Below are 72,089 nucleotides of genomic sequence, written 5' to 3'. Positions count from 1 at the left end.
CTATTTTGATGATATGATATGAGATGATTTGATGCGAAGATAGAAGTGTTAAGTTGTTGAAGGCATTGCAGAATATGTTGGTGATGTAGTTTTGAGTGTGTAGAAGAGGATCTATTCAAGCAAGTTGTGCTACTTCTAGATACACCACCTGTTGTTTTCTAATCACTACAACAGTCAAATCCCCTAATCGCGTAAGCTCTAACAAGCTTCATTGTACAAATCCTTTAACAAGTTGATCCATTGGTTTGGATACATAAATCCTCTATTGAGGTTACTCCTAACAGGGTACTACCTTTAACAGGGTATATCTCCTAACAAAGCTTTGGGATCTTTAACAGGATTCGCTCCTAGCATAGCACTTTTGTAGACCTTAACTGGTCAGTTACCTATTACTGTAGATAGTTAACTTGTGAGTCCCATCTCACCGTGGTTTTTCCTATTTGGGTTTTCCACATATAAACACTTGTGTTTTGGTGGATGTTTTACTTATTGTGGATGCTTTAATATAATTTTGGATTACATGCATAGTGTTTAGTAAACTCATTAAGTATATCTATCGGTCAGTGTTTAAAGTAGTATTGTTTTTGGTGTCACTAATTCACCCCCCTCTCAGTGCTTTATAAGCCTATCAATCCCATCTCATTTTCATCTCAAGCATTGTTATTATAGGCAAATAACTTCTTTCATATCATATAAGAATTGTTATTATAGGCAATTGCATCTTAGATCTAGCTTAATTTGATCATCTTCTAGCTTAATTACATCATCATTTAGCATAATCATGCATATCATTAGCATAATTAGCTTCTTGGTTCAATCTAGCATAATCATACATTCATATAGCTTGCATATCATATCATTTTAAATCCTCCATTTTGGTGTAGTCAAGTCACTAGGATTGCTCATCTAAATCTAAGAGCAAATCCACCCTCGCATCTTTTAGGAGGTGATAGGTCGCTTTGTCATGGTTTATCTTTTATTTGATTTTGATTTGCTAACCATGCTTGTAATGATCTATTAAATGTTTGTGTTGCAGTTGCAGGTATCCTACTACGCACACACAATATTTTGGCACCCACCATGGGGCCTAAAATATCATTTTTGGCCTCTCTCATCATCAAATCTTCCATCTCACAGGTTTTTGGCCGTGCCTGTCTCAAAAACTCGTACAAGTACCTTTACAGTATCGTACGCGTTTCTTTGTGAACTCGTACAGGTATGTGGTAATACTCGTCCTATCAAGTGAAGATACTCGTATGAATTTTTGCTTATGGTTTTCAAAATAGACTACATTTTAGGGTTTTTTATGCTTAAATTTGGATATCACTAATGCTAACCCTTGTCTATTTGTGAGTTTTCTAGCAAGCTAATTGGTTTTTGTAGGACAATTGTCAAAGATTACGCTTGCCAAAGAATCAATTCATCAAAACAACATGATTACTAATGTATTTGTTTTTTAGGTTGCCTAAAGGGAACTCAACCAGACTTTGTGTCTTCTTAAATTTTTCTAGGCACACTTAATTTGCTATTGGTTAATGATCATCTTGTTTTCTATGCTTGAGAGTTTGTCTAAAAGGTAGAAGAGTATGTTCTTGTCCATTTGGACAATCAAAAATCCTGACCCTTGAAGTGCTTCTATGTTTGAGATTTGAATACCTTTAGTGGGCTTGTGATAGTGGGAAAAAGTAATCACCTTGTGAGAATGACCCAAGTGAGTATAGCTAGACCTAAGCTTTTTGACTCACTCTAAAAAATAGGCCTCTCAAGATTAAAGTCTCAGAGGATGGGATTATTTGAGTTTTCTCTTTTGAGATCTTTCATATCAAACATTTAGTAGGGCCTCATGGTCTTAATCATGCTTGCATAACTACTTCTTGTTTTGATACTTTGTTGGGCTATAGGCCTCAATTGTGCTTGTGCGACTGCAAGGGGTAATTCCAAACGGAAATCCTTACTACGAACCCTAAGATAGAAGCTACTTGATTCACCTCTAAAAGGGGGAAAATCTTTGTGTAAGAGAGATAGTAACTCTCCCAAGACACTTTCCATATCATGCCCCCATTAGTGTTTGGAGTCAAATAATACAGCATTGAGAATCCATTGCATGAGACTCAGTGGTCATATTCTAATTAGCTATTGGGTGTGAACCTAAGTTTGCAAGCAAAGTTTTTCTCTCTTAGTCAACTTCCTTAGGATTTAGCATGCTATGCCTAAGGTCACTTATCATATCACGTGTTTGTTGTGTTTTCATCCCTGAAATAGAAATTTAGACATCTAAAACTGGAAAACATAATCAAAACATCAAAGTTTTTGTCTTTGCTCTTTCTTCAGTCATACGAGTTTTCTGGTTTGTCATACAAGAAAGCTAGTTTATCGTCCTGCTCAATGTTAATTGTTGTATGAATCAGATTAGCAAAAGATTTTGTGTTATCAGTTGTCATCTGGTTCTTTGGAAATTGTTGTACAGGATTCCTAGTTTATCATATGGGTCTATATGAATTGTCTTCTAGGACTGTGTAAACTATCGTATGAATTTATGTCTCTGTCAATCCAGAGTTGTCTTATTACTTGTATTTTTTAGATCTATCATGTTTGCTTGGTCAATTTACTGTGAGCATAAACCCTAGATATCTGTCATTTTGTGCTTAGGTTGTCTTCTTGGTTTTCTTAGTTAAGTAATCTTCTGTCAAATCGGATTATAGAACTAGACACCCCAAGATTTTCAAGTATTCATCTTCAACAAGTTCAAGATCTAACATCTCAAAGTGCATCATCACTTTTTTTGATAAACTAATCACTCAAAACATAGTATATCATCAGGATCTACAATCCTCTATCACAAAACTACAATGTTTGGTAAGGATAACCTTGTCCCACATCGTAGGATATATCATTCCTACTAGACTTGGTCTTATCAAAATCATTATCATTGCACTCCAACCGAAGATCAAAAAACTTACAAACTTACAAATACTTGAATTATCTTTTCATTTCATATCACTCTATCATATCTACGTTGGCAGTTGGTCACTTATTGAAACACATCTTAGACAATCGAATACTTGCACAATATTCAACACACGTGTATGCTCGTTTTAACTAGATCATAGAGATGAAAGATCGCAAAAATGGAAATCGAAATATTTCAAATAACTGAAGATTATAGGAACATGGAACATGAAAATGAAATACAAGAAGAATAGGTAACAAATCAACATATCAAAGAAATCAAATAAGATCCTAAATTCGATAAATTTATGGAGAAAATATTGGAGGGAGAAAAAGAAAAATATTTCCTAATGTTACCAAAATCTGGTGCTACACTCCCCCAAGATTTTGATGTGACAAATTTAGGAAAAAAGAGAAGTGACCCTTTCCATGATAACGAATGACATGAGGGGATTTCCAGTCACAAAACGGATGATGCATCAATTCCTGATAACACAAGAACTAATGAGGAAACTTCCATTCCCAAAAGGGATGATGTAGAAATTCTCAACAAAGCTAAATCTAATGAGGACACACGAAAGATTCAAGATGATATAAGAAGAGATCAAGATCATACTAGAATGCAAAATCATGGTTATAAAAGAATAAACCATGTTGATAATCCTATCATGTCTCTTAAACAACAAATACAAACACTACAAACACATATTCAAGATATGCAGAGAGGAACTATTAGAAGATACTTGCTTCAAGAAATTTGATCTTACCCATTTGACATAAATCTAAACATGATACCATTTCCTACATGTTGTGAAACTCATAGATACAATAAATATAATGGAACCATTGATCCCTAGGATCATATACGAGAATTATGTACAATGACTATGGAGTTTGCACATGAGGATACATACCTGATGAGATTATTTCCAAAGAGCTTAAGTGGACTATCTATGGAATGGTTCTCCAAACTTCCACCTGGAATTAGATCATTCGCAGAGTTGGTGGATAAATTTGTTTCACAATTCTCTTACAACATACAACATGAGGTCACAATGCTAGACCTATGTAATACTAAACAAAAGAGTGGAGAACTTTACATGACGTTTCTACAGAGATGGAGATGGTTAGCTTCATGATATCCTCGTATGGTATGGTGCCAGAATATGAGAAAATTGACATATTCATCAATAATATAAACGGACAAATGAGCTATCATCTAAAAATGCAATGCCATCAAAATTTTGAAAAGATTATTGATAATGGAATCAGAATGGAGGAAGTCATGGTAAAGAAGGGTGAGTTGAAGCTATACAAAGGAGGAGTTAATCCTCCTAACAACAATGTTACCAACAACAATGATAAGCCCAATTTTTGAAATAGAAATTGAAATGTTGTTAATGATGGGATAGTGGATAACAATAATGTAAAGCCAAAGCAACCAGTTTTCAATTTATCCAGTCACTCAGCACCGGCTCAACAAAACAACAATCACCAAAAATCAACTTTCAACAATTTCTTTTGAAGGAAATTTACAAACATTGGTGAACCACTTCAGTTAGCATTAAAGAGGCTTCTCACAAACAAACTGATTACTTTGATTGAAGGAAGAAACTTCGAACCTCAAGTGAAACCCTTGGTGGAATGACAACTATTATTGTGATTTTCATTGAAACAAGTGACACCACATGAATAATTGTTAGTGGTTAAAACATGTCATCCCAGATTTGATTGACAATGGAGTAATAACTGTCGATGTAATTACGACAAATCAATATCATACAACTTTCAAAACTCTACTTCCAAACTATGAGAAGGGTGAATCATTAGTAGCACATAATGGTAAGGGGAAAGAAAAGGTGAACTATGCTCATGCATATGATAATGTGGTAAATGTGATTGTAGTTAAAGAAAAACAACATCAAGAACCTACTCATGCTATCACAAGAAGCAAAGCCAATTTTGTTTTGTTGGGTCCTACAACTAACACGTCATCCACTATAAAACAATATAGTCTAGTGGATCAACTACAGAAAACTCCCGCACAAATATCCATCTTAGAAATTTTAAATATTTCACCTGCACACAAATAAATTTTAGAAAGAGCATTAGTAGATACAACAGTGTCCAAAGATCTTGATATAGATAAATCCCAAACCATGGTGGGATACCTCACAACCCCTCACTGCTTATCATTCACCGAAGAAGATGGCATGTCCTTGAAACATCCCCATAATGCCCCCTTGCATATTGAAGTCCTCATTCATAAGATGCGCATTAAACATGTCTTAATAGATGGAGGAGTTGGCTTAAACATTTGCTCATTAAGTCTTCTTTGTGCTCTAGGTTATTCTGAAGATGCAGTTGATCCCCGAAAAAATATCACAATCAAAGCATATGATGAAGAAGAGTGTTCCTCGAAAGGAATTGTGATATTACCAATCAGAGTGGGACCTTTAGAGAAAGACACAGCATGCCAAGTTCTAGACTTGGATTTATCATACAACATACTCTTGGGAAGACCCTGGATACATGTCATACAAGTTGTTCCATCAACATATCATCAGTGCCTGAAATTCCCCTACAATGGGCAGGAAATCATGATCTCAGCAAATTCAAATCAATTTCAGTACTGTAGTAATCTAAAACCATCTCAAGAGGTCATTTCTCCTCATAATAGGGAGGCATCATCTTCAAACATGCAATCCAAAGAAAAATCATTTGCCTCAATTTTGTCAAGTATGGAAAAACAAATGCAGCTAAGAGATCGAGGGAACAAAGATTATTCACTATCACAATTACCACTTTCTCCTAAATCCTATGTAAAACTATCAACTTCTAAACAACAACCAATTGTGAAACATCTTCCAATATTTTATGGAGAATTTGTTAGTGTTGGGACCTTATCAGAGGAAATAGAAGAGAAACATTTTCTACAGTGGCTATACAAGGATGAAGAAGTCCAACAAAAGATCAACAATGTCAAAATACCTACAGAAAATATGGAGAACGATTTAACATCCTTCAAAAAATGGGATACACTAGAACAAGTCTTGTAGGAAAATGAAAAGAAGGTATGTCAGAACCTACCCAACCTCATACTCAAGAGGTTACAGACAAATCAGGCTTAGGGTATGGACAAGTTACTCTACCAGAGGACACATCTTCTAGCCAACAACAAGATGAATATGAAAACAGACAAGAACAACTTGCAATTGAAATGGAAGAAACATTTGCCAAACAACAAGAAAAAACAAACATGAAATAGAAAAAGAAGCAAGCTTCTAATCAACAGGAAAAACAAACTAAAGGCACCTCCCAAATAGTGTTTACTCCTAATCAAATAAACAAGAAGATGGTACAAATCAAGGAGAGTTGATAGCAAGGTTGACAGAACTCAATATCAGCCCAAAGGAAGCTAAATATGAGAGAAGAAAAGATATAACAAGAAAAATAGAAGAAACAAATCAAACGCTATATGAATAAATTAGCAGATTGCAAGATGCAAGTGACACAGATTCTAATGAATGGGAATGGGATTCCTATCATTCTAAACAATCGGCTGAAGACACTTGCTTTGAAGAATTTGTAGTTGTTGATGTAGTTCATGCGTATGCAAGAAAAATGTTAGGAACTAACCCACTTGAATTAGAATCACATTCGTTTGACTTAGACTTAATCAAGGACAATCAGGAACTACTTGCGAGAGGTCATTATAATGAGAGTATCATTCTAGACATTGAACTGTATATCAAAAACTTTGACTTGTCTATCATGACCCTAAATACCCTCGAAGAATCTCACTAAGGACCCCTTACCTCTAATTCATCCTAAACTTATTGATTGGGGAAATGAAAGACATAGTGCCATTGATACCTTTCCTAATGACCATTCCATATCCTTATATCTTAATGCAATCAAACCGGCAACAACTTTCACTAGGAATTTCAGCAACGCATCTTTTATTCAAGTGGGTGCCAAATCTCTCAATCGCAAAAGTGAAAATAAAGAAAACACTATCAGGTCTAATGTTGAAAACCATTTATTGGCAACATTAGACTGAGAAAAAGTAAAAAGCAAGGATGCATCTAATGGTGAAAACCTCCTCGAGGTGTTGGAAGATGAGAGATTTGACACTTTACCTGAGTGCTATCAAGAAAGCTCATCAATTTTGATTGAACCAACAGAGGTAGATAACATTGGCACAACAAAGCAACCAAAGTTTCTACATCTAGCAACTTCTCTATCAGAGCCAGAAATGAATAAATATATGGACTTCTTCAAATGATAGCTATAGATAGGAATCTGGAAATCATCAAAGCAATATAAACATTAGCCTAGCTCAATCACGAAAACTCAATTGCAGTGATAACAATCCTAAGAACATTCAATGAAAACATGAAAACAAGACATTCAAAATGAAATCTAAGAAAACCAAATGCAGATGTCTCCTTCATGTGGCTCCATTGTCCTTCTTTCTCCTTCATATAGCTTTTGTTTTGTGGATCTCACCTTCAAGTGCATGAGTATAATGTGAAAGCAAGATTGACAAGACGAGACGACAGCATAAGGGTACTAGAAGCATGATTGATTCGACCAGGGACCATGATTGAAGAAATTCATCCAATTTATAGACAAATTGGAGAAAAGACAAGATTAGCATGAATGTGATTTGAATGGAAATTCAAATCAAGAATGACAATTATGACAAATTATGACAAATTTGCACTTTCTATGCAAGATTGATTGATTGATAATTTTGACAAAATTATGACAAATTTCTATGTCAAAATTGATTGATTGTCAATTATGACAAATTATGACAAATTTGCTATGTCATTCCCATGAAATTAGGAGAAAAATAGGAGAGAATTGAGAATTAGATGAATTAGAAATTAAGAAATTAGAAAATTGAAATTGATGAAAATTAGGAAATTAGGAATTAGGAGAAATTAGTAAATTAGGTGAAATTAAGTGAATTAATTAACAATTTTTCATTTATTAATTAATTCACAAAGAGGGAGGAATTAGTTAGCCAATTAAATAAACATTTAATTGTGACAATAAGACTTAGGATAAATCAACTATTTAACCTAGAGGGAGAAATGACAAACAAGGTTAAATGATTAAATCATGAAACCCTAGAAGATGAATTAGCAATGCAACGATGACAATTAGGTCTTGATGAAGGATCGATTTGATCATGATTCTAACTTGATAAAAGACCAATGCTGACAAACAATTTGATTGAAAAATGCGCCAATTGATGAGGAACAATGACAAATTGATCCAAATTGACATGATTGAGAAGACGACAACGATCAATGACAAATCAATCGCAAAATGACAAAGTTGACAAGAGGACAAGGATCGATGACAAAATAGATTGCAAAATGACAAGATTGAAAATGACCACGATCGATGACAAATCGATCGCAAGATGACAATTTTGAAAAGGACAACGATTGATGACAAATCGATCGCAAGATGATAAGATTGATAAGAGGACAAAACCCTAATTAGGATTGACGATGTCCAAAACGATGACAAATGAATGCGCACATTGATGCGACAGGATAAGATCGACCAAAATCATGACTAAAGATTGTTATCGACAAGACCAAATTGGAAAGTGAGACAAATGAAGAATGCAGAAGAAGGACTCGATGCTCGTAAATGATAAAGACCAAGTACGAATCATAGGAGAAATGTTAATGCGATGCAAAAACCCTAAAATAAGGCAATGCGCAAATGTTAAAGTATGACTCCGCAAGCATTGACCATTTTTAGACGTCTACATTTTGCCCCTCTTTGAGACAATGCGATTTTAAGCATTGTTTCAAAGAACAATACTGAAAATGCCCCAGACAATGATAATAAAATATGCATGCCCCCTCAAAGAATTAGTCGGAAACATCCAGAAAAGAGGCCAATTGATCGATAAGAATGATAGAAAATGATAGGAGCAAACAAACTGACAATCGAGGATTGGATACACAAAGGACAAGCAATTGAACATGCAAAAGACCGCGACCAACATAAGATGGAGAGGGTGCACGTCCATCTATGCATTGACAAAGATCTATAAATGAGACAAGGAGAAGGAAAATTGCTCATTTGCACTAGCCAAAGAGGAGAATTTGTTGCTCTAGAAAAGGACACTTGCAGAGAGATGGCAAACATTCCAATGGCAGATCACCTCGGAGAACATGTACGCACCTACAGACGACCGGACGATGCGGGAGCAGCGGTATGCATCTCAAAAACCCATATTGTCAATTTTATGAATTTGACTTGCTTGCGAGACATTGTGGGGCCCACAGAGAATGCACAAAGTGACTTATGCGCCTGTGTGAGCGCATCTTGTGCTTGTGTAGGGTACACAGGTGCAAGTTGTTGCTACACAGGTGCAGTTGTTCACTGGGAACTCAATTTTGGTCAAAAATAGCATGTGAATGATCCGAAAAGGGGGATAAGGGTAGGATAGGTCAAAATAGATTAGAAACACCCTGATTTAGACATGAAACAAGGAAATGCAGCCCATAGGAGCAAACCCTAAAACTGACAAAATGTGCCCCAATTGTGATGCAGAGCCAACAGTATCCATTGATCACGCGGGAGAACCGACCAGACTGCTTCATGTTACGACATAGACTTAGGAGCATAGACAGAGATACATTAGCAAGACTTGGAATATACTATATCACTTTCATGCCCGAGATTAGGGCAAACATAGGACTGCTTACCACATTGGTAGAGCGATGGCATTCGGAGACCTCCTCATTCCATCTGGCGACTGGAGAGGTGACGGTGACACTAGAGGATGTATGGAGTATCCTCCGCATTCTGATTCATGGGGAGATGATAGAGTATGACCCGGTGATAGGGAGAGATGCTTTGTGCAGATTATTTGAGTGCGATGCAGATGATTTGGACATTGTAGAGAGGGAGATCAGCTGGGAGACCATGGCATCAGAGTATGATCGGTGATATGTGGTGATAGCAGTGGTTATAGCATGCCTACTAGTAGGAGATAGACGAGGACATGGATTCCCTATTGGATGGGGAAGAGTGCTAAAGCAGATGGCGATAGAGGGTACGGTGTACGCATGGGGACCATGTGTGCTTGCTATGCTATATTTTCAACTGCATCAGATAGCATATCAGGGAGTGCAGACTTTGAGCTGTGGAGTCACATTGTTACAGGTATGGGCATTTGAGCACATAGCCATATGTCAACCAATTGCAGAGAGATAGGTATTACCACATCAACCATATGTGTATTGCTATGGAGGAGCACTGAGATAGGGTCCTTTTCGATACATATTGTATTGGCGATATGAGCTAGACAGATTGAGAGAATTCATATGGAGGCCATATCTTGATTTCCCTGGATGGTCAGATGATAGTGATGAGCTACCGTATTGCAGACAGGAGAGATACCCTGATTGGGTGAGCAGTGAATCACTAGAGAGTGATTGAGATGTACTTGCCCAAGAGAGTCAGACGACAGTTTGGAGAGAGGCAGGATGTACCTAGAGGGACTACACAATATGCCCGATCTCACAGAGAGACGAGTCAATGGGGGAGGATGATTCAGCCACACATAGCATATGCAGACTTCACACAGCTACAGTAGAGATAGTGGGATTGGAGATCAGATGTGGTGGACGTCGGGATGATAGACGAGTATGAGCGATGGTTTGCACAATGATGGCCAATGCCATTGACAGATCCTAAGATTCCAGTACCTAGGAGACAAGAGGACTTCCCACTCATTGGAGAGGAGGGAGATGAGGATGAGGAGGATGAGGATGGTGATGAGGATGAGGGAGATGACAATTATGAGCCAGACTCAGCCGATCAGGAGTCATTGCAGGATATACCCATAGAGCTGGAGACAGCTAGGATAGAGGAGATGGAGATGTGCAGGGCTACCATAGTGAGTCAGCATGATCACATTGTGACATTAGAGAGACAGAATGCCATTTTGAGGATAGAGCATGATCAATTTAGAGTGGAGATAGCCAGACTTACAGTGGCTTGAGATACAGCAATAGCCCAGGCACATCGAGAAGAATAGAGAGTCACTGAGTATATTGGGTCGATTAGGGATGCCAGTGCACGTGAGATGGCACAGATGTTGGTAGAGATAGGAGAGGAGATACGCCATTGGAGGACACTATATGAGAGTGCAGCTCCACTAGAGTAGAGAGTTGCATCATATCGGGCATGATCAAGGACAGAGAGCAGGGCACGCTCTCGGAGGTCAGTGAGTAGCATGGGGGTGAGTGGACCTAGGAGACCACCACAGCCAGGACCAGGGGCAGAAGGGACATCATCCTTGAGACATGGTAGGGATGAGGAGGGCAGAGGGAGCACCTAGTGATAGAGGCACGTGCTCCTTACGACAGAGACAGATGAAGTTTGACATTATGTATTCAACCTGCGGGCCATACCTAGGACAAACACTCCAATTTTGTACTCCGATATTATTTTGATATATGATATAATATGCATCGATATGATGGGATGCAATGTGTTATGACTTATGTTATTTTCCATGTATGGATGGTGTATGCACTGCTTATTGTGGAACATGTATGGATACATTTTGATGTGTTTTTGATGCATTTATAATATGAAATGGATAAAACGCTTGATGTGATGCTTGATGTAATGCAAATGTACTAACCAAATGGATGCAGGATGCAGCATATGTGTTTTTGTGTGGAGATCGGAGAACTAGACTGAACTGACTGCCCAAACTGATGGAAGAAATGTTAGTAAGAAGAAATGAGACAGAGGACTATTAGAGGCGAAGAAAAACTTGCTTTCACTAATGCACTTTGTAGGTGAAAACCTTTATTTAATGTAGCAAAATAGATGCGTAGCATCATGGCATTGAAGGCCAGATCTAAAATGCAACCCCTTTTTGCAAAAGACAGACACATCGCACACAAGGAATGAGTGAAGAATTCTAGGGTGCATACATCAAGGTTTGAGGTATGTGCGGCGTTCACAAAGCAAATATACTTATCACAGACACCCAATGATATAGTTGCCCCAGTTTGTGACAAACATTACACAAACAACAATCACAACAAAAAAGAAAGGGACCATGAACCATCTCGGTCACTCTAAATCACTCAGTGACATCATCGAGCAACATAGGAACATGATCGAAGATAAATCAATAAATGATAAGACTCGCTAATTTCAACAAGTCAAACAAACATCTTGATCTTCATTGTCAAAAGTTGAAAGTGTTGATAGGACGATCATGCTGTCTGATTTCAGGGAATATGGTACCCCGTCTAAGATAGGACACAGTCTAGTTTTGAATATACCACACCCTATATAAGACTCATGATAATGTGCCAAGGATGAATAATATTGATGCTGACGTTCGATTGATATGACAATTGTGATCAGTTTGAATGTCTGGTTTGATTGAAAAAGTTTATCTATTAATGCATGATTTGCAGTAAAGCGTAGTGTGTGATTGCGTGTCGTTGGAGGAATGCTCAGCGATCTGTCTATGCACAAAGGGGATATTTTTTTTGTTTTTTTTTGCTTTTCGAGTTTTTACAATTATTTTGTGTTCATTTTTTCAAGACTTTATTTGACTTTTTAGGGAGTTTTTTCAGGACATTTTTCAACTTTTATGATTTGTTCAGGACATTTTTTATTTTTTTTGGATTTTTTTCAGGATGTTTTTCAATTTTTATGGATTATTTCAGGACATTTTTCAATTTTTTTGATTATTTCAGGACATTTTTCAATTTTTTTTTATTATTTCAAGACATTTTTCAATTTTTTTGGATTATTTCAGGACATTTTTCAATTTTTTTGGATTATTTCAAGACAATTTAAATTCAAAAGTTCCAGTGATTGATCATGACAAGGGGAATGCACCCAATGCACATCTGAAAGACGTATATAGAGGCTAGGACCGAAACATATGCACAAGAAATGGAGCATGCAAGACAATGATGTTGACCAATTACAGGACTGAAACATAACATTGGGTCAAGACAAAGATGGACACGATAAATCTTTAGAGAGAAAGCATATCTAGAGGTCATGATAGATGACAGAGCAATGATCGTTCTTACACATGGCACCTATTTGCCAGGTTTTCACCATGGTACTTACCCAAAGCGCCTGTTTGCCAGGTTTTCACTAGAGGGCAAATCATTTTTCTTCACTTTTTTTTTTTGTTCTTTTCCTTTGTTTTTCACTTTTTTTTTGTATTTTTTTGATCTTTTAAATTTTTTGTATTTTTTGCTTTTTTGATTTTTTTTGTATTTTTTCAGGATCATACTTGAAGAAGTGTTGATAGAAAATAATTCCCAGTACTTGTGAAGGTGCATGTTGTTTACAGGATCGGACAAAGGTTCACCTTCTGGGGTGGCAACCTGATATGCCCCCGAGCCATAGGTTGCAATAACTATGAAAGGCCCAACCCAATTAGATTCAAACTTGCCTTTGATGATGTCAGTAGATTGTACATTCTTGGGGTTTGCCTTTAAAACCAGATCTCCCACTTCGAAGTGTCGCCCTTTGACCTTCTTATTATAAGAGCGACGGAGATAGTTTTGATATGCTTGCAAATGTGTCAGGGTTGTCTGACGTTTCTCATCTAACATCTCAAGCTGATGCAACCAAGAGACTTAGTGCATCTCATCATCAATTAGATGTTGCAAGGAAACATGCAAAGAAGGAATCTCCACTTCCAAGGGTAAAATGGCTTCTGCACCATACACCAAGGAATAAGGTGTTGCGCCAGTAGGTGTGCGGATAGAAGTGCGATAAGCCCATAGTGCTGGATTCAATTGTACATGCCAATCTCGACCAGTGTCATTGACAACCATTTTCAGGATCTTGATAATGGTTTTATTTGATGCTTTGGCTTGACCATTACCCTATGGATAGTATGGACTAGAGAAACGGTGTTGGATACAAAACTTTTCACAGAGTTCCTTGACATCTTTATTCTTGAAGGGATGACCATTATCTGTGACTATGGCAAGGGGAACCCCATATCTGCATATGATATAATTCAATAGGAATTTTGAAATTTGCACACCAGTGATATAGGTCATGGGGATAGCCTCGATCCATTTTGTAAAATACTCTGTGGCTGTAATGATAAACTTGTGTCCATTTGCAGATGTCAAGTGAATCTTGCCAATAAGATCCAATCCCCATTGAGAAAAGGGCCATGGAGATATGACAGAATGAAGCTCTTGGGCTGGTGCATGAATGTAATTTCCATGGATCTAGCATTTGTAGCACTTCTTAACAAAATTGCGAACATCTCTTTCCAGAGTGGGCCAATAATACCTAACACGAATCAACTTTTTGGCTAAGCTCGGACCATTGAAATGGCCCCCACATATACCATCGTGAACCTCGTGTAAAGCCGTTTGTGCTTCGTCAGAATCCAAACACCTGAGGAGGGTATGGTCAAAGGAACGACGATAAAGGGTGTTAGCAATGATGACATATTTGGCCATCTGTCGGATGAAGGCTCAGCATTGGTTAGCAGAAAGGTTAGGTGGTAAGGTTTGGGATTTCAAATATTGATATACATCATTGTACCACGGGGAGTTAGGACCAACAAGAATGCACATCACATCTGCTGTTGGAATGTCAAAAGAAGGGACAAGCAACTATTTGACCAAAAATTCACATTTGTCCATATTGTGGGGCATATTTAACATGGAAGCAATCATAGCCATCGCATCTACTGACTTGTTTTGCATTCTTGGCACTTGACTGAAATGGACAGCCATGAATTTTGTCTTGAAGAAATCTACCATATGCTTGTAGGGAATAAGCTTTTCATCTTTTGTTTCATAGTCATCATTCACTTGTCGGATGACTAATTGAGAATCTCCATAGACTTGTAAATGTGTGATGTTCTAGTGGACCGCTACTCAGAGTCCTGTGACCAGTGCTTCATACTTTGCAATGTTATTGGTACAATGAAAAGTTATCCTGTAGGACTTGGGAATAGCATCACCTTGAGGGGTGAAAAACAATATGCCTACTCCAGATCTAAACTTGGTATGGGACCCATCAAAGTATAACTTCCATTCGTTAGAAGATGTAAGAGCAAAGACTGATTCATCAAGAAAATCTATCAACATGGGATGATCATCATAAATAGGAGCCTCTGCAAGTTGATCCGCTATGACTTGTCCTTTTATTGCCTTTTGCTCCATGTACTCAATATCAAATTCACTGAGGATCATAACCCACTTTGCTAGGTGACCCGTCAAAGCTACTCTGCTAAGCAAGTATTTCAAGGGATCAATTTTTGCAACCAACAATGTTAGGTGATTTAACATATAGTGTCAGAGTTTCTGTGTTGCAAAGACCACTGCTAAGCATGCCCATTCAATAGTTGAATAATTCAGCTCATAGCCTACTAGTGTCCGACTGATATAATAAATAGCTCACTCTTTGCCATTCTCATCCTGTTGGGCCAAGAGAACTCCTAGTGTTGTTTCAGTTGCAGAAATATACAATATAAATGGCTTTTCCTTCTATAGGAGGCATTAGAATAGGTGGCGACAACAAATAGTCCTTGAGAGCTTGAAATGTTGATTGACATTGCTCTGTCCATTTAAAAGTGACTCCTTTATGCAATAGATGCTGGAATGGATGACATTTGTCTGCCAATTGAGCTATGAAGCGGTGGATTGACTGTAACTTTCCTTGTAGACTTCTTAGTTCACGGAGATTAGAAGGAGGAGGCATATCCATTATTGCTTTAACCTTGGCAAGGTCGACTTCAATGCCTCGGTGAGAAACAATGTACCCTAGTAATTTGCCGGCTGTGACACCAAAGACACACTTCTTTGGATTGAGTCTAAGCTTGTAAGTTTCCATTCGGTCAAAGATTGGGCCCAGGATGGCTAGATGACTATCTCTTGTGACAGATTTGCATAATAAGTCATCAACATAGTCCTCCATCAAAGTATGCATGAAATCATGGAAAATTGTCGTCATCTCTCTTTGATATGTTGCGCCTGCATTTTTAAGACCAAAGGGCATCACATTCCAACAGTAAGTACCCCAAGCAAATGTGAATGTAGTCTTATGTTGATCTTCAGGAGCAATGCGAATTTGGTTATAGCCGAAGAAACCATCCATCAATGACAGCATCTCATATCCAGCAGTCATGTCAACTATGATGTCTATATTTGGTAGTGGAAAGTCATCTTTAGGGCATGATTTATTGAGATCCTAAAATCTATACAGATTCTGATGCCCCCAGTTACTTTGCTAACTAGTACCAAATTTGAAATCTAGTCTGCATAATCAATGGCTCCGATAAAGCCCACATCTAGTAATTTTTTTAGTTCTACCTTGACTAAGAGAGCCACCTGGGGATGCATCTTTCTAAGTTTAGGTTTGACAGGCTTGGCATCTGCTTTTCATGGCAAGTGATGAAGGACTAATTCTAGATTAAGGCTAGGCATATCTGCATAGGACCATGCAAAGCTGATCTTCGTCTCAAGAAAGAAATTGAAAAAATCTATCTTTTCCTGTTTTGATAGAGACGCGGCAAAATGAATGACCTTAGGGTTGTCAGGTGTACCCAAATTTATCTCTTCGGTCATTTCCACAAGCAATGTTGATTTATCATGACTTGATAGGGGTATGTCCACTCTTCCACCTTTGGGCGCCTCAGAGAGGTTTTCACCCGCAGGTACATCTTTTATTTTTACTTTTTCATGATCAGAGAGTGCCTTATTGTTTTCACTCAAAGACCTATTCTTTTGATTTTTTACTTTTTCTTTTCTTTTTTTATTTTGATGACTGGAAGATGGAGTTAACTCCCCAAAATATGCTGTGGAATCCAAATTAATAGCAAATCCTACCTTATGATCACCTTGTGGTATGTCTTCCCGTAGTCCAAGGAATTCTGCAATTACTTCATCATTTTGAAAACAATCCAATGTGAGTGGTTCTTGTTGGTCATGTTGGATAAGTTGGGGATAGATGAGGGGCATGTCATCATCAGTTTTAAGGAGAGAGAGGATTGAGATGGTAAAGATGTAAACATCTGTGGTATCACTGTCTAATTTGCTCGTATCTGATTCGAAGCTTGGGTCCGAGAATGACTCTATCCAAGCATTAGGACATGTTTTAGGAGGGGGAGTTATTTCATGTTTGTCTTCCATAGGCAAATCATCAGGGTCAAGGAAAACATTGTCAAGGGCATAGGAGCTAGAAGAAAAAGAACTCCACTCCCATTCATTAGAATCAGTTTCGGGTCAGGTATCCTCAGGTGTTATTTCATCATCAAAGTCATGCACTTTTCCACATGTGGTCACTTTGGTAGATGAGGATCCAATTCGCAATGGTACAAAACCTAACCCTAAAGTTGGAGGTCACATCTTGGGTATAACAGGTTCTAGCCTTCCATTCTTATCTGGGCCTAAGCCACTGCAACCATCATATCCTTTCTTCTATAGCATAGTAAATCCTTTGTCGTATCGTTCCACTGGCAATCTGACAGGTGGGGTCTCAGTTGGATCCTTATAAAGCCAATCTATGACATCATCATCTAAAGTTTCTTTGTCAAGTTCACCCCATCTTGTAAATGTAGTGGGAGGCTGATATTGAATAACTACCTTAGGTTCCTTTTGCAACAAATGTGGTTTGCCATACAATTCTGGAGATATTGGTAAATTCCTGATGAGGAATGTTTGATCCATTGAATATTCTCCGCATCCTTGGTCCTGTATCTTCAATTTTCCTTTGACAGCATCTAACAATTCATTAGGATCCACATAACTATGTGAGTGGGCCTCTATTGACTGGGACTTGCTGCTGAGGGGAATCCTTTAGAGTAGCACAAAATTGAAATGGATTAGGATCTCCTGGAATTGTTATCTCAGTTCCATTGTAAGGATATTTTAAACATTGATGATAGGTGGATGGAACTGCTTTCATTGCGTGGATCCATGGACGGCCAAGAATCATATTGTAAGGGAGATCGAGGTCTAAGACCTGCAAGAAAGTGTTTTCTATCACTGGACTGACTCTGATAGGTAATGTAATTATCCCTTTAGATGGGTGCTCAGCACCATCATATGCTTTGATTGTTATTCTTCTGGAAGCATCAATGTCATTTTCTGTATAACCAAGGCCAATGACCACTCTCAAGGTACAAATATTAAGACCCGCTCCGCCATCTATCAAGACTTGTCGGATATTGCAATTATGGACAAAGGCTTCAAGATGTAAAGGATCATTATGAGGGAGCTTATCAGGTGAGATATCTATAGCTAGGAAATCAGAAATCATCAAAGCAAGTAATATTAATAATAGCTCAATCACAAAAGCAGATTGCAATGATCAATCCTAACACACTCAATAAAGACATGAAAATGAAACATTCAAAACTAAAGACTATGCAAACCAAATGTAGATCTAAATGCTTCCTTCATGCGGCTCCATTGTCCTTCTTTCTTCTCCAAATATACTTTGTTTCTGGATCTCACCTTCAAGTGCACACACATGAGATGAAAGCAAGTAGAGAAGATATTGGTGCAAGAGTACTCGAAGTGTGATTGATTTGACAAAGTGATTAGAAATTCGATAATCTAATTATTAGCTTAGGACTGAAGAAATTCATCCAATTTATAGATAAATTGGAGAAAGGACAAGATTAGCATAAAATTGATTTCAAAATGGGAAAATTGAGTGGAAAGAAGAAGGTTATGACACCTTCTATGTCATGAATTATGACATATTGCCAATGCAAAGGTTAGAAGACTAGAAGCTTATGACATCTTGCTATGTCAAAAGTATGACGCATGAGAAATTCATGCTTCCACCGAAGCACAAAAATAGGGAGAACTAGAGAGAAATTAATTAGGTGGAAATTAAATTTGACAAATTAGAAAATAGGTGGAAATTAGGAATTAGGAAATTTAGAAAATTAGGAAATTAGAAAATTAGAAATGAAGAAATTAAGAATTTAGGAAATTAGAAAATGAGGAAATTAATTTCTCATTTATTAATAATTCACAAAGAGGGAATTTTAGGAAATTAGGTAAATTAATTAATAATTTGTCATTTATTAATTAATTCACAAAAAGAGGAATAATTAGTTAACCAATTAAATTAAACATTTAATTGTGATGTGAAGACCTAAGATAAATAAATAAATTATTTAACCTAGAGGAAGAAAATGGAGAGAAAATGACAAACAAGGTTAAATGAATAAATCATAAAACCCTAGAAGATAAATTAGAAATGCAAGAACGACAATTAGGTCTTGATGTAAGATTGACTTGATGTCGATTCGATCATGATTTTGAATTGATAAATGATCAATGTGATAAACAATTTTGATTGATAAATGCACCAATTTACGAGGAATAATGACAAATTGATCCAAATTAACACGATTGAGAAGGACGACGACCGATGACAAATCGATTGCAAAATGACAAGATTGAAAATGATAGTGATCGATGACAAATCGATCGCAAAACGACAAGATTGACAAGAGGACAAAACCCTAATTAGGATTGATGATGTCCAAAATGATGACAAATTAGCACGCACATTGATGCGACAGGATAAGATTGACCAAAATCATGACTGAAGATTGTTGTCGACAAGACCAAATTCGAAAGCGAGATAAATGAAGAAATGCAGAAGAAAGACTCAATGCTCGCAAATGATAAAGACCAAGTGCATGACATAGGAGAAAATGTTAATGCAATGCAAAAACCTAAAATAAGGCAATGCGCAAATGTTAAAGTACGATTCCGCAAGCGTTGACCTTTTTAAGGTGTCTACATTTTGCCCCTCTTTGAGACAATGCAATTCTAAGCGTTGTTTCAAAGAACAATAATGAAAATGCCCTAGATACTGACAATGACATATGCATGCCCCCTCGAGGAATTGGCTGGAAACATGCAGAAAAGAGGCCAATTGATCGATGAAAATGATAGAAAATGATAGGAGCAAACAGACTGACAATCGGAGACCGAATGCACAAAGGACAAGCAATCAAAGACACAAAAGACCACGACCAACATAAGATGGAGAGGGTGCACGTCCATCTATGCACTAACAAAGATCTATAAATGGGGAAAAGAGAATGAAATTTGCTCATTTGCACTAGCCCAAGAAGAGGATTTGTTGCTCTAGAAAAGGACACTTGCAGAGAGATGGCAAACATTCCAAGGGCAGATCACCTTGGAGAACGTGTACGCACATTCAGACGATCGGATGACGTGGGCGCAGTGGTATGTATCTCAAAAACCCATGTTTTCAATTTTATGAATTTGACTTGCTTGCAGGACATTGCGAGGCCCACAGGGGATGCAGAAAGGGACTCCTGCGCTTGTGTAGGGATACACAGGTGCAGGTTATGATACATAGGCATAGGATGCAGAACACAGGCGCAGAAGTGTATTGGCAACCCTAATTTTGGTCAAAATAGCATGCAAATGATCTGAAAAGGGGGGATAAGGGTAGGATAGGTCAGAATAGCTTTAAAACACCCTGATTTATGGATGAAAATGAGGAAATGCAACCCATAGGAGCAAACCCTAAAACTGACAAAATATGCCCCAATTGTGATGCAGAGTCGACAATATCCATTGATCACACGGGAGAACCGACCTCACTGCTTCATGCTACGACATAGACTCAGGAGCATGGACAGAGATACATTAGCAGGACTGGGGATATACTATGTCACATTCATGCTCGAGGCAAACATAAGACTGCTTACCACATTGGCAGAGCGATGGCATTCAGAGACATCCTCATTCCATTTGGTGATTGGAGAGGCGACTGTGACTCTAGAGGATGTATGGCATATCCTCTGCATTCTGATTCATGGAGAGATGGTAGAGTATGACCCAGTGACAGGGAGAGACACGTTGTGTAGATTATTTGAGTGCGACGCAGATGATCTAGATATCATGGAGAGGGAGATTGGCTGGGAGACTATGGCATCAGAGTATGATCGACGATATGTGGTGATAGCAGTGGTGATAGCATGCCTACTAGCAGGAGACAGACGAGGACATGGATTCCCTATTGGATGGGGAAGAGTGCTAGAGTGGATGGTGACAGAGGGGATGGTGTATGCATGGGGACCATGTGTACTGGCTATGCTGTATTTTCAGTTGCATCAGGTAGCATATTAGAGAGTGCAGACTTTGAGCTGTGGAGTCACATTAATACAGGTATGGGCATTTGAGCACATAGCCATATGTCGACCGATTATAGAGAGACAGGTAGTACCACATCGACCATATGTGTACTGCTATGGGCGAGCACTGAGACAGGGTCCTTTTGGATACATATTGTACTGGCGACATGAGCTAGACAGATTGAGAGAGTTCACATGGAGGCCATATCGTGATTGCCCGGGATGGTTAGATGACAGTGAGGAGCTACCATATTGTAGACAAGAGAGGTACCTAATTGGGTGACTAGTGAATTGCCAGAGAGTGATTGAGTTGTACCTGCCAGAGAGAGTCAGACGACAGTTTGGAGAGAGGTAGGATGTACCTAGGAGGACTGCACACTTTGCCCGATCTCATAGAGAGACGAGTCAGTGGGGGAGTATGATTCAGCCACACATAGCATATGCTGACTTCTCACACCTATAGTAGAAACAGTGGGATTGGAGATCAGATGTAGTGGACGTCAGGACGACAAAGGAGTATGAGAGATGGTTTGCACGATGGCAGCCAGTGCCATTGATAGATCCGGATATTCCAGTACCGAGGCGACAGGAGGACTTCCCACTCACAAGAGAGGAGGAGGGAGATGATGAGGATGAGGACGATGAGGGCGGGGATGAGGATGATGGGGAGGATGAGGACAGAGATGAGGATGATGGGGATGATGAGGATGGAGATGAGGATGAGCCAGATTCAGGCGAGCAAGGCGCAGTGCAGGATATACCCATAGAGCTGGAGACAGCTAGGATAGAGGAGATGGAGATGTGCAGGGCTACCATAGTGAGTCAGCATGATCATATTGCGACATTAGAGAGAGAGCATGAGTAGTTCAGAGCGGAGATAGCTAGACTCACAGCAGCTCGAGATACAGCGATAGCTCAGGCACAACGAGAAGAACAGAGAGTCACTGAGTATATTGGGTCGATTCGGGATGCCAATGCACGGGAGATGGCACAGATGCTGGTAGAGACTGAAGAGGAGATACGCCATTGGAGGACACTATATGAGAGTGTAGTTCCACCAAAGTAGAGAGTAGCTTCATATCGGGCACGATCGAGGACAGAGAGCAGGGCACGCTCTCAGAGGTCATTGAGCAGCATGGGGGTGAGTGGACCTATCAGACCACCACAGCCAGGACCAAGAGGGACATCATCCGTGAGACATGGCAAGGATAAGGAGGACAGAGGGAGCACCCAGTGACAGAGGCACATGCTCCTTATGACAGACAGTGGACATTATGTAGTTTGACATTTTGTAGTCAGCCCGCGGGCCATACTTAGGACAGACAGTCCCATTTTGTACTCCGATATTATGATGATATATGATATGATATGCATCGATATAATGGGATGCAATGTGTTATGACCGATGTTATTTTCTATGTATGGATGACTTATGCACTATTTGTGTACCATTGTGGAACATGTATGGATGTATTTTTTATGTGTTTTTGATGCATTGATAATATGAAATGGATAAAATGTTGGATGTGATGCTTGATATAATGCAAATGTACTAACCAAATGGATGCAGGATGCAGCATATGTTTTTAGAGATCGGAGCACTAGACCGAACTGACTATCCAAACTGACAGAAGAAATATTAGTAAGAAGAAAAATGAGACGGAGGACAATTAGAGACAAAAAACTTGCTTTCAGTAATGCACTTTGTAGGTGAGAACCTTTATTTTAATGTAGCAAAATGGATGCGTAGCATCATGGCATGGAAGGCGAGAGCTGAAATGCAACCCTTTTTGCAAAAGACAGACACATCACAGACAAACAACAATCACAACAAAAAAGAAAAGTACCATGAACCATCCCAGTCACTCTAAATCACTCAGTGACATCATCGAGCAACATAGGAACATGACCAAAACCAAAGATAAATCAATAAAAAGATAAGATGCACAAATTCCAATAAGTCAAACAAACATCCTGATCTTCATTGTCAAAAGTTGAAAATGTTGATAGGATGATCATGCTATCTGATTTCAGGGAATGCGGTACCCCATCTAAGATAGGACACAGTCTGGTTTCGAGTATACCACACCCTGTATAGGACCCATGATAGTGTGCCAAGGATGAATGATAGTGTTGATGCTGATGTTTGATTGATAAGATAATTTTGATCAGTTTGAATGTCTGGTTTGATGGAAAAAGTTCATCTGTTTAAGCATGATTTCATTTAAAGCACAGTGTTTGATTGCATGTCATTGGATGTATGCTCAATGATCTGTCGATGCACAAAGGGGATTTTTTTTTGTTTTGCTTTTTGAGTTTTTACAATTTTTTTGTGTTCATTTTTTCAGGACTTTATATGATTTTTTTTTTTTTAGGGATTTTTTCAGGACAGTATTTGATTTTTTTGGATTATTTCAGGACATTTTTCAATTTTTATGATTTTTTTTTAAGGACATTTTTCAATTTTTTTTGGATTATTTCAAGACATTTTTCAATTTTTTTGGATTATTTCAGGACATTTTTCAATTTAGAAGCTCCAGTGATTGATCATGACGAAGGGAGCGTACCCAATGCACATCGAAAAGACATATATAGAAGCCCGGACTGGAATGTATGCACAAGAAATAGAGTATGCAAGACAATGATGTTGACCAATCACAGGCCTAGAACAGAACAATGAGTCAAGACAAAGATAGGCATGATAAACCGACCGAGAGAAAGCATAATTTAGAGGTCATGACAGATGACGGAGCAATGATCTTGATTTACACATGGTGCCTGTTTGCCAGGTTTTCACCATGGTGCTTGCCCAAAGCGCCTGTTTGCCAGGTTTTCACTAGAGGGCAAATCATTCTTCTTTACTCTTTTGCTCTTTTGTCACTTTTTTCGTATTTTTTTTTCTTTTTTTGTATTTCTTCAGGATCATACTGGAAGAAGTGCTGATAGAAAATTATGCCCAGTACTTGCGAAGGTGCATGTTGTTTATAGGATCAGACAAAGGTTCACCTTCTTGAGTGGCAAGCTGATATGCCCTCGAGCCATAGGCTGCAGTCACTATGAAAGGCCCAGCCCAATTACGTTCAAACTTACCTTTGATGATGTCAGTAGACTATGCATTCTTAGGGTTTGCCTTTAAAACTAGATCTCCCACTTCGACGTGTCACCCTTTGACCTTCTTATTGTAAGAGCGACGGAGACGGTTTTGATATGCTTGCAAATGTGTCAGGGCTGTTTGACATTTCTCATCTAACATCTCAAGCTGATGCAACTGAGAGAATCTGTGCATCTCATCATCAATCACATGTTGCAGGGAAACACGCAAGGAAGGAATCTCCACTTCCAAGGGTAAAATGGCTTCCGCACCATACACCTAGGAATAAGGTGTTGCACCAGTAGGTGTGCGGATAGAAGTGCAATAGGCCCATAGTACTAGATTCAACTCTACATGCCAATCTCGACCAGCGTCATTGACAACCTTCTTCAGGATCTTGATAATGGTTTTATTTGATGCTTTGGCTTGACCATTCCCCTGTGGATAGTATGGACTGGAGAAATACTGTTGGATATGAAACTTTTCACAGAGTTCCTTGACATCTTTATTCTTGAAGGGATGACCATTATCTGTGACTATGGCAAGAGGAACCCCATACCGGCATATGATATAATTCAGCAAGAATTTTGAAATTTGGACACCAGTGATATAAGTCATGGGGATAGCCTCGATCCATTTTGTAAAATACTCTGTGGCTGTAATGATAAACTTGTGTCCATTTGCAGATGTCGGGTGAATCTTGCCAATAAGATCCAATCCCCATTGAGAAAAGGGCCACGGAGATATGACAGAATGAAGCTCTTGGGCTAGTGCATGAACGTAATTTCCATGGATCTGGCACTTGTAGCACTTCTTAACAAAATCATGAACATCTTTTTCTAGAGTGGGCCAATAATACCCAACATGAATCAACTTTTTGGCTAAGCTTAGACCATTGAAATGGCCCCCACATATACCATCGTGAACCTCGTGTAAAGCCATTTGTGCTTCGTTAGAATCCAAACACCTGAGGAGGGTATGGTCAAAAGAATGATGATAAAGGGTGTCGGAAATGATGACATATTTGGCTGTCTATCGGATGAAGGCTCGGCATTGGTTAGCGGAAAGGTTAGGTGGTAAGGTTTGGGATTTCAAATATTGATATACATCATTGTACCATGGGGAGTTGGGACCAACAAGAATGCACATCACATCTACTGTCAGAATGTCAAAAGAAGGAACCAGCAATTGTTCGACTAAAAATTCACATTTGTCCATATTGTTTGGCATATTTAACATGGAGGCGATCATAGCCATCGCATCTGCCGACTTGTTTTGCATTCTTGGAACTTGACTGAAATGAATAGCCGTGAATTTTGTCTTGAAGAAATCTACCATATGCTTATAGGGAATAAGCTTTTCATCTTTTGTTTCATAGTCATCATTCACTTGTCAGATGACTAATTGAGAATCTCCATAGACTTGCAAATGTGTGATATGCCAGTGAACCACTACTCGGAGTCCTGTGACCAATGCTTCATACTCTGCAATGTTATTGGTACAATGAAAAGTTATCCTGTAGGACTTGGGAATAGCATCACCTTGAGGGGTGACAAACAAGATGCTTGCTCCGGACCCGAACTTGGTATGGGATCCATCAAAGTATAACTTCCATTCACTAGAGGATGTGAGAGCAAAGACTGATTCATCTGGAAAATTGGTCAACATGGGATGATCATCATAAATAGGAGCTTTTGCAAGTTGATTTGCAATTACTTGTCCTTTTATCGCCTTTCGATCCATATACTCAATATCAAATTCACTGAGGATCATAACCCACTTTGCTACGCGACCTGTCAAAGCTGCTCTGCTAAGCAAGTATTTTAGGGGATCAATTTTTGCAACCAGCAATGTTTGGTGATTTACCATATAATGTCAGCGCTTCTATGTTGCAAATACCACTGCTAAGCATGCCCTTTCAATAGTTGAATAATTTAGCTCATAACCTAACAGTGTCCGACTGATATAGTAAGTAGCTCGCTCTTTGCCGTTCTCATCCTGTTGGGCCAAGAGAACTCCTAGTGCCATTTTAGTTGAAGAAATATACGATATAAAAGGCTTCCCTTCTATAGGAGGCATTAGAATAGGCAGCGACAGTAAATAGTCTTTGAGAGCTTGAAAGGCTGATTGACATTGCTCAGTCCATTTAAAAGTGACACCTTTATGCAATAGATGCTGGAATGGATGACATTTGTCGGCCAACTGAGCTATGAAGCGGCGGATTGACTGGAGCTTTCCTTGCAGACTACGTAATTGATGGAGATTAGAAGGAGGAGGCATATCCATTATTGCTTTAACCTTGGCAGGGTCGACCTCAATGCCTCTGTGAGAAACAATGTACCCTAGTAATTTGCCAGCTGTGACACCAAAGACACACTTCTTTGGATTGATTCTGAGCTTGTAGGTCTCCATTCGGTCAAAGATTGGGCCTAGGATGGCTAAATGACTAGCTCTTGTGACAGATTTGCATAACAAGTCATCAACATAGTCCTCCATCAAATTATGCATGAAATCATGAAAAATTGTCGTCATTGCTCTTTGATATGTTGCACCTGCATTTTTAAGACCAACGGGCATCACATGTAAATGTAGTCTTATGTTGATCTTCAGGAGCAATGCGAATTTGGTTATAGCCGGAGAAACCATCCATCAATGAGAGCATCTCATATCCAGCAGTCATGTCCACTATGATGTCAATATTTGGCAATGGAAAATCATCTTTAAGGCATGCTTTATTAAGATCCCTAAAATCTGTACAGATTCTGATGCCCCCAGTCACTTTGCTAACTGGTACCAAATTTGAAATCCAGTCTGCATAATCAATGGGTCTGATAAAGCCCACATCCAGTAGTTTCTTCAGTTCGACTTTGACCAAAAGAGCCACCTGGGGATGCATCTTTCTAAGTTTCTATTTGATAGGCTTGGTATCTGCTTTTAATGGCAAATGATGAAGGACTAATTCTGGATCAAGGCCAAGCGTATCTGCATAGGACCATGCAAAGTTGATCTTCTTCTCAAGAAAGAAATTGACAAAATCTATCTTTTCTTGTTGTGATAAAGAAGCAGCAAAATGAATGACCTTAGGGTTGTCAGGTGTACCCAAATTGATTTCTTCGGTCATTTCCACAAGTAATGTTGATTTATCCTGACTTGATAGGGGTATTTCCACTCTTCCACCTTTGGGCGCCTCAAAGAGGTTTTCACCCGCAGGTACGTCTTTTATTTTTACTTTTGTATGATCAAAGAGTGCCTTACGGTTTTCACTCAAAGATCTATTCTTTTGATTTTTTACTGTTTCTTTTCTTTTTTCATTTTGATGACTGGAAGAGGGAGTTGACTCCCCAAAATATGTTGTGGAAACCAGGTCAATAGCAAATCCTACCTTATGATCACCTTGTTGTATGCCTTCCTGTAGTCCAAGAAATTCTGCAATTGCTTCATCATTTTGGAAACAGTCCAATGTGAGTGGTTCTTGTTGGTCATGTTGGATAAGCTGGGGATACATGAGGGGCATGTCATCATCGGTTTTTAGGAGAGAGAGGGTTGATATGGTAAAGATGTAAACATCTGTGGTGTCCCTATCCGAACTGCTTGTATCTGATTCGGAGCTTGGATCCCAGAATGACTCTATCCAAGCATGAGGACATGTTTTAGGAAGAGGAGTTATTTCATGTTTGTCTTCCATAGGCAAGTTATCAGGGTCAAGGAAAATATTGTCAAGGGCATAGGAGCTAGAAGAAAAATAACTCCACTCCCATTCATTGGAATCAGTTTCAGATCAGGTATCCTCAGGTGTTATTTCATCATCAGAGTCACGCCCTTTTCCACGCGTGGTCACTTTGGAAGATGAGGGTCCAATTTGCAACGGTACAAAACCTAACCCTAAATTTGGAGGTCGCACCTTGGGTATGACAGGTTCTAACCTTCCATTGTTGTTGAGGCCTAAGCCACTACAGCCATCATATCCTTTCTTTTGCAGCATAGTGAATCCTTTACCGTACCGTTCCACTGGCAACCTAACAGGTGGGGTCTCCGTTGGATCCTTATAAAGCCAATCTATGACATCATCATCTAAAGTTTCTTTGTCAAGTTCACCCCATTTTGTAATTGTGGTGGGAGGCTGATATTGAATAATGACCTTAGGTTCCTTTTGCAATAAATGTGGTTTTCCATATGATTTTGGAGATATTGGTAAATTCCCGATGAGGAATGTTTGATTCATTGAATATTCTCTGCATCCTTGGTCCTGCATCTTCAATTTTCCTTTGACAGCATCTAACAATTCATTAGGATCCACATAGCTATGTGATTTGGCCTCTCTATTGACAGGGACTTACTACTGAGGGGTACCCTTTAGAGTAGCACAAAATTGAAATGGATTAGGATCTCTTGGAATTGTTATCTCAGTTCCATTGTAAGGATATTTTAAACATTGATGATAAGTGGATGGAACTGCTTTCATTGCATGGATCCATGGACGGCCAAGGATCATATTATAAGGGAGATCAAGGTCCAGGACCTGCAGGAAAGTGTTTTCTATCACTGGACTGACTTTGATAAGCAATGTAATTATCCCTTTGGATGGGTGCTCAACATCATCATATGCTTTGATTGTTATTCTTTTGGAAGCATCAATGTCATTTTCTGCATAACCAAGGCCAATGACCACTCTCAAGGTACAAATATTGAGACCCACTCCGCCATCTATCAAGACTCATCGGATTTTGCAATTATGGACAAAGACTTCAAGGTGTAAAGGATCATTATGAGGGAGCTTATCAGGTGACATATCATTATCAGAAAATGTGACATTTTGGGAAACAGCTAGATGTCCAATCCAGGCTTGAAACTGGTCAACATCAATGTCTGTCGGGACAGTGGACTCAAGTAAAGCTTTATCCAGGACTGCACGATGCATGGGGGACATTTTCAACAGCTCAAGGATTGATATTTGTGCAGGTGTCTTTCCTAGATGATCCAAGAAATTATACTGACTTGCAGGAGTTGGTTTGGGAGGAGCTATAGGAGCTCCTTTCAGGACTATTTTGGATCGATGAGTGGTGACTGCGCAAGAAGGATCTTGTCCCTTTATTCTTAGGGTGGAAACATACTCATTTGATGCTCGAAAACAATTGATGACATTGTTATAACCAATGTTTGCGTAATTTTCTATTTGAGTAGAGTTTGAAGAAGACGCCTTACCCTTATCATGATCAAGCAAAGGAGTTTTGAAAATGGTATGATCAGTGTTAGAGGTCGCATGGGGTGGATCTACCTCAATTACTCCTTTCTCTAGCAAATCTTGAATCATATGTTTCAATTGAAAACATGACGCGGTCTTATGTCCTTTGGACCGATGATACTCACAGTATGCATTATCATTCCACCAATGCGGTTTTACCACTGGTTCTGCCTTGATATCTGGTATCTTAATAAATTTTTCTTGTATTAATTGCTTCATTACCGACTCAATAGGCTCTCCCAATGGCGTAAATTGTCAAGGAGGCTCATCCCTTGATCGGAAAGGTTTATGCTGTTGGCTTTGTTGCTGGCCTTGTTGTTGATTATATTGTTGAAGATGCTGTTGGTATTGTGGTTGAGTAACATTGCTCACTGGTGTCTGATTTTGTTCCATAGTTGACATATTAGGAACACTTAATTTCTTGATCGTGAATGGGGGTTGATTTGTATTCACCGCTCTTGCATCAACAACTCCATCAGTAGTGACATTCTTGTTCTTATACCAAAATCTATTTTTGTCCCCTGAATTGTTCGTGTTGTCACTGTCTTTGTTAAGCTTAATGAGTCCTTTAGCTACAAGAGTTGTTTCAATATTCATCCCTTTCTTAATGAGTTTCTCAATAGTACTAGGACTTTTCAATTTTAGTTCATACATCATTTCTGGGACCAAATTTTGGATAAACAGATTCACTTGTTGTTCTTCCGGTATATCAAGGGAAGAACGACTATACAAGCTTCGCCATCGTTGCAAAAAAGTCACTAATGGTTCACCTTGCTTTTGCTTGGTGTTGCATAAATCTGACATAGTCACGTCACTGTTGATGTTGAATGCAAAGTGAGATATTAACTTTTGAGCCAATTCAAACCAAGTCTTTATATTTCCTGGCAGATGCGAATACCAATCCATGGCTTGTCCTGTGAGACTTCGTGCAAATAATCACATTAAATATGTCTCCTCATAACTCACTTCAGTACATGCCATGAAAAATGCTCGAATGTGATCTTTTGAATTGCCATTCCCTTTATATTTTTCAAAATTAGGTGCCTCAAAATGTTTAGGGAATGGAGGCATGTGTAAGCTCTTATCAAATGGATTAGGACACAAATCCTGATCTGTATACAACTTCTTTGTTCCTTTAGTTTCTAATGCGTCAACTTGTCATTGCAATTTCTCAAGTTGTTGCGCAATTGTATCAAATTTTGGAGATCCATCATTAATCCCGATGGGTACTCTTTGTCGATACATCATATTTCCGATCGGTTGTTGATGTTCTGAAATGGTTGTTTTTGGTGTCTCCGGCATATAATGTTCTTGATACATCTCTTGTTGTTGTGGTTGTGCCATGCCTTGATACCGACTTTGTTGCTGTACTTCTTGGAGCCTAGGTTGATATTGCACAGGTGCCAATTGCAGTTGTGAAGTATGATAGCTTGTTTGCCTTGGCATATATTGAGGCACATGTTGGTGTTGAGGCTAATAAGTCAGAATTTGTTGACTTTGTGCCAATTGTTGTCATGGTGTATATCCCATCATTTGTAAAAAACTTTGTTTAGGTGGTTTTTGTTGTTTCTCCTTAAGATGGGGTATAGCACTTGCATTAACTTGCTGTGTGGTTTGTCCAATCCATTGTGATGGTTGCAAGTTTGCATTAACTTGTAATGGTGCCGAAGGCACTGCAATTTGTTGTCGAATGTGAAATTGTTGTTGTTGTACATTGCTTGTTTGCACATTCGATTGCAATTTTTGTGTATTACTCAATTGTTGCAACAATTGTTGTTGGTGCAAACCACTATCCGTAGTTCTTTGTGTCGCCATTATCGAAGGATCTGTCGCAATAGTGTTTGGAAAATATATTGAGCTTAATGGGATATATGAACTTTGTTGCATCATGGAATTGCTTTGGACGTTAGTGATATCAGGTATTCCAGTCGTGAAGCTTTCCTGCATCTTAGATTTTGATCCAATTTTATGCATGTAAGGAACCACTTCTTGTTGAGGGACAGCTGTCAATATTTGAGTGGTCTTCATTTGATCTTGTGTTATAGGTGTTGTGTTGAACAATGGATTATTTATTGTCTCAAATGGTGACTTTTGAGGAATACTCACTGTCAATGCCTTTGAAGCACGTTTACTCATCAAGGTAGGTTGAGTTTCTGGTTGCACATTTTCTTCATTTGGATGCAGAGAGAAACTTAACAACTCACCGCCTTGTTGTTTTTGCACATTGACTTGCTCACTTGGGGAGGTCACATTACTCATCATGTTAAGATATTTTTGTGGGAACATTTTAAAGACCTTGTTCAAGAACTTATCCATCTTTTTTGTTATCTTTGGATCTTGAAGGAACATGTCAACATCATCAGCAGCATCAGAATCTGATGAAGAATCTGGTTGGATATTTGGATTCGTTTCTTGTTGAATGCCTTGATCTGAACCAAATCCTTGTGAAAGAGTTTGTTCTTCATATAATGTTTGAGTTTGAATGTCATGTTGCAGGTGTGGTTGATTCCAATTGAAAGGTGCACTTCCTCTTGGAGTTGGTGGAACACTCCCATGTCCTGGTTTCATAGGTACAAACACTGGTTCATATAATGGAGGTGGTCCAAGTTGAACCATTCCATATGGTGGTAATGATGTGTTTGATGAACCTTCAATTTGTACCATTTGACTAGTTTGAAACTGTAGATTTTATATGTTGTCAATGGGTTGATACGTTGGTTCGCCCATCTTTTTAGATTTTGATCTTGTCTCAACAGGCATGTCACTTATGCAAATGCAATGTTTTTGAAAGTTTTCAAGGGCAATATATGATATGCAACTAAATGCAAATTAAATGAATGAGAATGCAATCTATGACAAGAATGCAACCTATGTTTTTGGTTGTTTTTCAAGATTTTGACAAACTTTTTGGAATGCAAATCTAAAAGAGACCTTTAGGAAATTGAAATGATGTCTAGACCTCAAAGGACAAAAGGACCGAGTGACAAAAGGACAAATGACAAAGTCTCCCCTATATGCTTGGATACTAAGCTAGGTTTGACCAAATGACAATAATGACATAAAGAGAAAAGGTTTGATAAGGTCTAGACTTCTTAACAATGACTTAGGGTTTATCAAGGATTTGGATTACTCAAGTATGACAAAACTTAGTTTCGGCACTATATGCTAAGGGACAATTACTATGCAAGTGACCATAATATGATATGATAATGACCTAAGCTTAATGAAGAGACCTAGGGTATGCAAATATGAATGTATGACAATGGTATTACTCTAATGCAAGAGGACACATGCAAATGGATGACCCTAAATCTAAGTGACATGAATGTTGAGACAAGATTTTGAAAAATGTTTGACAACCATGTTTGAAGGTGTTTTGAACTTTGTTGGATGAAATACTCTTGTGTTTAAATTTGTTTTGAATCAATTTGCCTTGTTTTTCTGAAATGAGATGCAATTCAACTTTTGACAAGCAAAGAATACAAGATATTTCAACTTAGACTCAAGACAATCATGCTCATTCACACATTTCTTATGGATGGCAAGGACAGTAGGTACTTGAGAGGTAGACTCATTATGAGATTCAAGGAGAATACATAGATGCTTGACCCCATGGGCTCCCCTCCAAAGCACTCACTTCTCACGGAAGCCAAGCATCAGTCCCCATGGCGAACTTAGTATCTCTTCCAAGTATTCAAACTTGTCCTTCTCAAGCAACTAGAAGGGTTTTTGGCCTCTAAAAACAAGGTGTTTAGTAAGGATTTATGTTAAGCGTTACTCCTTGATGTCACGCAAGCATGATTGAGACATTAAGCCCATCAAGATACCAAACAAATGTAGTCGCGCAAGCACGATTTAGACCATGAGGCCCTACTTAGATGCTGATATGAGAAAGAGTCCAAGGGTCATCACTTCCCAAGTAACTACAATTCCCACGTAACCCTTCCTTCAAAGCTTTTGCTCATCAGGTATTTTTTTATAGTGAGTTAGAATGCCAAGGTATTCTAGCCATACTCACTTTGGGTCGTTCCCTTCTCACGATTATCACTTGCTTGCAAAAGCAAATGGTCGAGAAGGCAAGCCCTCTAAAGGTGACACACAATCAAAGACATGAGCATGGTATTCAAGATCTAGATTTCTGATCACCCTAAGAGGGATGAGAGCATACTCTCCTACTCCAATGTCAAACTCAACAATCAAATCAAGCATAGATTCATTCCATCCTATTTAGAAATCACTAGGTGCCTAAACATTAATTTCAAACACAAAGTTTAGTTGTATTCCAAGGCAACCTGCAAAACCCAAGTCAGAAGTTTGATATGTTTAGTCTTTGACTATCGAACCTACACAAAAATGTGTTAGTAGTTTCATTTGTTTGTCTTTGCCATGCGTATGCCAAGGTTCTGCACAGAGAATTAGTACCAACAAAACCAAAAAAGCAGAAACAGATTGCAAAAGAAAACAACTTGCAAGTGAAAAACACTATCTTTTACCTCTATTTCTGGACTTTACACAGGCGCAGAAGTCTTGACACAGGCATAGAAGTCATGACATAGGCACAGATTGTCTTTAACATAGGTGCAGAATGCATAACACAGGCACAGAATGCTTGACACAGGCGCAGAAGTTCCCAGAAAGTCCTGCACTACCTTGTTTCTTGGGTTTTTGACCTACAAATCAACTCAAAAGCACTCAAAAACACAGTTAAGGAGTCAGATGGTTAGTGTTCACATCGGGTTCACCAATTAATGTAGCTAGGAAATCGGAAATCATCAAAGCAAGTAATATAAATAATAGCTCAATCACAAAAGCAGATTGCAATGATCAATCCTAACACACTCAATAAAGACATGAAAATGAAACATTCAAAACTAAAGACTATGCAAACCAAATGTAGATCTAAATGCTTCCTTCATGCGGCTCCATTTTCCTTCTTTCTTCTCCAAATAGCCTTTGTTTGTGGATCTCACCTTCAAGTGCACACACATGAGATGAAAGCAAGTAGACAAGATATTGGCACAAGAGTACTCGAAGTGTGATTGATTTGACAAAGTGATTAGAAATTTGATAATCTGATTATTAGCTTAGGACTGAAGAAATTCATCCAATTTATAGATAAATTGGAGAAAGGACAAGATTAGCATAAAATTGATTTCAAAATGGGAAAATTGAGTGGAAAGAAGAAGGTTATGACACCTTCTATGTCATGAATTATGACATATTGCCAATGCAAAGGTTAGAAGACTAGAAGCTTATGACATCTTGCTATGTCAAAAGTATGACGCATGAGAAATTCATGCTTCCACCGAAGCACAAAAATAGGGAGAACTAGAAAGAAATTAATTAGGTGGAAATTAAATTTGACAAATTAGAAAATAGGTGGAAATTAGGAATTAGGAAATTTAGAAAAGTAGGAAATTAGAAAATTAGAAATGAAGAAATTAAGAATTTAGGAAATTAGAAAATGAGGAAATTAATTTCTCATTTATTAATAATTCACAAAGAGGGAATTTTAGGAAATTAGGTAAATTAATTAATAATTTGTCATTTATTAATTAATTCCCAAAAAGAGGAATAATTAGTTAACCAATTAAATTAAACATTTAATTGAGACGTGAAGACCTAAGATAAATAAATAAATTATTTAACCTAGAGGAAGAAAATGGAGAGAAAATGACAAACAAGGTTAAATGAATAAATCATAAAACCCTAGAAGATAAATTAGAAATGCAAGAACGACAATTAGGTCTTGATGTAAGATTGACTTGATGTCGATTCGATCATGATTTTGAATTGATAAATGATCAATGTGATAAACAATTTTGATTGATAAATGCACCAATTTACGAGGAATAATGACAAATTGATCCAAATTAACACGATTGAGAAGGACGACGATCGATGACAAATCGATTGCAAAATGACAAGATTGAAAATGATAGCGATCGATGACAAATCGATCGCAAAATGACAAGATTGACAAGAGGACAAAACCCTAATTAGGATTGACGATGTCCAAAATGATGACAAATTAGCACGCACATTGATGCGACAGGATAAGATTGACCAAAATCATGACTGAAGATTGTTGTCGATAAGACCAAATTCGAAAGTGAGATAAATGAAGAAATGCAAAAGAAAGACTCGATGCTCGCAAATGATAAAAACCAAGTGCATGAGATAGGAGAAAATGTTAATGCAATGCAAAAACCTAAAATAAGGCAATGCGCAAATGTTAAAGTACGATTCCGCAAGCGTTGACCAGCTTTAGGTGTCTACAATATCATTATCAGAAAATGCAAAATTTTGGGAAATAGCTAGATGTTCAATTCGGGCTTGAAACTGGTCAACATCAATGTCTATTAGGATAGTGGACTCAATTAAAGCTTTATCTAGGACCGCGCAATGCATGGGGGACATTTTCAACAACTCAAGGATTGATATTTGTGCAGGTGTCTTTCCTAGATGATCTAGGAGATTATACTGACTCATAGGAGTTGATTTGGGAGGAACTCCAGGAGCTCCTTTCAGGACTATTTTGGATCGACGAGTGGTGACTGCGCAAGAAGGATCTTGTCCCTTTATTCTTAGGGTGGAAACATACTCATTTGATGCTCGAAAACAATTGATGACATTGTTATAACCAATATTTGCATAATTTTTTGTTTTTGTAGAGTTTGAAGAAGATGCTTTACCCTTGTCATGATCAAGCAAAGGAGTTTTGAAAATTGTATGATCAGTGTTAGAGGTCACGTTGGGTGGATCTATCTCAATTACTCCTTGCTCTAACAAGTCTTGAATCATATGTTTCAATTGAAAACATGACGCGGTTTTATGTCCTTTTGGCCGATGGTACTCACAATATGCATTATCATTCCACCAATGTGGTTTTACCACTAGTTCTGCCTTGATATCTGGTAACTTGATAAATTTTGCTTGTATTAATTGTTTCATTACTGACTCAATAGGCTCTCCCAATGGCGCAAACTGTCAAGGAGGTCCATCCCTTGATTGGAAAGGTTTGCGTTGCTAGTTTTGTTGCTGGCCTTGTTGTTGATTATATTGTTGAGTGTATTGGTGAGTATGTTGTTGGTATTGCGGCTGTTGAGTAACATTGCTCACTGGTGTTTGATTTTGTTCCATAGTTGACATATTAGGAACATTCAATTTCTTGATTGTGAACAGGGGTTGATTTGCATTCACCATTCTTGCATCAACAACTCCATCATTAGTGACATTCTTGTTTTTGTACCAAAATCTATTTCTGTCCCCTGAATTGTTTGTGTTGTCACTATCTTTATTGAGCTTAATGATTCCCTTGGCTATAAGAGCAGTTTCAATGTTCATCCCTTTCTTAATGAGTTTCTCAATAGTACTAGGACTTTTCAATTTTAGTTCAAACATCATTTCTGGGACCAAATTTTGGATAAACAAATTCACTTGTTGTTCTTCAGGTATATCTAGGGAAGAACGACTATACAAGCTTCACCATCACCTTGCTTTTGCTTGGTGTTGCATAAATCTAATATGGTCACGTCACTGTCGATGTTGAACGCGAAGTGAGATATAAACTTTTGAGCCAATTCTGACCAAGTCTTTATATTTCCTGGCAGATGCGAATACCAATCCATGGCTTGTCCCATGAGACTTCGTGCAAATAAGCACATTAAATATGTTTCCTCATAACTCACTTCAGTACATGTCATGAAAAATGCTCGAATGTGATCTTTTGGATTGCCATTCCCTTTATATTTCTCAAAATTAGGTGCCTCAAAATGCTTAGGGAATGGAGGCATGTATAAGCTCTTGTCAAATGGATTAGGACATAAATCTTGATCTGTGTACAACTTCTTTGTTCCTTTAGTTTCTAATGCATCAACTTGTCGTTGCAACTTCTCAAGTTGTTACGCAATTGTATCAGATTTTGGAGGTCCATCATTAATCCTGGTGGGTACTCTTTGTCAATACATCGTGTTTCTGATCAGTTGTTGATGCTTTGAAATTGCCATCTTTGGTGTCTCCGGCATATACTTTTCTTGGTACACCTCTTGTTGTTGTGGTTGTGCCATGCCTTGATATTGACCTTGTTGCTATGCTTCTTGTGGTGGCATCATCGTTTGTAGCCCAGGTTGATATTGCAATTGAGGGTGTTGTTGATATTGCACAGGCATCAATTGCGGTTGTGAAGTATGATAGCTTGTTTGTCTTGGCACATATTGAGGCACATGTTGTTGTTGGTGCTGATGAATCGGAATTTGCTGACTTTGTGCCAATTGTTGTTGTCACGGTGTAAATCCCATCATTTGCAAAAAACTTTGTTTGGGTGGTTTTTGTTGTTTCTCCTTAAGATGGGGTATGGCACTTGCGTTGACTTGTTGTGTTGTTTGTCCAATCCATTGTGGTGGTTGCAAGTTTCCATTAACTTGTAATGGGGTAGAAGGCGCTGCAACTTGTTGTCGAATGCGGTATTGTTGTTGTTGTACATTGTTTGTTTGCACATTCGATTGTACCTTTTGTGTATTACTCAATTGTTACAACATTTGTTGTTGGTGCAAACCACTATCTGTAGCTCTTTGTGTCGCCATTATCGAAGGATCTGTCACAATAGTGTTTGGCAAATATATTGAGCTTAATGGGACATAAGAACTTTGTTGCATTGTGGAATTGTTTTGGACATTGGTGATATCAGGCATTCCAGTCGTGAAGCTTTCTTGCATCTTAGATTTTGATCCAATTTTATGCATGTGAGGAACCACTTCTTGTTGAGGGATAGTTGACAATATTTGTGTGGTCTTCATTTGATCTTGTGTTATAGGTGTTGTGTTAAATAATGGATTATTTATTGTCTCAAATGGTGACTTTTGAGGAATAGTCAATGTCAATGCCTTTGAAGCACATTTACTCATCAAGGTAGGTTGAGTTTCTTCTTGCACATTTTCTTCATTTGGATGTGGAGAGAAACTTAACAACTCACCGCCTTGTTGTTTTTGCACATTGATTTGCTCACTTGAGGAGGTCACATTACTCATCATGTCAAGATATTTTTGTGGGAACATCTTAAAGACTTTGTTCAAGAATTTATCCATCTTTTTCGTCAACTTTGGATCTTGAAGGAACATGTCAACATCATCAGAAGCATCAGAATCTGATGAAGAATCTAGTTGGGCATTTGGATTTGCCTCCTGTTGAATGCCTTGATCTGAACCAAATCCTTGTGAAAGAGTTTGTTCCTCATGTAATGTTTGAATTTCATGTTGTAGGTTTGGTTGATTCCAATCGAAAGGTGCATTTCCTCTTGGTGTTGGTGGAACACTCCCATGTCCTGGTTTCATAGGTACAAATACTGGTTCATATAATGGAGGTGGTCCAAGTTGAACCATTCCATATGGTGGTAATGATGTGTTTGACAAACCTTCAATTTGTACTGTTTGACTAGTTTGAAACTGTGAGTTTGATATGTTGTCAATGGGTTGATACGTTGGTTCGCTCATCTTCTTAGATTTTGACCTTGATTCAACAGGCACGTCACTATGCAAATGCAATATTTTTGGAATTTTTCAAGGATAATGTATGATATGCAACTAAATGTAAACTAAATAGATGAAAATGCAATCTATGGTTAGAGTGCCACCTATGTTTTTGTTGTTTTTCAAGATTTTGACAAACTTTTTGGAATGCAAATCTAAAAAGAGACCCTTAGGAAATTGAAATGATGTCTAGACCTCAAAGGACAAAAGGACCAAGTGACAAAAGGAAAAAATGACAATGTCTCCCCTATATGCTTGGATACTAAGCTAGGTTTGACCAAATGACAATAATGACAAAAAGAGAAAAGGTTTGATAAGGTCTAGACTTCCTAACAATGACTTAGGGTTTATCAAAGATTTGGATTACTCAAGTATGACAAAACCTAGTTTTGGCACTATATGCAAAGGGACAATTACTATGCAAATGACCCTAACATGATATGGTAATGACCTAAACTTAATGAAGAGACCTAGGGTATACAAATGCAAATGTGTGACAATGTCAACCTAAGTTTGAATTATGAAATGATATTACTCTAATGCAAGAGGACACATGCAAATGAATGACCCTTATTGATATGCAAAGGAGTGTGACCTAGGTGAAACGTAACCTTGGTAATTGACAATGAATTTGCAAAATGCAAACCTAAGATGAACCTAAATCTAATTGACATGACTGTTGAGACAAGATTTTGAAAAATGTTTGACAACCATGTTTGAAGATGTTTTGAACTTTGTTGGATGAAATACTCTTGTGTTTAACCTTGTTTTGAATCAATTTGTCTTGTTTTTGAAACGAGACACAACTCAACTTTTGACAAGGAAAGAAGACAAGATATTTCAACTTAGACTCAAGACAATCATGCTCATTCACACATTTCTTATGGTAGGTAAGGACAATAGGTACTTGAGAGGTAGACTCGTTATGAGATTCAAGGAGAATACATAGATGCTTGACCCCACGGGCTCCCCTCCACAGCACTCACTTCTCAGGGCAGCCAAGAATCAGTCCCCATGGAAATCTCCCAATGGAAAACTTAGTATCTCTTCCAAGTATCCGAACTTGTCCTTCTCAAGCAACTAGAAGGATTTTTGGCCTCTAAATACAAGGTGTTTAGTAAAGATTTCTGTTAAGCATTACTCCTTGGTGTCACGCAAGCGTGATTGAGTCATTAAGCCCACCAAGATACCAAACAAATGTATTCACGCAAGCATGATTTAGACCTTGAGGCCCTACTTAGATGTTGATATGAGAAAGAGTCCAAGGGTCATCACTTCCCAAGTAACTACAATTCCCACATAACCCTTCCTTCAAAGCTTTCTCCCATCAGGTATTTATTTATAGTGAGTTAGAATGCCAAGGTATTCTAGGTGTAATCACTTTGGGTCATTCCCTTCTCATGATTGTCGCTTGCAAAAGAAAGCAAATGGTCGGGAAGGCAGGCCCTCTAAAGGTAACAAACAATCTGAGCCAAGAGAATGGTATCGAAGATCTGGATTTCTGATCACCCTAAGAAGGATGAGAGCATACTCTCCTACTCCAATGTCAAACTTGACAACCAAAGAAAACACATGTTCATTCTATCTTATTTAGCAATCATACTAGGTGCCTAATTATGAATTACAAACACAAAGTTTAGTTGGAATACAAGGCAACCTGCAAAATCACCAAGTCAGAAGTTTGATTTGTTTGATCTTTGACTAGCGAACCTGCATAAAATTTGTTAGTAGTTCCATTTTTTTCTTTGCCATGCGTAATGCCAAGGTGGTGCACAAAGAATCAGTACCAAAGAAAAACCAAAATGTAGAAACAGAATGCAAAACAAAGCAATTTGCAAGTAAAAACAAAGCTTTTTACCTCTGTTTCTGGCGTTACACAGGCGAAGAATGTCTCACACAGGTGTAGAATGCAATAACACAGGCACAGAATGCAGTAACATAGGCATAGATCCCTTTGACACAGGCACAAAAGTCCTTGACACAGGCACAGATTGCTTGACACAGGCACAGATTGCTTGACACAGGCGCAAATTGCTCCTACACAAGCATAGAAGTTCTCAGAAAGCCCTACATTACCCTATTTCTTGGGTTTTTTACCTACAAATCATCTCAAAAGCACTCAAAAGCATGGTTAGGGGGTTATTTCATGTCAAGTTCACCAATTAATGTAGATAGGAATCTAGAAATCATCAAAGCAATATAAACATTAGCCTAGCTCAATCACGAAAACTCAATTGCAGTGATAACAATCCTAAGAACATTCAATGAAAACATGAAAACAAGACATTCAAAATGAAATCTAAACAAACCAAATGCAGATGTCTCCTTCATGTGGCTCCATTGTCCTTCTTTCTCCTTCAAATAGCTTTTGTTTTGTGGATCTCACCTTCAAGTGCATGAGTATAATGTGAAAGCAAGATTGACAAGACGAGACGACAGCATAAGGGTACTAGAAGCATGATTGAATCGACCAGGGACCATGATTGAAGAAATTCATCCAATTTATAGACAAATTGGAGAAAGGACAAGATTATCATGAATGTGATTCAAATGAAAATTCAAATCAAGAATGACAATTATGACAAATTATGACAAATTTGCACTTTCTATGCAAGATTGATTGATTGATAATTTTGACAAAATATGACAAATTTCTATGTCAAAATTGATTGATTGTCAATTATGACAAATTATGACAAATTTGCTATGTCATTCCCATGAAATTAGGAGAAAAATAGGAGAGAATTGAGAATTAGATGAATTAGAAATTAAGAAATTAGAAAATTGAAATTGATGAAAATTAGGAAATTAGGTGAAATTAAGTGAATTAATTAACAATTTTTCATTTATTAATTAATTCACAAAGAGGGAGGAATTAGTTAGCCAATTAAATAAATATTTAATTGTGACAAGAAGACTTAGGATAAATCAACTATTTAACCTAGAGGGAGAAATGACAAACAAGGTTAAATGATTAAATCATGAAACCCTAGAAGATGAATTAGCAATGCAAGGATGACAATTAGGTCTTGATGAAGGATCGATTTGATCATGATTCTAACTTGATAAAAGACCAATGCTGACAAATGATTTGATTGACAAATGTGCCAATTGACGAGGAACAATGACAAATTGATCCAAATTGACATGATTGAGAAGACGACGACGATCGATGACAAATCAATCACAAAATGACAAAGTTGACAAGAGGACAAGGATCGATGACAAAATAGATTGCAAAATGACAAGATTGAAAATGACCACGATCGATGACAAATCAATCGCAAGATGACAAGATTGAAAAGGACAATGATTGATGACAAATCGATCGCAAAATGATAAGATTGATAAGAGGACAAAACCCTAATTAGGATTGACGATGTCCAAAATGATGACAAATGAATACACACATTGATGCGACAGGATAAGATCGACCAAAATCATGACTGAAGATTGTTATCGACAAGACCAAATTCGAAACCAAGACAAATGAAGAATGTAGAAGAAGGACTTGATGCTCACAAATGATAAAGACCAAGTACGAATCATAGGAGAAATGTTAATGCGATGCAAAAACCCTAAAATAAGGCAATGCGCAAATGTTAAAGTATGACTCCACAAGCATTGACCATTTTTAGACGTCTACAACAGCAAATCAATTTTGCCTGGTCATATGTAGACATGCCAGGGTTCGATCCAGATCTTATTATGCATCACTTAAATTTCAGTCCAAGAGCCAAACTAGTTAAATAAAAATTAAGGAAGATGCATCCTCATATCACTCTTCTGGCCAAAGCAGAACTAAAGAAATTACTGGATGTAGGATTCATCAGACCTGTAGCATATCCTCAATGGGTACCAAACATCATTCCTATTTCCAAACTAGATAAAAGTATCAAAGTATGCACAGACTTTAGGTATCTTAATCATGCATGTCCATAGGATGACTTTCCTTTGCCTAACATTGACATCATTATGGATTTAACTGTTGGACACTCCATGTTTTCTCTAATGGATGATTTCTCCAGATACAGTTAGATTAAAATAGCACCTGAAGATCAAGAAAATACAGCTTTCACATGTGCATGGGGTACTTTCTGTTGGAACGTCATGCCATTTGGACTAAAGAACGCAGGTGCTACATATCAGAGACTGTGGAAACAATATTCCATGACATGATGCATACATTCATGGAAGATTATGTGGATTACATATTGGCCAAATCATACAACAGAGAATAACATATAGGAATACTGGAAAAGATCTTTGACCGGTTAGAATAGTACAAGCTATGGCTCAATCCCAAGAAATTTGCCTTTGGTGTTAATTCAGGTAAGCTATTGGGATACATTGTTTCAACTAGAGGTATCGAAGTAGATCTAGCCAAGATCAAAGAAATCATGGAAATGGCATCTCCTAGGAATATCAGTCAACTCAGAAGATTTGTTGCTTAGCTAGTAGATAAATGTCAACCATTTACTCATCTATTGCACAAAAATGTTAATTTCAAGTGGGACCATCAATGTGAAGACGCATTCAATAATATCAAGGCCTATCTCATGCAACCACCCATCCTAATGTCACCAATTCCAGGAAAGTTGTTGCTAGTATATGTATCAACCACAGAAGTATCATTAGGAGTTATGCTCACAAAATAGGATAATGAAGGAAAAGAACGAGCCATCTACTACATCAGCAAAACATTAGTGGGATACAAGCTCAACTATTCACCAATAGAAAAAGCATGCTTGGCGGTAGTGTTTGCTTCTCAAAATTTAAGACACTATCTACTATCTCACTCCGTCAAGTTCATTGCTAAAATCGATCCATTGAAGTATTTTCTCAGCAAGGTGATATTAACAGGAAGATTAGCAAAGTGGATCATGATCCTAAGCAAGTTTGATATTGAGTATGTGGACAAAAAATCTATCAAGGGGAAAGTCATTGTACACCAACTAGCAGAGGCACCACTTCAAGATGGTCGTCCTTTACACATCGAATTTCTCGATGCCAATATCCTAATGGTCACCACAAAGACATGGCAATTTTACTTTGATGGTTCATATACACAGCATGGATTAGGAGTAGGCATTCTATTAATCACACCTCAAGGTCATACAATTCCAAAGGCATACAAATTAAGCTTTCCATGCACCAACAACACAACAGAATATGAAGCTTTGGTCACAGAAATCAAAATGACGATACAATGGAACATTACACATCTACTATTCTTTGGAGACTCTCAGCTCGTCATCAATCAAATCAATGATGATTATCAAACAAAAGATGAAAAGATAAAGCCTTATAAGAAGATGGTTGATGATGTCAAGAAATACTTTGTCGAAATACTTTTCAACAGATTCCAAGGAATGACAACAAAGCAGCAGACGCCATGGCAACACTTGCTTCTCTACTTTAGACACAGGAAAATCAAGAGCGTTACGAATTCCTAGTGGAAGAGTTGTTTTACCCTACACATAATTGTCTTGATTTCCAAACTATCTTTCACCTTGTTGGGCATGATTCATCCCACTATGGCCAAACTTATACATACCTGAAAGATAATATCCTTCCTTTTGACTTGTCAAAAAACCAAAAGTGAAATTTCATCTGCCAATCCTCCCATTATACTCTTGTTGTGGATACCCTTTTTAAACGAGTTCTAGATGATACTCTCTTAAGATGTCTCGAGCAAGAAGAATCTAAGAAGGCCTTGAATGAATTCTATAATGACATTTGTGGTACTCATTCAAGTGGTCTTACCCTTTCAAAAAAACTCATACGCTTGGGTTATTATTGGCCAACTATGGAACGAGATTCTTTTCAAATAGCTAAAACATGCAAACAATGTCAGATCCATGGAAATTTAATTCATGCACCAGCACAAGAAATTCATTCTTTGGCAACATCTTGGCCATTCTGCCAATGGGGTCTTGATCTAATAGGAAAGTTACATTCTCCTTCCTCCAATGGTCACAAATTCATCCTTGTAGCTACAGAATATTTCACAAAATGGATTGAGGCAGTACCTCTCATCAATATTATAGGAAAACAAATTGTTGCATTTATCTTGAACTACATCATATGTCGCTATGGCATACCCATTACCATTATCACTGATAATTGACAATCGTTCAAGAATTAGGATGTACAAGAGCTATGTGAGAAATTCAAGATCCAACATAGATTTTCTACACCCTACTATCCACAAGGGAATGGACAAGCAGAAGCATCAAACAAAACTATTCTGAAAATCCTCAAAAAGATAGTGAATGATACTAGCAGAGATTGGCATATTCAATTGAACCCTTCTCTATGGGCCTATTGTGCTAATATCCGCACACCAATAGGTGCCATACCTTTCTCTCTTGTTTATGGATCCGAAGCAATACTGCCAATAGAAGTAGAAATGCCTTCTCTATGAGTATCCTTAAAAGGCCTTATCCCAGATGAAGAACAACGAGTATCTAGATTGCAAGAGTTAGAATTGATCCATGAACGAAGACAAAATGCATTTGATCATTTAAAGGTGTATCGACAAAGAATGTGTCATAGTTATATTAACAAGGTCAAACCATGAGCATTTCAAGTTAGAGAACTAGTACTAAAGGAAAATCCATGCAACCAGGTAGCTCAAGAAGAGAAAGGAAAGTTTGAACCAAACTGGTTAGGTCTGTTTGTGGTCACAACAATATTTGGATCAAGAGCATATCAGCTATCAAAACAAGACGTGGATCAGCTTGAGGAGCCCATCAATAGCATGCATCTGAAGAATTTTTATGTCTGAAAAAGCAGAAAAATCCAAAAACAATGAAAAAACATAAAAATTCAAAAATAATGAAAAAACAAAAAAATTCAAAAACAGTGGAAAATTAGAAAATACAAAAACAACGAAAATAGAGAAAAAATCAAATATGAGAAAAAGTGCAATAAAAACATATGGTGAAAACCTGGCAACATGTGTTATCTATCAGCTAGCTCTTCTATATATTAGTTCACGCATCCTTCCGCTTGCATTCATTTTCCACCAGCATTGTTCATATCCATAATAAGCCTTTGTACATACACAGGCATCGTAGCTGATTTCTCACCATGGTTTGGATCATTGGGTATATCATAATAAAGTTTTTTTCTAGACTGGGGGCAAAATCCTGAACCTAGCTAGGGGCAACATTTTCACTCATTTTGAGCTTCATCAAACAGGTAGAACAACAATTAGACAACTCTTGCCATGCGAAACTAAGACACATTCAACATTGAACACGAAATCAAATTGTCAACCATCAAACTATCACATGTCAGTCTAAGCACATCACACACTTTTCATTGGATGATATCTTTTGACTAATGATTTTAACACTTTGGTTCAACTTTTATATCTTGGTTTTTGCTATCATGATTTCTGAGTGACTCCAAGATGTCTTTGACTAGAGGAACAAGGAAGGAACATGTTATTTTTTGTGTTTGTTGTCTATAAATTAATCATTAATATGTGCAAATTTGTCTTAGGACATGATCATCAGAGTATCATCAACAACATTTTTTATTTGCATATAGAAATGATTAATACTGCCTATTTTACGCAAGCAACACTCGAGTCATCTTGGTTCAATTATACCTCGATGCTTGTGCTCACTTGCAATATCAAAATCTAGGAAAGTAGTGCCCAAGTCATCATGGTTCAATTATACCATCGATGTTTACACTCACTTCCCATATTTTAAAAAGCTCAATAATGACACAAAGCAATAACCCACTAACTGGAATTGTATGACATTTTAATTATCTTCAGACTATTTTTATGTGTATGTAGGCTTCATGTATTGTATCTCTTATATATGTGGTGTGTGAGATCAAGTTTGTGTGTAAGAGTCATATTGCTATTGAATTACCTCTGAATCTCTGGTTGGTGATACTCTTGTGATAATATTACTCTACAATTTTATTGTAATCCGTTATTGATTACTAAATAATATATTGGGCGGATTTTGGAGTGTGGGGTTTTTCTCTTGAAATGGTTTTACCCACGTAAATCACTGTGTTGTGGTATGCATTCTATTTGTGTTTATTTTTGTTAAGTTATTATAATTATTGTAACAATCTATAAAAAAATCTGCATTACCCTCCTCTCAAGGTTAGTGTAGGAAGTTGTTCTACTGCTTAACTTCCTTACAAGTGGTATCAGAGCCTAATCACCATTGGTTTCAGTTGTGGGTTGTTGGGTTTTTTGAACTAATCTATATTTGAGTGGGATCTTGTGCAAAATATACTTTTTGATCTAGTTGCGGGAATTATCAGATGACAAGTTCATCAAGCAGAATAGAGGTGGAGAAATGTTTTGGAAATAATTTTGAGATGTGGAAGCTGAAGATGGAGTATCTGCTAATAGATTGAGATCTATGGGATGTTGTTGATGGGAATATCTCAAGACCTTCAGATCTTAATGTAGTTGCTCAGTATAATGTTATGGACAATAATGCCAAGGGTCTAATTAGATTATGCTTGGCAAACTCTGTTCTAATGAATGTCCACAAAGAAACCTATGTAAAGAAGCTATGGACCAAGCTTAGTGAAATGAATCAAGCCAAATCTTTATTGAATCAGATTTTGTTGAGGAATAAATTGTATTCCTTGAAAATGGAAGAGGGTGGATGGATTAAAAAACCACTTGGAATTGTTTAATATGTTGGCTCAATTGGTGTCTGTTTGTGCCAAGATGGATGAGGAGGAGAAATGTCAGATCTTGTTTTGTTCTTTGCCTAATTTGTGGGATTCTCTTGTTATGTCTATTGGCAATACTTTTGTTGTTTTGAAGTCTAAAGATGTGATGGGTGCCTTTCTTGGTGAAGATATGTGGAGGAAGCTATCCATCAATTTGAAGAATTACTAATTGTTCGTGGAAGACCTAAGGAAAAAGGAAAGAAGAATTAGAACTGTAATAAATTCAAGTCTATAGGAAGATCAAAATCTCCTAGAAAGTCCAAAGTCATTTTTTGGAATTGCAATAAATTAGGACACATCTATAAGGACTGCAAAGAAGAAAATAAGAAGAAAATGAAGAAATTTGATTTTCATTCTAAGTCTAAGGATGAAGATGGTGATGCTTTCATTGCAGCTTTGGCTACTAATGTAGGTAATGATGAATGGTTAATTAACTTAGGTGCATCTTTTCATATGACTTCCAATAGAGATTGGTTTTTTGAATATGAAGAATTTAATGGAAGTAAGGTGTACTTGGGTGATGATTCACAAATAGATATTGTTGGTCATGGTAAAGTTAGAAAAAGGTTTCCTAATGGTAGAATAAAAAGGATTAGCGGTGTGTTGTGTATCCCTAGACTGAAATGAAATTTATTATCTCTGAACAAACTGATAGATGTAGGTGTGCAAGTAGTCTTTTCTTATGCAGGATGTAAAATGGTTACTTAGAGGCATACACTGTTGAGTGTAATTGCACTTCTATAAAAAGTAAATCTATGAATAAGAGAAGACTATGTTATGGCACTAGAGGCTAGGCCACATTGGAGAAAAGGTTCTAAGGACCTTGAAAAATAAAAACCTTGTTGATGGTTTGAATGATTGTTGTAGACACATAAATCTATCCACAAATTAAATAAATATTTAATATTTGTTTAATGCACTAGCATTCTTCTACTAATTAAATATTAATTTAATTAATTCATTTGAACCTAGTTTTCTAATCTAAGTAAATAAATTTCATAATTTTTTTATTTTTTATTTTCTTTTGATCGGTAATTTTGATATATTGATTTTCAAAAAATAGCTAAATTCTTCTAGGGCCATTTAGATTTCAACATCAGCCCAAAATTTCAATTCAAACCTACTATGCAGAGTTCTACCTAAACCAAAAATAGAAGTAAAAACAGTACTGTGCATTCATGCACAAAATATTACACTCATCCATAAATATTGTTTCTTTAAAAACCATATAAGCAGAAAGCAAAAAAATAGATTTTTGGCACCGTGATCACTCAATCCGAATCACTCTGGTTTGGCTTCTTCACCTCCTCATCATCAATATCTGCCAAAGCTTTCCCTTTGGCTACTTCAGTCTTCATCTTCGAAATGCAGTCCAAGTTCCCAAAGTCTGGGTCACCTTCGAGGCTTGCTAGGAACTGGACCACTCTCCCCTCCTCGAACCGGTCATGGAGCTCTCTTCCCACCTCCATGCACGCCACCACCTTGAGAGCCTTTAGGACCTCATATGTTCATATCAACTTGACACAGAGCTTCATGGCTTCCCAGCCTATGTGAGCTTATTCCCTGCATTGCTCCTTTAAACAATTCTCCGGTCCTCTGACAAATGGTAGTATCTCCTCCTCTGCCTCTCCTTCCCAGATATGAATTTCAGTCTAAGGGATCATCCATTCCAAGATGGAATCAAGATTGATCAAGTAGTCCCCATCAATAAGCTTTTTCATTGTAAGCTTGACTTTCTCCACTTCGGGTTCAAATTTGCAAGCCCAGGCCATTATCAAAGAGTAGACCTCCATGTTTGTCTTGTACCTGACATGGATATGCACCAATTCCTCCCCCAGCATTAGCCAAGCCGCACTCCATAGCTTATCTTCCTTGTATTTAAAAAGGCCTTGCATTCATTTGTCTGACACCATTCCCAGAAAAGGGACCAATTTCTTCTCTATTCTGAGAGTGAAATTAGCCTCCATTGAACCTGCTCAAACCCTGTTAATTCCAAAAAACTAAACTGCAAAGACACAACAAACCTTCATGGTATCAGAGCTTAGTTACACTTGGGAAGAAGTAGCAATTTGGCAACCATGGTGACAAATGCAGAGCTAGCAAAGAAAATGGAAGACCAGGAAGAAGAAAATAAGTTACTCAGAGTGAAGCTAGACCTCCTAGAGCAAAAGTTGGGTGAAATAGAAGTGAAGGCAGATGAAGTCAACAATAAGATAGAAGGAATAGAAGACAGGGGTAAACTATTAGCTATAGAGGATGAAATCCCTCTACCAGACCTTGTGATAGAGAATGAACCCTTTTTGAAAGCTTTGAAGGCTATGAGTGGGAGAACACTAGAAGGAGTCCCACTATTCAGTGGTAAAATGGACCTAGAAGTGGTCATGGAGTGGATTGAGGGACTTGAGAACCATTTTGAATGTGATGGTGTGACAGAGGCCCAGAAAGTGAAGGTGGCTAAATCCAAGTTGAGAGGAGTTGCCTTAACATGGTGGAAGTTCATTCAGGATGAACGTGAGAAAGAGGGGAAAAAGCCCATAGCAACTTGGAAGGGAATGTTGTCCAAGATCAGAGAGACTTACATTCCAGAGGACTGTGAAATATAGCTTCATAGGAAAAGGCAAAACCTTAGGCAAAAGGAGTTAGATGTCAGTAGTTACACCGAGGAATTCCAGAAGCTATGCCTTAGGTCAAAGATCTAAGAGGATGAAAATGTCAAGGTTGCTAGGTATCTCAATGGCTTGAGATGGAACATTCTGGAAGAGTTAAGTTTGTTGTGCCCTACAACATTCCAGAAGTGCTATCAACTTGTACTCAAGGTAGAGGAAAGGAGTAGGAAGAAGCAAGAGCAGCATAACAGAGGTAGAGGAAGAGGCAGAGATGGTAGAGGCCATCGAGGCAGTTTTGGGTGAAGACACATAGATCAAAGGTCCCAGGGAGAATCTAAGCTTATAGAGCAAAGCGGGGATTCTCAGAGCAAGCCCAATTATAGGGGTAGGGGATCAAGCAACCCAGGATGGGGTAGACCTAGTGGCCTAGGTAGAGGGTCTTACTTCTCCACAATGAAATGCTATAACTATCAGAAATTGGGTCATCCTGCTTATAGGTGTCCAGAAAAGCCTAGTTCTTCCCATGGAGGTGAAAAGAGAGTGAACTATGTTCAGGAGGAAGGAAGTAGTACAAGAACTCCAGCAATGCACCTAGCACCCGAAGATGGTGAGAGTCTAATGATGAGGAGAGTATTGATGAGAGAACCTCACAAGTGTGAAGTGTCTTAGAGAAGAGCATTGTTTAGGATAAAGTGCAAAATCTTGGGCAAGGTATGTAAGGTGGTTATAGATTCAGGCTCCATAGATAACATTATCTCAAAGGAGGTAGTTAGCAAATTGAACCTACCTAGAATGACGCACAGTGAACCCTACAAGGTAACCTGGTTAAACAAGGGGAAACATGTCCTAGTTAATGAATAAGCATGGGTAGACTTCAACATAGGTGAATACGAGGATAGGATACTATGTGACATCCTTCCTATGGATGCTTGCCATCTACTATTGGGTAGACCTTGGCAATTTGACAGAAGGGCACACCATGATGGTGAAAAAAACACATATTCCTTTCAAAAGAATGGTATTGTCTACAAAATTCAGTCCCTTAGTGAAGAGACAGAGAACAACAAACCACAGGCACCTAAAGTGTTATTAGTCAATGAAAAAGAGTTCATCCAAAACATGAAAGAGGGAGATGGGATTGGTTATGCACTTGTAGTGAAACCTAAGGAGGAGAAGAAAGAAAAACAAGTAGAGATCCCACAAGAAGTGCAGCAAATTCTTGATAACTTTAAGGACATCATCAGTGATGGACAACCAACAACATTACCTCCTCCTAGAGCCATTAGTCATTAGATTGACTTTATACCAGGAGCTTCTTTGCCAAACAAAGCAGCTTATAAGATGACTCCTGAATAGAACAAAGAGGTAGCTAGGCAGATTCAAGAGTTGTTGGATCAAGGATTAATAAGAAAGAGTATAAGTCCCTATGTCGTACCCACTATGTTAGCACCTAAGAAAGGGGGCACATGGAGACTATGCATAGACTCCAAAGCCATCAACAAAATCACAATAAGGTACAGATTCCCTATTCCCATGATAGAAGATTGATGGATTGTTTAGGGGGTGCGAGGTATTTCTCCAAAATAGACTTAAAAAGTGGTTACCATCAAATAAGAATAAAAGAGGGTGATGAGTGGAAAACTGCTTTCAAAACAAATGAGGGTCTTATGAATGGTTTGTTATGCCTTTTGGACTCTCTAATGCTCTCAATACCTTTATGAGGTTAATGAATGAAGTATTGCAGGATTTTCTTGGTAAGTTTGTGGTAGACTACTTAGATGACATTCTCATTTTTAGTAAGACTAAAGAGGAGCATTTGAAACACTTAGCTATTGTTTTGCAAAGATTATCTAATGAGAATTTAACCATAAATCTTGAGAAATGTGATTTTATGAAACAAGAGCTAGTCTATCTTGGTTTTGTTGTGTCCAATGGAGATCTTAAGATGGATCAATCAAAAGTTGCAGCCATAACAAGTTGGCCAACCCCACAAACAACCAGTGCAGTTAGAAGTTTTCATGGTCTAGCCCAGTTTTACAGAAAGTTTATCCGAGGGTTTAGTGAAATTTGTGCACCCATGTTAGATACAATAAAGGGTGGTCATAAGGTCAAGTTTCAATGGACAGAAGCAGCCAATAAGGGGTTTGAGTTACTCAAAACTAGAGTTGCTACTATTACTACTTATCAAATTGCCATTAGTTTTATATACAAAGTCATTCTATATACTCTAGTCGATTACCACTACCGAAATATTTAGTCGGTATGAATAGCCTAGTCGGTTACAGAAGGAAAACAGTCACAAAGCCCAGTATACACCGAGCTATCTACCGAGTGTTATTTCATGTCTACCGAGCAGTAAAGATAATACACTGAGTTGATATACACCGAGTGAAACGTGTTACCAGATTCATTGAACCTGGACACACATATGAAAACGTGTTACAAGATCGAGGCACATAGAACTGTTATCACATTGGAAATTGCACATACAGATTTTTTATAATTTTGAGGTCATCTAACCAATGAAATATCTTGCATGGTTATTTATTCGAGAAATCATGTTTGTAAGATCGAACCAATGAATCAGATCACCGACATAAGAAGTCTATTTATACAACATGAATTTAGGGTTAGAAATAGATGTGAATGTGAGAAATGTGTGTGCATATGTGTATGAAGCAAGACTTATGTGATACATGAGAAATCATAGAGTATTATGACTATTACAGAGACACAGAGGTCACCGAGAAGGTTATCAGAGAACAGTCGAGGAACAGAGTAAACAGAAGGGTTTACCAAGTTACTTTATGAGTTACTAAGGTATGTTATAGGCAAGGTAATCTTATTTTGAGCACATAGAATCTACTACAACATTTTAGATGTAAAGTTGTAGATATTTGTAAAGTCTTATTGTAATATTTTGAAGTTGTAAGAGAAACCTTTAACAGGGTAAAAGACTCTAACCAAGTCTATAAATTGTAAATCTTTTAACCAGGTGCTACACTTATATAGTGTTGTATAAATCCTTTAGTAAGGTAGATTTAACAGATCTTGTTACTCCTAACAGGGTAAGCTATCAGAAATAGCTAAATATGTAGCTCTAACCGAACAATCTTTATTATTGCAGTAGTGAAGTTGTGGGTGCCATCCCCACCACAGTTTTTCTCTCTAACCAAGAGTTTTTGCGTGACCAAAATATATGTGTTATGGAGTGAATCATGTATGATTGTTACTCATTTGTTTTAGCTTTATGCTATGTTACAGTAGTTTTTGGTTTATGCATAATAGTAAAGATATTGTTGAGAAGAGGATTTGAAGTACTGATTCACCCCTCCCCTCTCAGTACATTAGCTTTCCATATTGGGCCTAACAGCTACATAGCCAGTGTTAATCCTTCCTAGTTTTGATAAACTCTTTACTATAGAATGTGGTGCCAGTCATCTTGCAGTAGGTGCAGTCTTGAGTCAGGATAATAGACCAGTTGCTTTCTTTAGTGAAAAATTGAATGATGCAAAGAAAAAGTATTCATCTTATGATTTAGAGTTATATGCATTGGTGCAGGCACTCAGGAAGTGGAGGCATTACTTGCTTCCTAAAGAGTTTGTTGTGTATACAGACAACCAGGCAGTCAGCTTCTTGAATTCTTAGGATAAACTCAACCATAGGCATGTCAAATGGGTAGAATACCTACAAGCATATACTTTTACTCTTAAGCACAAGAAAGGCTAATGTAACAAGGTAGCTGATGCTTTAAGTAGGAGATTGTTGACTATTCAGGAGATCCAAGTTAAGAGTATTGGTATTGATTGCTTTTAAGATTTGTATCCTGATGATGATGATTTTGCTACTACTTATAAAGTTTGTCTTGCTTTTGAGAATCATTTCCATAGTGAGTATGTTGACTATACATTGCAGAATGGTTTGTTATTCAAGGGAGGACAGTTGTGTGTTCCTAAAGGTTCCATGAGAGAAAACCTTATCCAAGAGAAACACAATGGGTGTTTGAGTGGCCATTTTGGTCTCAATAAGACCTTAGAGTTGGTTCAACGCTTCTATTACTGGCCTAAGATGCAAAGAGATGTCAAAAGGTATGTTGAGCAATGTATGATATGTCAGAAGGCCAAAGGTAATAGTACTAATGTTGGTTTATATCAGCCACTTCCCATTCCTTCTAGGCCATGGGAGTGCATCAGCATGGATTTTGTTGTAGGTTTACCAAAGACAAAAGCAGGGTATGACAGTATCTTTGTGGTTGTTGACAGATTTAGCAAAATGGCTCAGTTTATACCTTGCAAAACTACTAATGATGCTAGTCATATTGCTTTCCTTTTCTTTAAAGAAGTTGTTAGAATACATGGTTTGCCATCTAGCATTGTGTCAGATAGAGATGTTAAGTTTTTGGGTCATTTTTGGAAGACTTTGTGGATGAAATTGGGTAGTCACTTGTCTTTTGGCTCAGCTTACCATCCACAGACAGATAGCCAAACAGAAGTGGTGAATAGAACATTGGGCAATCTCCTCAGATGTCTTACCAAGGAGTATGGACAAAGTTGGGATCAGCTCATTCCACAGGCAGAATTTGCCTATAATGACAGTGTAAATAGATCCACTGGTAAGAGTCCATTTCAGATTGTTTATGGTATGCATCCAAAAGGTGTTTTTGAGTTACATGATGTGAATAACTTGCAACATGTTAGTGGGATAGTAGAGGATATGGCACAGTCTCTGAAAGAGATCCATGAACAGGTTAAGCAGTCTTTACAGGACACCACCGCAAGAGTCAAGGCAAGGGTGGATGCTTCAAAGAGGGATGTACAGTTCTTTGTTGGAGATTTTGTGATGGTGCATCTCAACAAGTCTAGATTGCAAAAGGGAGTTCCTACGAAGTTATAGATGAGACGAATTGGACCTTGCAGGATTTTGGCTAAGTATGGTCCAAATGCTTATAAGATTGATTTACCTGCTGATATTTCCTTGTCTCATATCTTTAATGTTGCAGATTTGGTACCTTTCAAGGGGCAGCCTCCAAAAGAGGCTCAGAGAGCTTCAGACATTTCCAATTCCCTTTCTGATCTATCTCTCCCCTCTTCTTCTGCTCCCATTCCTGAACAGGTACTTGATTCCAGAATCATCAAGAAGACTAGGAAGCATGACTACTTTGAACATTTGATCAAGTGGAAAGATCAACCAGCATCTAAAGCCACTTGGATACCTAAAAGTGACTTCCACAAGGCTGGTATTCCACTCTCTTTTCTGCCCAAAGGAGTCACATGACTTCTTTGTCACCGAGGGAGTATGGTGCAGGAGCACCTAAGCCTCATTCTCATTATAGGTTTGAGAGCAAGTTTGATTTTTATTAATTTTGAGTTGGAAAGTTTTTCTGAGTTTTTTTTGTGTTGTTCTAAGTTGTTTGGATGAGTTTTGAACTCATTGTGTGGTCATGTTTCCTATTTTCATCTTTTTGCTCAAAGTTGCCAGTTTGGAGTTGCCTGGCAAAATGTTGTCAAAATTGATTTTTCAGTGTGTTTTTGTTGTGACAAGTTCTTATACATGTTTGGTGTTTGGTTTTTAGGTGATTTGTAATCTTTGAGGTCAACCTTGCATCATCTAGGCATTAAAAGTTGTCATTTTATTTGAGTGCTATTGGACATGTACATGTTCATATAGGAGGATAATTGACATGTAGAGGTATTTATTCTCTTGTTTGAACCATTTTAAGGGTTGATCATTCAGAGAAATGAAGCATTTTGCAAACTTGCACTAATTTTACCTTGTTTTACCTATGTTTTGACTCCATGTGAGCAGTAGTCCATACACCTGCTGTACGTGGCCATATTGTTTTTGCATTTTCCAGTTCTCTTATGTTTCCTTAAGCTTTTCCCTTTTGTGGCATTGAATTTCATTAAGTTTTGAGTTTTGTGCAAAATTATTTAGTTTTGACAATTTCACTACCTTGTCTAGGAAATTGGCAAGGATGCTTGACCAACTTGGCTTCTTGAAGTCCTAAATGTTCATGGCTTCCCAAGAACCAGTTGGTCAACTTGTAATATATGTATATACATGCTTTTATTTCCAAAATTTAGGTGCAAGAAGTTTTGTGGCCATAGAGCCCTAGGCAAGTGTGCCATTTAGCTAGGGTCTTGAAGAAATTTGATGCTTTGCTCTTCTATAGCAAATGCATTCATCAGATAATCAGACCTGTTTTGATCTTTAAGGTTTAATGTAAAGTAAAAGAGGCTTTCTAAGCCATAATGAGGTTGACTACATTTTCAATTTGTGAAAATGATGTAAAAAACAGTGAGTCGCTGTTTTGGAGTTGATTTCCACTCATTTGCTCACTCTCTCCACCATATGTTGGTGCTTGTAAGACCTTGTATCTTATTCTATTGGCTTGAAAACAATAAAAAGGAGTGGTTTATGACCCTACCCATGGGTTTTGAGTTTTCCAAGATCAATTAATGATCCTTGAGGAAAAGTTGTAATGCCCAGTTGGCTGTCACAGTCAATTATGACTGATTTTTGCATTTTTGTTGAAGATGTTTATGTATTCTTCCTTTTTCTAAATAGCAGGTATGAAGGAAAACAAATATCCAAAGGAAAAACAATGAATAAAATCACCAATTAGACCTTTAAAAAAAAAGTTTTGACAATGGAAAGTGCAAGTCCAAAGTGAAAAAGCAGTGAAAGGGCAAATTGCAGTGATACTTTGTTTGACAATGCATGTTTCATTGTTTGTAATTGTCTAATGCCTTTTGTGCAAGGCTAATATGATTCCTTCTTGTCTCTAATGTTATTCATTTTTACGTTCTTCAAATTGTAATTGGTTATCATGCAAAAATTGTGTTTGTAGAAAGCAAGATTGAAAAGTTGTCAATGTTGCATACTCCTTATGAGCAACTTTTTGTAAAACCATTGTTCTCTTACCCTTGGATGTGTAAATTGCTTTATTGTGGCCTAACTATCATGTTACATGATAGAACCAAGTTTGTATGGTTCATATTGAAGGTCTCTAACTTGTAAGACAAATTTTGCCATTAAAACCCTTGCAAACCCTTCCTTTTGCACCCATTTTTGGGAGAGTCATGGAGAAGGCCTAATGAGCCCTAAAACTTAGAAAATCTTCAGGAACTCTCAAAAGGGTATCCGAATATGAATTCCTTTTTGTCTATAAGTCCATCGTTGGAGCAGGGTGAGCATAAAACCCCAAAAGGAGGGCTAATTCCTTATAGCTCGTTTTAGGCCTAAAACTTGGATTTTTGTCAAATCGGGTACACAAAGGGAGGTTGTAAAGCTTAAAACCCATCAAGTCCAATTGAAAAAAGTTAATCTTGCATGCCTTTAACAATTTGGGTGAGATAGACTCCAAAACTTAGGTTGTAGCACTTGTGAAGGACTTCTACACCTCAAAACGTAGAAGACCAAAGACACCCATTGGGGTAAAACTTGACACAACTTGTAGATCAACAAATGGAAACCTTGTGTAGTCAGAGAATAGATCAAGACAAAATAATGAATACCAGTTGAGTGAGTAAGGTGTTAGATTACCAAGCCAAAGAAACTATGGAGTTGAAGCCCTTGAGCAACCAAGAAGTGTTTGACTTAGGGAGTTGGATCAAAGAGGGTTGCTAGGTTGTCTATAAACCCTTTGCACTCTGATTTAAGTAACAATGCCTTGAAACTAGCAAGGACCTATTACTTAGTGAACATACAAGCCACTTGGGCAACCTTCTTGCATTCTCTCCCTATCACTTCATTAATCTGGTTTTTGACTAATACATTGCTCAAAATTCAAAATAGTTATAAATCCGTCGTCATTTGCGACGAGACATAAATGCATAATCTGTGATATTAATGGAAAGAGATTTCACAGTAGATTTATTGCCCACTGCCATTGTCTTGAACAAATACTCTATGCTTTTGAACTGCCACATTAATTACAATGCCTGTGATAGTGAGTACTCGTCCTTGCGAGCTGTCTTGCGTGCTTACTGGTTTTGTGCTTCTCGAACTGCATTAATTCCACTTTTATACTTTGCCATTTCCCTTCCACCACTTTGCCACTTGGCATGTCATATCACATCCAATATTAGAGAGGAGGTCCGCCATTGCATTGGCACCTCTCCTGACATGGGAGACCCAAAAATCCTCAAAAGAGGTGAGTTTTTCTCGTATTATCTCTACCCAATGAGATAGTTTCCATGATGGGGTGTTATCATTCGCTATTGCATTGATAACAATTTGGGAATCCCCTTCCAGGTGCAATTTTGGTACTTTCATGTTTATGGCCAATTCTGTTGCCATTAGTGCCGCCTATGCTTCAGCTTCATTATTTGTCCCATTTTGTAGTCGTCGAGCCCCCTTGAAAAGGATAACCCCTTTATCATTTCTTACGACTACTCCCACTCCTGAGATTCCTGAGTTTCCCCTAGAAGCCCCATCAAAGTTTATTTTAATCCACTCCTTAGTTGGCGGTTCTCATTTGACCTCTTCTTTTGCTGATTCTAAAAGGGGATTAACCCTCCAGGACCCATTAACGGGTTGGCAGTTCACAAGCGGCCAGTTTGCTTGGATAGAAATTTCTTCACTAGTATAAGGTTGTTTTGCTAGATTATGATTTCTAGCCGCTGCTGACACTGATTTTGTTATTTCTCTTTCAACTCTTGATAACAAACTCGCCGACGATTCCTCTTTCTCTTGGAATATCCTTCTATTCCTTTCCTTCCAAATCTCCCATACTACAAGAGATGGCACCACTAACCATACACTGACTGATCTACGACTCGGTATATTCCAGCTAGAGAAAAGTTCAATGACTTTATTAGGTAGAGGAGTTTGCCAGCCTAACTTCCCTCACCAAGAGTTCCATACCATTTGTGCTTCCTCACAGTGTAAGAGCAAGTGATCTAGGGATTCCTCTGCCTTCTTACACAATACACATCTAAAAGGGCCCAAGAACCCTAGTCTGCACAATCTTTCTCCTGTTAGGATGCACTTTTTCAGAGCAAGCCAAGTAAAGACTCCTGCTTTTGGAAGAATTGGGGAACTCCACATCAGCTTTAGGGGCCACTCCTTTTTTTCCTCCATTTTGACGAGGATGTTGTAACCAATCTTTACCGAATACTATCTCGATTTAGAGCCACACCATCTCATAGTGTCTTCCTTTGCGGATAGCATAGGTGTTTACTCCTGCAAGATTCTCTTTAGATTCTCCTTCTGATTTGCTAATAATGGAAGATTTTCTACCTCTTTCCATTCCCACACATCAACCCCTTGGATTCTCCTTTTCATGAGAAAATCTCCTACCTTCTCTCCCCATATATTTTTAGTCACCTATTTAATGTTCTTAATGTCTTGTCTATCTAAAAGAGTTGGTCTCCCTTCCCATGAATCTGTCCAGAAATTGGCCATTGTCCCATTACCTATTTCCCAAGTGAGATGTTTAGTGATAACATGTCTGCATGAGGTAATAAATTCCAAATGGCTGAACCTTTTGGTAAAATTGAACTTGTGAATATTCGTTCCCTGCTCATCTGGTCTAGATACTTATGTTTTAGAATTTGAACCCATTTCTGGTTTGGCTTAGCATAGATCTGCCAAAGCACTTTTGCCCCCATAACTTCATTTAAAAGTTTCCAATTCCTCAGTCCTACTCCCCCTGCCTATTTGTCTTGACAAACTTTGTCCCATGCAACCAAAGGAATTTTGTCATTTGCCTCTTTGCCATTCCACATAAATTTTCTCATTCCCCTGTTAATAAAATTTATCACTTTCTCCAGAATCTTGAGGGCTGCCATGGACAATATGGGAAGAGCATAAAGGACCACTTTAAGCAACATGATCCACCCAGATAATGAAAGCCATTTTCTCTTCCAACCTTCCAAGCGGTTTGCACAATCATCAATGAGGTTATTCCACAGGCTCGGGTTGTTCCTACCACCAAACAGGGGGGTACCAAGAAACTTTCCCAGAAGGTTCCCCCTTCTGACCCCTAAGATATTTGAGATTACTTGTTGTCTGTCTATCTCTGTATTAAAGAAAATGGCTTCTAATTTGGACCAATTAACTTGCTAGCCACTTGCTCTACAGAAAACATCTAATGTCTTTCTCATCACTTGGGCCTCTTGAAGTGAGGATTGTCCACAAAGTAGAGTATCATCTGCAAATTGTTGATGAGTCACTAGGTCCATCCCTTCCGTAATTTTGATACCTTTCCATCTCCCTCATTGTTGCTGTGATCAAATTAATCTTCCCAATACTTATGCTAGAATAATGAATAGGAAAGGCGATAATGGGTCCCCTTGTCTAAGACCCCGTGTAGTTTGAAAAAAGCCTTGAGGGCTACCATTGACCAAAATAGAAGTCCACACCCCCCTATGCAAGCCCTTATCCAACTAGCCCATTCTTTGGAGAAGCCAAACCTCTACAATACCTAGATAAGAAATTCCCTATCCACCATGTCATAAGCTTTTCTAATATCTAATTTAATTATCATTCGATCTACCTTCACTTGGCGAACTGTGTGAATTGCCTCATGCACAATGATTATCCCTTCCACAATCGACCTGCCCAGAACAAAGCCACTCTGTTCTTCTGAGATAATCAGGCTTAAAATAGGTTTTAATCTATTTGACATCACTTTAGTAATGACTTTGTATATGGTGTTGCATAAAGAAATTGGTCAAAATTCACTAAAATTAGCAGGCTGCTCCACCTTAGGAATGAGGGCAATGAGTGTGCAGTTCAGCTCCTTTGCCACACTCGCCCTACTTTGAGATTCCTCCATTACTTCCCAAACCTCAATTCCTACAATCTCCCAGAAATTTTGATAGAAAAAAGTCGAGAAACCGTCTGGCCCCGACGCTTTATCCCCTTCCATACTTAAAACCGCATTTCTAACCTCCTCAACTTGAATTGGTTTCATCAGTGCCTGATTTTGTGCAACTGTTATCAACTCCAGGATAACATTCAGCCCTTCTTGTTGCTACTCCAAATTGGGTTCATTATCCTTGGATAATAAAGTTAGAAAGAACTCCACCACCTCTTTATTGATATCTTCCACTTTATCTAATACAACATTCTCACTATTGAGAATGGTCGTGATTTTGTTCCTGGATCTTTTTGCCTTAACCGAGTTGTGAAAAAAATTTGTATTTTTGTCCCCTTCCTTAAGCCAGCACTCTCTCGATTTTTGCCTTCGATAAATCTCCTTTCGAGCTAACACTTCACTATATTGTCCTTTAAGTTCTCGTTCCTACCAAAACTTCTCTGATGTCATCCCCTTTTGAATTATATCTTCTTGCAAGCTTGCTAATCTATCCTCCAGATCCCTTTTGTTAGCAAAAATGTTGCCAAACTTCACTTGATTCCACTCTTTAATGTTTGACTTGATGAACTGTAGCTTCTTAACAAAAATGAAGGCCTTGGTTCCACACACCTCTGGAGCCCCTGACCACCAACCATTGATTAACTCCCACAGACTTTGATCCCTCAACCACATTTTTTCAAATTTAAAGGGGCATCTGATAGGGGGGGCATCAAAGGTTATAGATAGCTCAACGGGTAAGTGGTCAGAGGCAGCCATTGGATGGATATTTGAGGCAAAAAGGAGATTGGTTTCTGCCCAGGGCCCACCTAAGAAAAACCGGTCCAGCTTCTTTGCAACATGTTGTCCTAAGATCCTTCGATTTGACCATGTAAACTGGCCTTCCTTGGACTTGATTTCCCTGAGACCATTTTCTATCACAAAATTTTGGAAATGTGCTAGGTTCGCAGGAATTTTGCCCTTGTGCCCCAATTTATCATTCAGTTCCAAAATAGCATTGAAGTCACCCCCGATGATCAAAAGACCCCCCTCTAGATCCCGAATGAGAGAGGACAAGGTTCTCCAAAAAAAAATTTGCAGTGTGGATTTTGATGGTCCATAGACATTGATTATTGTGAAATCAACATTTAGAGGGTAAGAGTGGAACTTACATACCTGCCACATTTTGGAGGCCAAACTTCCTCCACCTTGTGAATATTTGCATTCCATAGGATACACAACCCTCCCAAGGCTCCCTTCAAATCCACAAAGACCCCCGACCACTGCTTCCAAGTTCCCATAAGAGTTTTTGCTTCCACTTTATCCATCTTTGTTTCTTGTAAAAGAACTACATCTGGCCTTAATTGATCCAACCCTCATTTGATCAATCAGCATTTATCAAGGGCATTATAGCCCCTGACATTCCAGGTTATGATTTTCATTGTCCTTTAGGAAGGGTGACCCCCTTCCCTACTGTCAATTTACTTTGGCCTTTCGCACTACCAGCCATTGCAATCTTGAATTGGTTTAAATTTCTACCTCTCAATCTCTTTTCTCCTATTCGTACCTTGGTACATGTCGATTTCGATTGCTCTATAGTTCTTATTTCCATAATGTCTTCCTCATCCATACAACCCCATTCATCATCCTCCTCGACTCCATCTAGCTCTCTATTATCTTTGACTTCCTCTTTATCAGACCTCGAGTCAATTTCCTTCTCCGAAAGTTGTGTCTGCTCCACATTGATTCCTTCTTCTGCAAGAGGAGAGGCCCTAGAGTTAACCTCATCCAGAATATTCACTGCTTTCTCAACTCTTGTAATGGCCTCTTCCACCCAGCCTGCAGCCTCCCTATGTTTGTTGATAATAGCATCTTCTTTTACATTCTCTTCCACTTCCGGGGCAGTGATGATGGGACCCTTTGAAGCCTCCCCCTGCACTACAGGGTTCTGCATGGCTTAGATCTCATCCTCATTGGATCTCATCTCCTTGCATGTGCTATCCTTTCTTGCAAAAAACATCACCTCGTCTTCTATCATTGTCTCCACCGCTTTCTCTTTAGGGCCTATTAGGCATGTTTCCTCTGAATGTCCTTCTTTTTTACAATGCTGACAGATTACGTTAGACTCTTCCATCTCTATTTTTTGGAGCCACTATCCTGCGTTTGTAATGATCTCCACTTGTTCTGGAAGTGGGTAGTGGGGTTTCCATCCAATACATATTCGTGTGTACATGCTAAAGTCTTTGGACTCAATAGCCTCATCCACTCTGATGAAGAAACCTAGTTTGTTACCTAAAGCTTGAAAGAACTCCTCATTCCAGTATTCTCTGGGTAGGTTATATAATCTGAGCTAGACAGGTACCATTTCAATCAGAGCTAGCAATAGGTTGAAATTTGGCTCCCAATCCCTAATGTACAATCCCCTTCCGCCCATGAAAAAAGGTCCATTATTTAAGATTTCTTGCTTATCCTTACTACCATCTGTTATTACCAAGAAAAACCCATTTGGAAGGGTTTTAAGTTTGATTTTTTATTTCCAAGTTTTAGTGCACCAACTCTTCAACTTTCCCACCGCCAGCCATTCCCCAAAACATTTAACAAATAATCCCCTCTCCCAGAAAAAGAATACCGAGTCATTCCAGCTTTTGTTATCTATCATCAAAGATATTTTTTTTCCATTCTCCTACTTTCTTTTCGATCTGGAGACTTACTCTTCTTCTGAGCATTCCTTTTGGGACACCATTCTTTCTCTTGACAGTGCTACCATATTGTTTTCGGTCCATACTCTATTATACAATGCCCTTGGTTTCTGATTCCCTCATTTCTTAAATATTTAGGATTTCTGTCTGCAACTTCCTCCCCCCATTGCACGTGAGAGTGAAATAACCTATCCTGATCCTCCCAAGCCTTTTTGGGGTTTTGCCAAGGTCGCTTTCCAGGTTGTGACTGTGTAAAATTCTGTAATGGTCCTTGATCTACAAATCTTTGATCCTGAAAGCCATTTTCCTGAGATCAAAACCCTTGGTAACCCTAAAAATTTTGAAACTCCCTTGGTTGAAGCCCTAGCCTCCTCCTCCTCTGCTCCATGTATACATAAATTTATTTAATTATTAACTATAACCCAAATATTAAATTTATTTAATTCCCCTTTCTTCTCATTTAAATAAATTAAACATTTATTTAAATATCCCCAACCAAATCCTTATTTAAATAAATCAAATATGTATTTAAAAATCTCATCCACTTGCATTCTTCTACAAATACAAGTTGCATTCCCTATTTTAATTAAATAAAACATTTAAATAAAAATCCTATTTATCCTCATCCACTTGCTCACTAACCCCCTTCTAGATTCTTCTAAGCCCTTCTAAATTATCCTAATCTTCCTTCTAATCATTTGCACAATCCTAATCCAAAATTAACCCCCAACCCATCATCTCAACCATTTAAGACTCTTACAAAGTCTTAATGGCTTTGCTTCTTCAACACACTAGCCCACAAGGGTTTTGTCCCTTTGGTCAAAGCCTAACCATGGGTAAACTTTGCACAAAATTTTACCCATTGGATATTAACATTACCCTTGGATAATATATTTATCTAATAATCCCAACTACATGAGGTTACCCTCATGTCTCCTCGGTAATTAAATGCTTCTTCCCTTTCCTCTCGAGCCCTCTCATAATGACACTTGTCAACGTGGGATTGGTTTGAAAACTATCACATGGATTGAAGATCATACAATCCTATCCCTTCACAAGCCCAATCAATCTTCACCATTCAATCAACTATTTTCCCTATAAAAGGAGCCTCATTCCTCAAGCAAAGAAGGAAGCATATAAGCATTTGCATAGCATTAGCATTTCATCTTCAACCACTTTCAATCCTTCATTTGGCATCAACATTTCATGCTAAAAATTGAGAGCCACACTCAAGAATAGCTTTAGATATTGAAGAGGAGAAGAACAAAGGAGAGCTATCAAGAACCATTGGAGCATCTTAGGGAGTCTTCTTGCTCCTCTTTTATTATGTTTGTGCTTTATTTTGTATGCTTTCATTCTCTTTTGATATGCATTTGAAGGATTTTAGTTCATTTGTTTTAGTTTTTAGTTGGAAACCAACCTATTAACTCTTGAGTTTTGTTTTTTATAATGTCCCCTTCCATGTGCATCATTTTGGTGAACTCGATGTAAATCCAACACTAAGAAGTTAAATTTTTAACTAACCATTTTGAATTTTTTAGATTTTCACGCACAGGTTGCGCTTTAGCGCTTTTGTCATGTAGATTAGCACCTTTTTCATGCGTAATAACACTTTTATGCTTTGTTTTAGCATATTTTGCAAACTATCATTCTACTTAGGGTAAAATCATGGGGTTGTGTCACACTTGAGGCTAGTTGAAGGTAGTCTAGTTGGACTACCCCCAGGCCATGTGGTACCGAAACGGCATTGCGAGTTTGGCCAGACCGAGTTTGACTAGAATATCGGTTATATAAACTGATTTTTTGCTGACCTACCCTCATTTGCACCTTGAGGAGCTTTGGGAGTTCGACTAGACTCAAAAGGAGCTTATTTTCAGCACCCATTTTTGTAGGTAGGTTCATTTTTTTTTCCTTTTTTTTTTGTTTTGTTTTTGTAGTTTAAAAAACTAATATATTTATTGGTATATTTTTTCTATTTTGCAGTTAATCAATTTTATGAAAAAATTTGGAATGAAAACTTTAGAAAAAAAAAATTTAAATTAAACCTAGCAAATTTGAAAACTAACACTATGAAACTATTAGAAAAATATGCACATTATACCTATTAAATAATTTTTTAAAAATCCATTTTCTTCTTACCCTTACATATAAACCATAAAAAATTATAATCAATACACTACACATAAAAAAAAGAATCCTCGTACTCATACAAAGACATAGACACATACACCCACACCAGACTCACGTGCACATACATACAAATACACATACACACATACACATGCATACATAGATGTACATGTGTGTGCATGTGCATGTGTGTGTATGTGTGTGCGTGTGTGTATGTATGTATGTACGTGTATATGTATACGAGTATGTGTATGTATGTGTGTGTATGTGTGTGTATGTGCACATGTGTGTGTATGGGTCTATGTGTGTGTACATATATCTATGCATGTGTGTATACACAGACACATGCATACACATACACATACACACACATACATACATATATACACATACACAAATAAACATACATACACATACATACATACATACCCACATATATACATATACATACATAGATTCATCCCCCTCTTTGTCCTTCCAAGTCAAAAGTGAGCTTAGTGAATTCTCCTTTCCCTTTAGTGAATTTGCTAAGCTCCCAATTTTCCACTTTACACTAATCTATGAAAAAGAATCAACTTGGAAATCCGAAAAATGCAATATGTCCAAGTGTTATGAATGAAAACAAGTAACATGAAGTGAAAGATGTCATTATCCAACACATGATTATAATAAATGTATGTAAAATGCAATGTAATCATATGGGAAATAGAAAATAGATCAAGTCCATTAATTGCCATGATTAATATTGAAATTTAAGTTCAAGCAAATTATTTGAAAATAAATTAGGATTTTATAAATAAAATCACTTAATTTATCACAAATTTATTTATTTATTTTTTATTTTGAAAAATGTGAAATGAAAATTTGAAAATGAATTTGAAAGTTGAGATTTGGAAATTTTGGAATTTGAATAATTCAAAATTTTAGAAAAATGATTATTCAATTTTTGAAAACTTATGCAACCTCCTAAGAAATTTAAATTTATAATTAGGGCTTTGAAAATAACCTCTTAATTTAAATTTAAAATTACCCACTAGAAGATTTGAATTTATCCAATAAAAATTTAATTTTAAAATTAGGGCTTTGTTAAATAACCTCTTAATTTTAAATTTTGAAATGTTGAAATTTAAAAAGAATTAATTTAAATCTATCTCAAAGAAAAAGATGGCTCTGCGTGCAAAAAATCAATGCAAAGCATCGACAACCATTTTTGAGCGTTCTAAACTACCGCGAGGTATTCACTGGGGCTTCGCAAATCGCTTCTCTATTTTGGCAAACAACTCTCGGGCAAAGGAACTTGGTATGACTGTTTCACAAACCCACGAACAAGAAGCCTTCTTTCCAAAAAAAAAATATGCTTTGACTAAAATGGATAGGGCTCCCCCTCTTCCCTGCAAGGGTTGGGATTGGAACTGGCAGATGGTGAGTCACAGAAATAAATGGGTATTCGGGCAACCAAACTACTACAACCAGAATTCCAATCATTGTTGGGAGAAGGGTTTTGTAAAACCTAACCATCCAAAAAACTCTAGTGTCCAAAATATTTCCCTACACGAAACTCCTCAAAAAAATTAACAAAGGGTAAGGAAACCCTAGGTTGCCATTCTATCATGAATAATCAAAATACAAAGGACGTCAAGCATCCTAAGCACTTATGAATCCTCCAGCTACTTTAGGAGGGCCAGTCATTGAAATTGATACCGAAACATAGTCCAGGTATCAAATGCATTGCAATGAGCACATGATCTTTGCTCGATGGAAGGGCTGGGGGACCCCGTCAAAGCAAATCACTAACTGGTTGTCTTCTTCTTTCAATAACCAGGTAAAAATCAACATCCTTCCTGATAATTTCCTTGCTATTGAATGTGGTAATCAGGGTTTGAGAAATAGATTGCTGCATGGGTACATATTAACATACAAGGGTTTTGGGTTTGAATGTTGGGAATGACAACCCCTCTTTCTCCCATCTCGATTAAATTCTTGCATGGTTAATAGAGAAATTTCACTTGAAAAATTACCAGTAGAATTGCAAAATAATGATTTTTTAAGAATTATATGCAATAAAATCGGTAACTTTGTAGAAGTTAAAAAAATAGCCCTCAGCTTCTTTAATCAGACTCTTATTGTTAACATGAATATCAACATTAAAACTTTAGAGCCCATTACGCTGAAATGTGATAATTATAGTCTAACCCTAGAATTATCCTTTTATAATGACCCCATCGAAGACAATATCCCAAGGAAACTCTCTTCTGATATGCCTCACCCTGGATCATTTCCCAAGTGTGAGGGCACCTCAATCAGATTTTTGGTAGGAGGGGGTTTTACTATAGAAGGCCTAGAGGCTAAAATTTACCCTAAACATCACACCTCTGATCCTTCAGAGAACCGATGTCCTCAATCCTATCCCAATAGCTCCCTCTTCAAGACCCCTCATTCCCTTCTTCCCCCATTGCTATCTATGAGCATTCCACCTTTACTTGATTCAATGATCAGGAATCTAGACCTCGAAGATGGCAAGATTAGTGAGTTGCCCCCTCAGAAGGATCAGCCAGGACTAGTTAAAAATACATCTTCTGGTTTTCACATTCCACCATAGATGTTGAGTCCCTCGAGGTCTCCCCCAACAGTGAAACTTACCTCCTATATGCAATCAGTGGAGAAGGATAGTTGCTCCTCATTATTGGGAATGGATTCTAGGCGGGGTCAACCAACCTCTCAATTCTCAAATGAAAAGGCCATTGAGGAGGCAGAGAATCGTCCTCCACCCCTGAAGAATGACTCTGAAACAATTACAGAATCTGACAATGATCGAGTAGCTAAGGAAATTAACATCATTGCCAATTTTGTAGGGGAAGAAGTAGTAAACAACCTAATGGAACAACTTGTAGATGAGGTCTATGATGTTGAGGAATTGGAAAGACAAAGGGAACTCTATGTTAAAAGTCTAGTGGAAAATGCCAGAGTCAACTTAGAAACAGAAGAACTCTTTATAGCACTGGACAATTTAGAAAATGATAATCCAAACACTCTAGGCATTCACATCTCTAAAGAGAGAAAGGTCTCTCCTGACTGCACCAAGCTCTTTAAGAGAAGAGGCAGAAGATCTCTTGTTGAACTAAGCACTAAGGATGGGGAAGTGAGGGGTCAGCCTAAAATTTCATCTCTTTTCAATGCAGGGGAGGGGAAGTTCCTCCCCACAGAGCCATGAAAATCATAACATGGAATGTTAAGGGTCTGAATGCCCCTAACAAACAGCACATCTTAAGGCATTGCATCTCTAAATCAAAACCAGACATAATTTTAATCCAAGAAACTAAAATGAACTCCTCTAAGATTGTCCTTTTTGAGAAAAAACTAGGCTTCCGACAGCTAAAGCATTCCCCTGCTATGGGGGCCTCATGAGGTTTAGCAATCATCTGGGACTCCAGATTTATCTCATTTTCACCACTAGAGATTAAGCAAAATTGGATAGGAGGAGCAGTAGCAAGCTATAAAAATAAGCTAAGATTTAATTGATCAACGTTTACTGTCCTATCCAGAATAGGGACAAGGCTCAGGTGTGGATGGAACTTGAGGCTTTCCTTAGAAGCCACCTGAACGAAGTTTGTATCATTGGTGGAGACTTCAATGCCATCACTAAGATAGAAGACAAAAGAGGAGGCAGTATCAAACTCCCTCCAGCAGCTGTAGATTTCAATCCCTGGATCAATAGGAATTCCCTACTGGAAATCCAGACTGTAGAGAATGCCTTTACTTGGAATAATAGAAGGATAGGTTTCTGTAACATCACAGAGAAATTGGACAGGTTCTTTATCCATGGGGGGATCTCAAAGCTCAATTACACCATGGAAGTAGAGTCTCTCCCTTTATCAGGCTCTGACCATTTTCCACTTCAACTTAACTTAATATCAGACTACTCCCCTAGAAACTGCCCCTTCAAATTTGAAAGCATGTGGTTCAGAGATGATAACATTATAAACCTAATTGAAAAATGGTGGAGAGGCTCTATGTTCTCAGGATCGAAGATGTTTATTGTGGCAAACAAGTTAAATCTTATCAAAAGGAAGCTCTTGGAGTGGAATAGGATAAATTTTGGTAATATTTTCGATAAAAAACTCTTAATAGAAAATGATCTTAAGGATGTTAACACTGAAGTTTTGGAGAGGGAAATGGATGAACATCTCTTCCTCAAGGAAAAATCACTACTCTCTAAGTATGAAAAGATTTTGTCAAATGAAGAGATCTTCTGGAGACAAAAACCTAGGGAGACTTGGTTTAATGATGGGGACCGTAATACCAAGTTCTTCCACAATAGTACCAAGCAAAGGAGATGGGTTAATCAAATTTCTAGTATAAATAATTGCCAAGGCTCCATCCTGTCTGAACCGGATGATGTTGCCTTTGAGGCAGTAAGGTTCTTTGGTAATATCCTAAACAATACTGAGGGCTCCAACCTAAGAGGTCAACTCAATATTATCAAGAATCTTCCAAAACTCATTAATGATGACCACAATAAGTGCTTGTTAAATAAATGCTCTGAGGAGTAGGTTAAATTCATCCTTATCAAGATGAATCTGGATAAGGCTCTGGGCCCAGATGGCTTCCTCACCAGGTTTTTTCAAAAATGTTGTGGTTTTATGGGGATAGAGATCACAGAAGCCTTAGAGGGTGTTAGGAACTTGGGAAAGATTCTCAAGGAGATCAACAATACCTTCCTAGCTCTAATCCCCAAAAAAGAGAAACCAAATAGCTTCAATGACTTTAGACCTATAGCCCTATGCAACACCCTTTATAAACTCCTAACCAAAACTTTAGCAACTAGACTTTAGAATCTTCTCCCCATCATCATTAGCGAATAACAAACTGGTTTTGTAGTGGATAGATCAATCTATGATGGGGTAATTATAGCCCAAGAAGATATTCATTCAGTCTAGCTCAATAATGCCCCAAGCATGCTAGTCAAACTGGATATAAGTAAAGCTTATGACAAAGTTTATTGGCGCTTCTTATGTAAATGCTTGGAGGTATTCGGGTTTTCCAAATCCTGGATCAACCTAATTTTTGAATGTATCTCCACCCCTAAATTCTTCGTTATGGTTAATGGTACTCTGGAAGGTTTCTTCAGTAGCTCGAGAGGACTTAGACAAGGCGATCCTATGTCCCCTTTCCTCTTCATGATCATGGCAGAATCCCTAGGGAGGTCCATCTCTAAGGCTAAAGAGGAGGGAGGGATCCAAGGAATCCCTATCACTAGTGGCCTCCCCTCCTTTACCCACCAGCAATTTGTTGATGATACGATGCTTTTTGGTCAAGGAAGCACCAAGGAGGTGAGCGCCTTCAAAGGCATCCTCAATTCCTATATGTTGGCTTCGGGTCAAGAGGTCAATCTGGAAAAGTTGGCAATTTTTATGTTCAACATAGACCCTACATTAGGGATGGAGATCTGCAAAGTCTTGGAGATCAGTCAAGGGACCCTCCCTTGCAAATATATAGGCATCCCCCTTGATAAGGGAAGGAGATACTCTAAATTGTGGGACAACTTGGTGGATAAAATCAAGTCTAGGCTTAATACCTAGAAAGGAAGATGGTTGTCATCTGCAGGTAGGGCAACCTTGGTCAGATCGATTTTGTCAGCTATGCCCATTTTCTAGCTCTCCTGTCAACATCTATCTTCTAACAAATAGGTTGAACTCAACAAGCATCTCAGAACATTCTTTTGGCAAGGTGCCAATGAAGATAGGAAAATATCACTCATGTCTTGGGACAAGATATGCATACCTAAAGAAGAAGGAGGGGCTAACATTAAAAACCTTTGTGATTAGGGAAGAGCCCTGGGTGCCAAGCTGGTCTGGAGAATGTTCAGAAACCCCCACCTCAAATGGGCAAGGTTGTTGCACCATAAATACCTCAATGGAGGCAACCCTATCCAAACCTTCAGAGAAATCAACCCTCCCAGAAGTTCCTAATTATGGAATTTCTTGTTGGATTGCAGGAGTATTATTTCAGACAAACTTACTTGGAACCTAGGGACCAAGGATGAAGCCCTTTTTTTGTCTGATTCATGGAGTGGGTATAAGGAAATTGAGAATATTTATGACTTTGGTGCCACTCG

Source organism: Cryptomeria japonica, chromosome 10 (assembly GCF_030272615.1).
Source record: "Cryptomeria japonica chromosome 10, Sugi_1.0, whole genome shotgun sequence".
Lineage (NCBI taxonomy): Eukaryota > Viridiplantae > Streptophyta > Pinopsida > Cupressales > Cupressaceae > Cryptomeria > Cryptomeria japonica.
Note: the sequence above shows the minus strand (reverse complement) of the source record.